This window comes from Mirounga leonina, unplaced genomic scaffold, assembly GCF_011800145.1.
Source record: "Mirounga leonina isolate KUSES-001 unplaced genomic scaffold, KU_Mleo_1.0 Mir_418, whole genome shotgun sequence".
Taxonomy (NCBI): Eukaryota; Metazoa; Chordata; class Mammalia; order Carnivora; family Phocidae; genus Mirounga; species Mirounga leonina.
The window spans coordinates 2884553-2942101 of record NW_023270739.1 but is presented as its reverse complement, the minus strand read 5'-3'; the positions used below and the strand labels follow the sequence as shown (position 1 = coordinate 2942101).

The 57549-nt window shown below is 53.7% G+C and overlaps 2 protein-coding genes across 4 annotated transcripts in view; both read right to left on the bottom strand.

The window, feature by feature from the left end:
- The window catches only part of PACSIN2 (protein kinase C and casein kinase substrate in neurons 2), a 135065-nt gene extending 131752 nt beyond the window's left edge, over positions 1-3313 (bottom strand). Inside the window, exon 1 of one of the 3 annotated variants that reach the window (XM_034987357.1) lies at positions 3216-3313. The gene's annotated coding sequence lies outside the window, so the exon portion shown is untranslated. Of the gene's footprint in view, positions 1-2780; positions 2862-3180 lie in introns of those variants that run through there. The other 2 variants (XM_034987354.1, XM_034987358.1) reach the window with 2 other exon arrangements.
- A 22058-nt stretch (positions 3314-25371) lies between these two features.
- TTLL1 (tubulin tyrosine ligase like 1) lies at positions 25372-56613 on the bottom strand. Its single transcript, XM_034987353.1, has 11 exons — positions 56484-56613; positions 49782-49855; positions 47221-47337; positions 41467-41675; positions 40617-40797; positions 39492-39626; positions 38355-38463; positions 34992-35135; positions 33171-33257; positions 30491-30654; positions 25372-25751 (listed from the first exon to the last, which is right to left on the bottom strand). Exons 3-11 carry the CDS (start codon positions 47331-47333, stop codon positions 25628-25630), a joined length of 1266 nt encoding a protein of 421 aa, XP_034843244.1. The 5' UTR covers positions 47334-47337; positions 49782-49855; positions 56484-56613; the 3' UTR covers positions 25372-25627.
- Positions 56614-57549: the final 936 nt, after the last annotated feature.

Below are 57549 nucleotides of genomic sequence, written 5' to 3'. Positions count from 1 at the left end.
AAAAATAAGATCTTTAAGGAGCACCTGGGTGGCTCAGTCAGGTAATCATCCAGTTCTTGATCTCAGCTTAGGTCTTGATCTCAGGGTCGTGAGTTCAAGCCCCAGTGTGGAGAGAAAGAAAAGAAGGGAAGGGAAGGGAAGAGAAGGGAAGGGAAGGGGGGAAGGGAGGGAGGGAGGGAGGGAGGAAATAAATAAAATCTTTAAAAAAAAATTAAGGGACACCTGGGTGGCTCAGTCGGTTGAGCATCTGACTCTTGGTTTTGGCTTAGGTCATGATCTCAGGGTCCTGGGATAGAGCCATGCATCAGGCTCAGTGCTGAGTCAGCCTGGGATTCTCTCTCTCTCTCCTTATCTCTCTGCCCTTCTCTACCTCATCCCCCCCCACCCCCACACACATGCGCGCACTCTGTCTCTAAAATAAATAATCTTTAAAAATAATTAAAAACAAAATGAAGATTTTATTCTAGAAAATAAAAAATAGATTACATGGTGCTGTTTTACTAAACAAACATAAATGTTCAATCATAGGAACAAAAAGAAATCAATAAAGAAAGGAGACTGTTGTTGTTTTATGTGCTTTTAATCAAACTACCAGCACGTGTGGTCTTAGATGGCCACTGTTCTTCAAATAGTTATCTCTGGAACTACACATATGCCAAGAATGTAGCATGGCACAGAACACTTCTGAGTACACTTCGAGAATTCCTCTTTTAAGACTGTCTCCAGTCAGCAGACAGAACATAATTACCTGAATACTAAATATCTGGAGGAATTCCTACACAGCCGTCCCAGAGACCAGCACTGGGACCCATCAGGAGTCAGGTTTCCAGCACCGAGACGCGTTCAGGTGTGTGAAGGATCACTGCCAGGGCCATAAAGAAAGGTCTGCACCTGTGCAATGCAAACTGACTTCAGAACTGAAGGCACTGCTACGCTGCTCTCAGGTACGCCACGGCCGTCGCAAACCACCTAACTGGGAAAGAACCTGAGCCAGCGCTACTGTTCACATGAATGTGGTCATTACCCCCCATAATCTACAAGGTGGCCTCAGCAAAGCGGCCATGACAATCTGATGGCAGATAAGGCAGGCTCGAGTCAGCCGGGAAGTTCAGGTGAGGGTGGCCAGAAAGCCCTTGGTAAATGCTACCCGATCTCTAAACACAAGGCACCATTACTATTATTAAGGAATCTATGAAATCCTTTTGATATTCCCTAACATCCTGGAATCAACTGATAACCCTGTCACAAGCAGGAAGCCTGAGCATCATGTCCTTGGTCTACGCAGACTTTCAAGTGAATAGAGGAGAAAATGAAAAGGTAAAGGACAAATGCCCCTCAGTTCCCACCCCCATTGGTCTAGCTATCAGAGATCTGGATTAGGCATCCAGCACTAGGGAAAGACAACCTTATCTCCTAGCACCAGGCTATGTCCGAAACCCAAGTACTGTTTTTCACATAGGCATACTTTTAGGTTATTTAAATATTATGACCTCTCATATATTTAAGACTAAAAGTAATAAAGTTCCAGTTCCCAAACAGCATGAGCTGTTTCCATTCAAATGGGTTTTTAATTCTTCTCCAAAAAAGTCAATCAAGAGTGCAGAGCTAATCACGTTTCTATTCCTCTATGTTATGTTACTTTCCCAAGTAATAAATATCATCAGCCTACTGGCCAGTTTCTTTAAAGCTTGAAGACAGTTGTCAAAAGAAAATCACTCACCACAGAAAAGTTTTTGATGTGACCTCGTATCTCAACTAGCATAACCTCACCAAGGAGATTGATTGCCAAGCTCTAGAATTAAGTTTAAATGCACACAGATGAGTTTCCCATGTGAATGAATCAAGAGAAACCCAAGATGCACTGGCTCCTATTCAATGCCTGTAAGTGGAGGCTGCAAGCAGGCTTGTGAATCAAGTGGAGTAAGAACATCTGCGGCCAGAACCGGAGGGCTGGCATTCAACTGCGCCCACCTGGTTGGTTTCCTCGTCCTGGGCTCCAAGCTGGCAATCCCAGGAGGGTTAAAACAGAACTTCAGCATACAACTGCAGAGGAGGGAAGGAAGCTGTGAGCTCACCGGCAGCAGCTCAGGTCTGAATTCTTTTAGCAATTCTCTTGATTTTCATCAGGACAGCCAGGAAGTGTTTGGTAAACAGTGTAAGGAGTGGCCGCGGAGACTCTAGGCAGCCTCCCCTCCTTAACCACAAAAAAGAACACAGGATAGTCGCGGTAGAGAAGACCCAGGAATGGTTACACACACCCCACCCTGAAGGCCGCCTTCCCCTGGGCACCCAACTGGAGAGCAGCGTCCTCAGAGGCTAGAGCTGAGCGGGGCCCCAAGGAGACAGCACAGCTTGCTCTCCCGACCAGCCCCATCGGAAAAGAAAATCGCCCTTCTCTGGTGGAGCCAAAACCCCAATGAACGACTGAAATGAGGGGGCAGAAATCGCCACCTCTCCCGCCCGGAACCCCTCCGATGCGCCAGCAGGCTCGGAAACCCCAGAAGAGAGAAAGCGCTCACGTTTCTAAGAATCAATGCCAGTCTGGGAAATCCCGAGGGTGGACGGGCCAACAGCCCCAGCCTCCCCTGCCTGTGCCCCCAGCCCTAGGATCTGCTTGCAAGGAAGGCCTCGCCGCCCCCACCCCCTGGAGACAGGAGAGACACGGGGAGGGTGGAAAGGAAGGGCTGTCTCCAAGTGCCCCAAGTAAGTTCATCCGCGTCTGTGTCCCGCCTGCCCCCGCCACCCCTCGGACCCAGCCCTGCCCTCCAACTGGCGCTTACCAGCCCCATCGCTGCTCCGGCGCCGCTCCCGCAGCCGCCCTCGCCTCCGCGTGTGCCCCCGCGAACCTCTGCGCCCCTCGGCTTCGCGGGTTCCCCTGGAGCGCGCCCGCGGCTCCTCCCCGAGTCTCTCTGGAGCCGCCCACCTGCCCCTCGGCAGCAGCTCCGACCCGCGGGCCCCGCCCGAGAACTTGCCCGCCCGCGTCCCGGAGCCCCGCGCCGAGCCCGCCCTCACCAGCCCTCCGCCGCCCGCCGCGGCCCCCGAACACGCCCCCTCCCACGGCGACAGGAAGTCCGCGCGCCGGCCGCGCGGCCGCAGAGGCTTCCCCGGAGCGGCGGCCTGACAGGGCGCGGGCCCCGCCGCCCGCCCGCGGCGCCCCAACCGTCGCGGCGCGGCCCTCACCTCGGCCGCCGCTCTCCTCCCGACTCGCCGCTCACCCCGCTCCGGCCGCGACGGCGTCTCCGGGCCCGACTCCCGCCCTCGCTCCGGCCGCGCTCCTCAGCCCTGCCCTGCCCCGCTGCGGCCGCCGCTGCCGCCAGCCCCCAGCGCTCCGCCCCCGCCGCGCCCGCTGTGTTCGTCCCATTGGCTGCTGGGCGCCGGGCCCCGCCCCACGGCCCCTTCGGCATCCCAGATTGGGCCAGGGGGCAAGGCGGCGGCACGCCCCTGGGGCACAAAAGGACCTCCCCCGGGCGCCATTGGCGGCGTCTCCTGTCCATCAAAGGGGGAGTGCCTACTTAACCAACTGATAGGGTGCCGGGCGCGGGGCGGGGGGGTGTCACTGTCCTGGGGTCGCTCCGGGGCTGTGCTTCGCGGGGCTCATTCCCTGGGGCTTGAGTCCTGCGGCTTTGCTGGTACCCAGGCGCGGGGGGCGCGGGAGGGCAGCACCTCACCTGACTGGGGGTTCAGGGAAGTAGTCGTTCTGAAAGTTTCCTCTCCTGGGGCACTCAGGAGAGCCAGTGTCAACAGGGCTTCCTCAGATTCCCGCCACAGGTGTAGATCCCTCTTGAGCCGCTTAGTTTAAGCCGGGAGGCGGGAGGGGGGGGGGGGGGGGGGGGGGCGGATAGCTGGAGTAAAGAGAGTAAATGGCAGAGCCAGGATTAGAAACCAGGTCCCCCCCAACCCAGGCCTGTGCTGGTTCCACACCACCACCTGGAGAATAATCAGGAGGACCGTGTAGCAATGCTGGAAAACGCTTGAACTAAAATGGTCAAAGGGAAAGCAGGACACAAAATGGTGGGGAGTATATGAGTCTACTACCTATGGATAGGAACTGAGAGAGACCACAAAGAAATAGAGTGGTTTTTCACTTTCCAAACTGTTTGTTTGGAATGTAGCATTGGGCTTGCAATAGATCATTGTGGCTAGAGGTGTCTGAACAGGTGCTGGTGACCTGCGTGGTCCTCCAGCCTCCTGCTCTTCAGTCCTTGCCCTCATCCCCTTCTCCTGTACACACATGCTCACACACATCCCCCTTCACACCAAGCACTGGTGAGGCTGGAAGGGGTTCCTGCAGACTGGACACCACAGGGAGGTGGTGAGCCTGGCACTGCCCAGCAACAAGACACCTCCTGAGCCTTTCTGGCCTCCTAGCCCTAGAGGTCACTTCCTAGCCATATGACCTAGGCAGCACTCCAGCATCTACACGTTGGCTCCTTTCTTGCCTCTTTCTTTCCTTTTTAGTGTTACAGGATTTTTGTCCCCTTAGTGCCTGTGGTTCTTGGTCAGGCCACTTCAAAGAATGACGAGGTAAACCAGATGAAGAGTGGTGAGCAGCAAAGCGAAGTTTATTGAGCGATAGTATAAAGGTCCCAGAGAGGGAGGGGGGCCCAAAAGGGTTGCCCCCGGAGTTTCTAAGTTTAGGGGTTTTATGAGCTCTCTTGCAGAACTATTTTAAGCAGCCAGGCTATGCTGAGTCGTACAAATCAGGGCTTTGGTCACATATCTGTCTACTGTTAGGTTAATGTTTATGCACTGATGATCTTTTTTGGCTGACATCTGGGGGCTTAGGTGTTAACTGCCCCTTGCCCGTGATATTGACAAATGCTTTTGTGGTTAACTGTCTTATTTTAGGACATTTTGCAGAAGTCATTTCTGCAAGGGCTGCAAAGCAGAATGTTAGTGCAGGTCCTGTCTAAGCTGCAGAACAGGATGTCAGTGCTGTTTTATTTTAGCTGTCCTGACTTCATATTTTCTTGTTGGGGACACTGACCTTGACTACTTAACTCCTAACATTAGGGCAAAACCAAAATTCCTCTCATTTTCTTGCCCCCGGCAATAGGACACTGTTGCTGAACTCTTTGAGTCTTGCCTTCCATCCCAGCAGCTTATCAGGGTATTTTTCCAAAGAGAATTCCCCTTTGCCAGCCGTGACCATCCCAGCTTTGATCCCCGCAAACATTTCACAATAGTGTATCCAGCCTCCTTCTTCAACCATATTCATACTGGCCTGGAGCCCAAACCTGCCTCTGTCCCTTCCCCACTGAGGGGCCTGGGCAAGTCACTGCAGCAATCTGTGACCTGGGGGTGATAACAGAGCGCATCTCACAGGGTTGTGGTCAGGGGTAAGTGGGACAAAAAAGTAAAAGTATGGAGAGCAGCTCTGGGCATGCAGGTATGAGTGCTCAGTATCTGAGCTGTTAACATGCGGTCATGTCAACTGCCATTTTGTCCCCTCCTCCCCGCAAAATGTGCCCATTACCTGGGTCTGGGACCAAGACTGACTCAGTCCTTTATTAGTCATTTCCCCCTAAGCAGTCTCGATAAACACACGGCCCAAGTCAACATGTATTTTAATTGAGATCAAAACATTCTCACAAAAAACAAAAACCCAGATATAATTGTATTGCTGGTAAAATAGTCTTTCTTACACAGTGATATATGTTCCTTGTTCAAGAAAAAAAATCAAAATCTGTGGGACGTTTGGGTGGCTCAGTTGGTTAAGTGTCTGCCTTCAGCTCGAGTCATGATCTCAGGATCCTGGGATGGAACCCCGCATCTTGCTCCTTGCTCAGTGGGGAGCCTGCTTCTCCCTCTGCCTGCCGCTCCCCCTGCTTGTGCGCGCTTTCTCGCTCTGACAAATAAAATCTTTTTAAAAATTCAAAATCTGGGGCGCCTGGGTGGCTCAGTTGTTAAGCATCTGCCTTCGGCTCAGGTCATGATCCCGGGGTCCTGGGATCGAGCCCCGCATCGGGCTCCCTGCTCAGCTGGGAGCCTGCTTCTCCCTCTCCCACTCCCCCTGCTTGTGTTCCCTCTCTCGCTGTCTCTCTCTGTCAAATAAATAAAATCTTAAAAAAATAAAAAATAAATTAAAAAAAAAATAAAAATCTGCTACAGACATTCACTCTATAAATAATTCCAGTGTTTACAATGTGTGGGGCAGGGCAGGGGGGAGTTGGCAGTTCAGGGAGGGATGGACCTGGGTCCTGCTGCTTCTGCTCCTGAGAAGACCCAGCAAAGACACAGAGTCTACAAGAGACCTCCCCATCAAGGGACAGCAGTGATCCTCAAGAACCAGAAACCCTCCAGTGGGAGGGCAACAATATTGAAGGCAGTGGCATTTAACTGATCCAGAGTGAATGGAAATGAGGAGAGCAAAGGCCCAGAGGCAAGAAATCCTGCCCTCCAGGAAGAGAGGAGGGTTCCGCTTGGCCAGAGCCTTGCAGGCATAAGGGGAAATAAGGTGGGGAAGGCAGCTGAGCCACAAATAGCTATGAGTCATTCCAGGTCTCCATTTTCCCAACTGTAAAATGGGGATAATCATATAAGCAAGTGCTTAGGGAAACCTCAAGGATTCATGAGATCATACCTGCTCTGAGGACGGATCCTGGCACAGTCAGCAGCTGTTGAGTGTGTCCAAGGACCCCTCCGCCCCCCAACACACACATTTTATAAGAGTGCCTCAGGGTAGATTTAACTTTAAAATTTGTTTAACTGTGATCAAATAAGCCAGATGCAAGAACATGTACTCTGCATCAACTATTAATATTTTAGAGACAGCTAAGCGTTAAGTGTTGCGACTAAAGGCACACATTTCTGGATATACCTCAGAAGGAAGCTCTTCCCTGCCAAGTTGTAGAAAGATCTGGATTCCTTGCAATGTGTCATTGATTAGGAGGCAATTATCCCGGCCTTTCTTGCCTCGCTTTGTTTCATTCCATTCTGGCCTGTGCACGTCTGCTCACGTAACTTTGTACCATCAACAACACAGCTGTACTTGACGAGGGCCACGTTCAACTCAACGCTGCTGGGTAGGACACTCGGGCCTAAGACCAGCTCCCACCCAAAGTCAGCAGGATGTGGTCACATCAACGGGACAGCATTTCCCTATGGTTTGAAAGCACTATTCCTGAACGATTCTTCATACTTTTACAAAGCGTGGAGGCTCGGGGGGGGGGGGGGGGGGGGAAGGGTTCAGTGTTGCCGTTTGTGCCAAATTGGAACAAGTGGCAACAAGGAAACCAATGCATGAAAGTGAATGTTTTGAAACTTTGAAGGAAGGACTTAATGCCCAGACTTTATGTGATACATTGTATAAAGCATTTTCTACCCTCTGATGAACATACAGGCTCACTCCCACAGTCCCTCTTTGAGGTCCTGCCATTCAGGAGGATGAGAAGGTCCTGGATGCCAACAGTTACTGCATTCTCAATCCAGAGCATCATCTTTCCCTGGGTGGGCTCCTGGATCAGCTAAATAGAAGGGCATCCTGTGATTGTATAACAAAATCTTGTTTTATTTTGTTATACAATGTTACCATATGCAACTACTTCTGTGATTCCAGATTCCCTGGATACAAAATAAAATGGCATACCAAACCTAATTTTTTTTTTAAGATTTTATTTATTTATTTGACAGAGAGAGACACAGCGAGAGAGGGAACACAAGCAGGGGGAGTGGGAGAGGGAGAAGCAGGCTTCCCGCGGAGCAGGGAGCCCGATGCGGGGCTCGATCCCAGGACCCCGGGATCATGACCTGAGCCGAAGGCAGACGCTTAACGACTGAGCCACCCAGGCACCCCCCAAACCTAATATTTTAAAAACATTGCAGCAGCCTCAAAATGTGCATTCATCAAAAAAAAAAAAAAGTGACTTTGCCCTTATTGATTCACTTCATCACAGATGAATGTTATAAACTTGAACTTATAAAAGAAGTTGTATACCGTAATTACATTATAAAATAAATGAACACCCATCAAATGCTGCTACTGATCACATGTAAGATTTCATGGAGAGTGCCACAGATAAAGACACAAAGAACTTGAAGACAGTGGGGAGCCATCAAGGGCTGATCCTGGCCCCCAGACCAGCTGTTGCGTCCTGTGTCGTGTGTCTGCACCTGACGTGTTCAGTCGCCATCTGTGAAATACTGGATGGCAGGGAGGGGGACTCTGCCTCAGGGGCGGCCACACCTCTCCTGGGGTGGGTGGGTCACTTCCTGGTGGAATGATCTTGGGCCCAGGATTATATGTGGCATAATGCCACATGCCATAATGCCACCAACAAGGCAGGAGTAAAGAAGCAGGCGGTGGAGGTCAGGCTCCCACAGACACCACCACTGTGGTTAATATTTACCCGGGTCCCAGTCACTTCATGGCGTCAGAAGAAAGGAGGAGAAGAGGCCTGAGAGACATGGGCTATTTAATCTTTTGCTAAATTTTTTCCCCCAGCAATTAGAAAAACCTAGGGCTCAGTCACAGGCTCAGAGGTTCCTCATTCTTTTCATTTTGTTTTGTTTTGCTTTTGTTTGAAGCTTTTTTTCTTTTCTTTTTTTTTTTTTTTTTTTTGGTTTTTTTGTTTGTTTGTTTTTAGCGTACAGCTTTGGGCGAGTCACCTCACTTCTCAGCCTCAATGTCCCCATCTGGACAGAAGAGTGATGGCTCGCCCCTACCTAACAGATGGCCATTGAGGAATTAAATGCAGTAATAGATGAAAAATCCTTCCCATGGTGCCCAGCACACAGTAGGTACCAGCCTGATGGATGCTGGTATTGGCTCATGCCATCGTGCACCTGCTTGCCAGATCCACCTCCTGGTTTGCGAAGGGAAGAGTGAGCAGGTGAGGGGCCTGGCAGACCCCAGTGGACATGCGGGCTCCTTTTCCCTTTCCCACACTCCCTGGCCCAAGGGCAACAGAGCCAAAGGGCGCTGCTTCTGAGAGTAGACATTGTTCCAGGGGAGGTGGCCTCGCTCTCAGGTTATCACCCACGGAGGAATGTGGGCACCATCTCGCTCTCACAGGCCGCCGCCCCACCCTCTGCCTGCATTCCCACTCCCACAGCCCTCTGTTCCTCCCAAGCTTCATTCCTGCCTCCGCCTCATCTCCCTGTCCCCCCTTCTCCCTCCGTGGGAGTGTCCAAGCAAGTCTGAGAACAACACGTCAGAACCCACCCTCCCAGGCACCTGGGTGGCTCAGTTGCCTTCAGATGGGGTTGTGATCCCGGGGTCCTGGGATCAAGCCCCACATCGGGCTCCCCCTGCTCTGGGGGAGCCTGCTTCTCCCTCTCCCTCTGCCTGCCACTCCCCCTGCTTGTGCTCTCTGTCAAATAAATAAATAAATAAAATCTTTAAAACAAACAAACCAACCCACCCTCCAGTCCAAACAACCCCACTGGGGGTGGGAAGGTAGGGGAGGTCAAGACCCTCCATATCAAGTTCAAGCAATTCCTCTGCCTGGTGGACCTCCCATGCCAGCCACTTTCTCTTCTCTCTGAGTTCAGGCGGCAGATGAGACATCCAAGCTAGAGGCTGACAGGGTGAGTACGAATGGTTTTGAATCAACTGAACCAGCGCTGTCGACGCCAGGTGGCAGAGCCTCAGAAGCGTGTGTGACTAAGGAATATTCCTTTTCTTATCCAGGTGCACAAAAGAAGGACGATAGACCAGAATAAGCAGCCAGCAGCTTAATAGGCACGGGGATCGATGATTTCACATTAGCAGTACGGGGCAGGCAGTGGGGCAGGGAAGAGAATGGCAGGAAGAGGCTGGGGAGAGCAACTGGGACCAGACGGTATCAAGGCCAGAAGACCCCAAAGGATGACAGGTGAGTCCTACCCTCCTTCTAAGGTGAGGAAGCAGAGGCCCAGGGAAGTCAGGTGAGTTGCCCAGGTTTTCCAGTCATCAGCACCAGGGGTCCTTCTCAAACTTGGGGCTTCTGGTTCCTTCTCCAACGTTCTTTCCCCACACTAACCCTACCTCTCCCTCTAACACAGCAGACACATAATACCGGGGACCAAGGGAGGCATGAATGAAAAATGCACATTCCCCACTTTTGAGCACCTCCTGCTGGGTGGGGGACCAGAGGAGGCAGGCTGTGAGCAAGGCTCCAGAGGGGTCCAAGCAAATATTTGGGGTCCTGGGCAGCTCCTGAGAAAAGCAGAGTTTGAGCAGATCCTTGAAGAGATAAGCAGGCCTTGGGAGGACACGTATCAGGGGCAGGTAATGGGGGCAGTGGGAGTGAGGGGCTGCTGGCCTGAGGTCGACAGCAGGCAGATTCCTAAAGGCTATGGGCAAACAACCCTCCTTACAGTTCAAGACCAAGGTCAGGGGCGGCTGGCCAGGGCTGAATCCAGCACCCTGCCAAGCACACGGTCCTCGTAGCCATGTTCTAGGCATCTGGGGTCTGGCTGCTCCTGGGTGGCCTGGGGTGCAGGAGAGCAGGGCCGAGGCTCCCTCCACCCTCCCTCCGGCAGGCTCCAAACACGCCCTTCCTGTTGTGACAATTCTGTTCTCTGTGCAACTGGTTCCAGCCTGCGGCTGGGATTTCAGATTGTGGCACGTGTGCTCACTGAGGCCGACCAGAGTATCACGTGGGCACCAGGGAGCGCCTGTCCGCCCGCCCGGCAAGCCAGGCCTGGGTTAATTACAGGTCACGGCATTCGTGCGGTGTGTCCACAGTGGCACCCAGCGCCAGGCCCTCCCCGGGACCAGGTCTTGGCAGAGAGCCACCACTCCCTCATTTATGGGTCCATCAGCCTACAATGAGCACCTACTGGCACAGATCTCGGGCTGGGCACCCAGGGAGGGTCCAAGGGCTTCACCCTGGCTTCTCCCAGCCCCCAATAATCATCATGGCTGCCACCCAAATGACCCCTTTCCATGGTGTCAGGCCCCATGAGTGTGTTTTATATACAGCCACTCACATCAATCCCACTCTGCACTTGGAGAAACGGAGGTTCGAGAGGTAAAGTGACTTGTTCAAGGTCACACAGCTCTTGTCTGGCTCCCAAAGCATGCCTTTCATACTCCCCCAGACCATGCGGAGTCTCTCAGAAGAGAGGGCACAGAGAGAGCAGAGGCTGCCCCCCTGGTCCGGGCGTCTGCCTGAGCTCTGGCTTTGGAGCTCTGCCAGACATCGGAGGCGGCTTCCGGGCATTTGCTCTGTGGTGCTCTCTCCAACTTTCTTTCTTTGGCTCCTGCTGACTATTCCTCACCAGCTGATGGCTAATGTGCCCTCCCAGACAAATACCGCTCCTCCTTGGAGGCCCTCCTCTGGATGCTTCCAGAAGACCTCCCACATAGCCCTCTCCCTCTTTGGAAACCGCTTTCTGACAACACAGAAGTCGTCTCCTGCAACTCTCCTGCTGTCTTCATTTGTCAAATTGCAGGTTGGGCACTTTTTAAAAAAAGTCCGTGGGCCTTCCAGCCAGATCCAAGGAGCCAAGCCCATGCCTGACGGTAGGAAGCAGTCCAGGAATAGATGTAATCCTCCCAACTGTGGGGTAGGATTATCCTCCCCATTTACAGATGAGAAAAGGGAGGTTCAGAGAAGTGACAAACCTAGCTCGAGGAAGGGAGGAGTGATGCCAAGATCTGCAGCAGCCATTTCTTCCCAACCTTTGTGCGTGTGAGAGCCCTTCTCCATGGTGGGCCCAACCCAGGCCTCTCAGAACCCCATAGCCCCCTACCCCGGGCTCAGGTACTGTTTGCCACCCAAACCCTTGATGTGCAGATGTGTAAATCTCTCGCCTACAGCACCGGGCATGGTAGGAAACTCAGCCAAAGCCCCTGGAGCTCTTTCTGTGGCTCAGGCCTTTGGGGAGAAAAAGAGAGGAACCACATAGAGGGGAGATACGCAGTCTCCAAAGGAGGAACATCTTCAGTGCCATAGAAAAAGTGATTTTTTTTTTTTTAATGAGTAGACTTTTTTAGAGCAGTTTTAGGTTTACAGAAAAACTGATCAGAAAGTACAGAGTTCCCACCTGGAGTGCCTGGGTGGCTCAATTGTTGGGCGTCTGCCTTCCGCTCGGGTCGTGATCCCGGAGTCCTGGGATCAAGCCCCACATCGGGCTCCCTGCCCGGCGGGAAGCTGGCTTCTCCCTCTCCCACTCCCCCTGCTTGTGTTCCCTCTCTCGCTGTGTCTCTGTCAAAAAATAAATAAAATCTTAAAAAAAAGAAAGTACAGAGTTCCCACCTATCCACAACTCCCCCTCCAGAGATTTCCCCACTATTTACATCCATATTGGTGTAGTGCATTTGTTATAGTTGATGAACCAACGCTATTACTCACAAAAATACACAGTTTGCAGTAGGCTGCACTCTGTCATACATTTGATGGATTTTGACCAATTCATAATGACATGTGTCCATCTTACCGTGTCATACAGAATAGTTTCCCTGCCCTAAAAATCCTCCGTGCTCCACCTGTCCCCCCCCCCCGCCCTCCAACCCCTGGCAACCACCGGTCTTTCACTGTCTCCATAGTTTGGTCTTTTCCAGAACGTCATGGAGTGGAACCACACAGTAGGTAGCTTTCTCAGACTTGCTTCTTTCACTCGGCAATATGCATTTACGTTTCCTCTATGTCTTTTTTGTGATTTGATAGCTCATTTCTTATTATCTGTGATAATATTCCATTATCTGGATGCAACACAGTGTATCCATTCAGCCTCTGAAGGACATCTTGGTAGCTTCCAAGTTTGGGCAATTATGAGTAAAGCTGCTGTGAGCATTCATGTGCAGGTTTTTGGGAGGACCCAAGTTGTCAGCTCGTTTGGGTAAGTACTAGGAAGCGGCAATATATATATTTTTTTCAATGGGCAATCATTTTGTATTTACCGACTCTTGTGTCATAGAACTGTGAGATCAGAAAAAGCACCTGTGATCAATTTGGTTAAATATGTGTGGAGTTATATGAAAATGTTTGAGGCCGTCAGAACCATATTCAAGCTGGTGGGGGGGAGGCAAGAAGGGAAGATGATGCAGTGTGGGGGAGAGAGATGAGCCTAAGGTAAGTGTGGAACATCAACTGACTTGCAGGGTATAGTCGCCGAGGCCTGAAATGTCAAGGGCAGGCAGAGGAGGGGGCAGGTGCTGCATCAGAAAATGGCTTGGCACCTGGGTGGCTCAGATGGTTAAGCGTCTGCCTTCGGCTCAGGTCATGATCCCAGGGTTCTGGGATCGAGTCCCACATGGGGCTCCCTGCTCAGTGGGGAGCCTGCTTCTCCCTCTGCCTCTCTCTCTCTCTCTCATGAATAAATAAAAATGAAATCTTAAAAAAAAAAAGAAAGAAAGAAAGAAAGAAAATGGCTTGAGGTCTCAAGGACATGGTGTTTTAATTGGGCCTCAGGAAAGGGCAGGATTTCAGCAGGGGGGGAGGGGGTGCGGTGCAGAAGAGCATGCCAGGTTGGGGGAACACAGCCTGAGCTGTGGTCCTGGGACAAGACAGTGCATGGGCCTGGGGGCATGGACGGCTGGGAAGGGGGTGCCTAGAGGTTCACCTGTATTTGCAGACGGGAAAGCCACTCTAGGCCAAGTGACAGGCCAGGCCGCATGCTGGTGGGGAGCTAAGGCTCCAAAGCTCCTCTCAAGCTAAGGGGATTCCCCGGTGGCTGTTGGTTGAGATTTGCCATTTGTCTTGCTTCCTTTCTTTCTCAAAGCCTTTCTCTTTGGGCTCCCTTGCCTTGAGCCATGAGACACAGCACCCTCCTGGCCGGAAGAGAGTGTCGTATCACCAGGACACACCCCTCAGTTTTTCTGGCTGTGACTCAGCCTTAACTGGGCCCAGCGCTCAGCCAGCCCCAAGTTCACCCTCCCTTGGCACCCGTCCACATCCTGGCTCCACCAGCCAGGGTGCTCTTCCCCAGAGCCAGTGGGTGGGATCTGGAACCTGCTGCCCGGTGGATGGACAGTGGGAATGGAGGAGGCAGGACCCAGCCACAAAGATCATTGCCACTGAGGAGAGCAGGAGAGCAACGTCCTGGCTGGTAGGGATGAAGGTCACCCTCACGTCACCACACACACTGAGCAAACAAGGAGGCGGACGCTGAGAGGTGAAGGAGCTGAGAGCACACGGCAAGTGAGTGGGCAGGGATTCTCCCAAGGACTCGGATTCCAGAGCCAGGCTTTGAAGTCCGGTCTGCTGAGCACCAACTAAGTGCTGGACGCTGTTGTGGGCACTGGGGATGCCATGGTGAGTGAGACGACCCCTGCCCTCACGGGGCAGACCTGCGATGGGGGAGAGGCATATTCCACAAATCAGCCAGCGAGCAGAAAATCCTCTCCGTGCTGGCCAGTACCCAGGCTGGCACATGCCCGCTGCTCGCCTTCCTCACCCTGCCCTGAAATGGTGCTCTCCTCTTTTCCGGAAGCACCAGATCAAAATTCTAGGCCACCTCTGAATGCTGGGACAGTGCAGCACGCACCTTCAGCTGAGGGGATTCCTAGAGGCCCAGAGGGAGAAAGGCCCGACAAGCCACCTGCTCCAGCCTTCTCAATGCTGTATCCTCTCTACCACACCCCGGGGAGTGGTACTCTCTCTAGGACAGGAGGCTCACTACCTCGTAAGATGAGCCATTCCGAATAGGCAATGCTAACAGAAAGGCCCTCCCTAAGCCAAACTGACATCCACCTCCTCATTTCTTCTGCCCTCTGAGACACCTCCATGACATATCCCATTACTTATGACTCCTCTTCACGTACAGCCCTTCAAATACTTTGTGGTACCCTTAAATCTTCTCTTCTTAAGAGTACATTTCCTCAGATTTTAAACCATTCCTCAGACACTGCCTGGCCTTGCTCTGGCTTGTCAATGCCCCCAAGGCCTGCTGCTCGACACTGTCCAAAAATGCTTCACCAAGTGACCATCGAGGACATGCAGGACAGAATGTCACCGCGACCTCAAGTTCTGCCTCATCTCAGCCTGAGGATGGATGGCAAAGGCCCGGGCAGGAGGAGCCACACGGGTGGAGGGTGAAGACAGTCACAAGTGAGCTGACACCTGAGTCTCCTCGGGCCAGTCATCCAAGTGTCACTTATCCAGTGCCTGCTCTTGCCAGGCCAGTGCCAACTGAAGGCTGGGGTGGCCCTTGCTGATGGCTTTGTGCAGGAGAAAGTAAAGAAGCAAGTAAACAACTGATTAAGATAATTCCAGACAGTGATCAATGCTTTGAAGCAGACAGAAGGTGATAAGAGACTGTGGCTCATCAGGGAAGGATGGTCAGGAAAGCTGCTCTAAGAGGAGAGGGCCAGGCTACTCCAAACGGTGAGATGGAGCCAGCCTGCAACGAGCAAGGGGGAGAGAATTCCAGGTAGAGGGGACCACCAGTGCAAAGGCCCTGAGGCACTCAGAGGCCACTGTGGCTCCAGCAAAATGAGCAGGTGCAGAAGGGAGAGGGCGGTGGGAGACAGGCCAGAGAGGTGAGGAGCTCGAGTTTATTCTAAGTGCCAGGGGCAGTTCCTTTGGAAGGCATTAGGCCTCAGATATGATCTGACTTCTGCTTTATACTTTAAGAGAAAGGAGAGACCAGTGTAGACAAGAGCTGTCAGTAAAGGCTTCATGGAAGAGCCAATGAAACCTTCCACCACAGAATTAAACGTAAGTCACCATCTCCTACCAGCAGCGACAAATGCATCCCTTTCGTATGGCTTCTCTCAAGAAGACCTACGCACGCTCCATAAGCCCAGGAAAAGATGCTCCACATCATTAGTCACCAGGGAAATGCAAATCAAAGCCCCAGGGAGAAGCCACTTCACATCCACGAAGATGGCTGCCATTAAAAAGACAGACAGACAGTGCTGGTGAGGACGTGGGGAACCGCACACACTGCCAGTGGGAATGCAAAATGGCACAAATCTGCTTTGCAAAATAGCTTGGCAGTTTCTTAAAAAGCTTATTCACCTGTGATCTAACAATTCTACTCCTTGATATCCACCCGCGAGGAATGAAGACCGCGGTCCGCGTAAAGACTGTGCATGAACACCCAGAGCGGTGTTACTCACATGGCTCAGGAGTGAAAACGACTCACTGGCTGCCTGGTGGGTAGACACCGCGTGGTCTCTCCACCCGCACGCTGGGATACCGTTCAGCAGGAAAAAGGCATGAGCTGCTGGCACACGCCGGAACCTCAACAACATGATGCTAAGTGAAAGAAGCTAAACGCAAAGACACACGCAGGGTAGGATTTACATGAAATGTCCAAAAAAGACCAATCCGTAGAAACAGAAAGTAGGTGAGTGGCTGTCAGCGGCTGGGACTGGGAATGGGGAGTTACTGCAAACAGGCACGAGGGATCTGGGTGGGGGACGGAGGTGTTCTAAAATTGGCCTGTGGTGATGGTTGCGCAATTCTGTACATCTGCTAAAAATCACTGAATTGTACACTTAAAATGAGTGTTGATGGTGTGTACATCAACACAGCTGTTCAAGGAGGTGCTTTCTCCTCCAGCACCCACTGGATTTTATGCTCCATGATAGCAGGGATGGGCCCATTGTTCTTAGCAAAGTGTCCCCAGCACCTAGAGCAGCGAGGCACACAGGGAGCATCAAATAAATCTGGTGGAATGAATGAATGAAGCCATTAGAACGATAATCTTTAGTTGGATGCGCCGCCCTGGGGAGGCTCCCTCCCACTCTTCTCTCCCTCATCTCCCTACTTGATCCCTCTACACAGCTGATCCACTTCCTCGTGGGTCTCCCTGCCATGCTGCGACCTTGCACTACCAGATTGCGAAGTCCCAGGGCACCCCTAGGTCTCAGCTCCGTGACCCCAGGCAACACTCACCCCTGGCCTCCGAGAGATGCTGCATCCTGCCTGTTTCTGTGGGCTAGCCTGGGTCGGTACCGTACCGACCGGAAAAAATCCACCTATAACTGGACCCACACAGTTCAAACCCGCGTTGTCCAAGGGTCTACTGTACTTTAGTTAACTTGATTTTACAATGTTTACTTAATTCTACTTTCAAGGCTCAAACCCCTTTCACACATACACCCCCTGCTGGGCAACTGAGAATTGCTCCAGGCTCTGAAACTCTTCCTCCCAGGTGTGCAGAAGCCACTCCCCCACCCCCCCACCCTCCCACCTGCCCTCCCTCCGTGCCCAGCCCGAGTTCACTTCCTCAGCTCTTCACTGCTGTGCTTCCCTCCAGCCTCTTCCCACCTCTATCATCCGCCGAACCACCTCCCAGACTCACACCCCTAAGAACACCAATCTTGTCACTCCTCAAAAACATTCAATGGCTCCCTAGTGCCTATGGAACAGATCCAAATTCTTCAGCCTGGTATCCCCAACATCCTTCACAATATGGCCCTGAAGCATCTTTCTGAAATTACCCCTCACTATTCCTTCCCCCGCTTTCCATGAAGTTTCCACTCATTCTTTAAGGTACAGCTGAAGCTGTTCCTCCTCCAGGAAGCCACCCCAGATCACCACCACTGGAGCATGTGTTGCCCATACCACTTCTCTAGCCCTGAGCCTATGTTGCATATGCCTTGTCTTTACAAGAACCAGCCTGTGGGGCGCCTGGGTGGCTCAGTCGTTGAGCGTCTGCCTTCGGCTCGGGTCATGATCCCAGGGTCCTGGGATCGAGCCCCGTATCGGGCTCCCTGCTCGGCGGGAAGCCTGCTTCTCCCTCTCCCACTCCCCCTGCTTGTGTTCCTGCTCTCGCTCTCTCTCTGTCAAATAAATAAATAAAATCTTAAAAAAAAAAAAAAAAAGAACCAGCCTGTGAACTCCTCAAGGGCAGCCACCGAGTCTTAAAAGATGTCGCAAACATGTTAACTAGTGATCTGGCGCTTTCACAGCCTTTCCTTCCTCCTGATGGCCACGTGAGGTAGGCGGGCACAGATGGGGAAACAAAGCTCAGAGAAGCTAAGTGACTGTCTCGCAGGCACACAGCGAGCGAGCAGGAGGGCCTGGAGAGAGCTGGTTCTTCTGTCCTTGTTCCGCTACCCCCTGCAGTCTCCCTGTGCGCTTCCCACATCCCAGACCTTATCTATGGAGAGTGACAGCCAATGTGTGTCCATTATAATCTTTCACTTCCGCCCCTGGATCCTGTCCCACTGCTATAGTGACCTGGTGTTTCTTTGTCCAAACAGCCTCTGCAGCAGACGGCACCCTGGGCTGGAAAGAGCTGGAAGTCACATTTGCCAGGTCCCAGTGGAACCCCTGCCCTTCAGCAGCTGTGTGACCTTGGGAAGCTCCCCCACCCCCAGTGAGGGACTGGGCAGCATCCCGTGGCTCTCCGACTAGGTGCTGGGATATTTGGTATTATTATTATTTTTTAGTAGGCCCTTAAGTCTTTGTGAGAAAATGCTCTGTAAGCTAAGTAACCACTCAGCTGCGTCCCCCCAGTAAGGGGGGTGTGGGACTCCTGCGCAGAGAAGCCCCAGGCCAGCGAGGCCCTCGCCTGTTCTTCCCTCACCACTCGCCACCTGCCACACCGGCTGAGAGAAAAATGGGTTTACGTGTTCTCCAAGATTAAACAAGGCCTCTGCCGACCCAAGTCCATCTTAACCCTTAGCCACATGGCAACGATTGAAATCCGCCATAGGAAAGCCTTACACAAAGTTCTCGTGTTCTCCCCACCAACACTGGAGGGGCCACCGCCCGTGGCCTAGAGGGAAAGCCACCACGGCAGCGGGGGGTGCTCGGCAAGGGGGTAGGAAGGACGTACGGGGTGTTGGCCGGGTGCTGGGGGGACCAGGGGGCCTGAGGAGGTGGGGCTCTGCTCCGGACTGGGCGCTGTCAGGAAGGGGGCATCTCAGTAACCCTCGTCCAGGGGCCCCTGGCTGGTTCACTCGGTACAGCGTGCGACTCTTGATCTTGGGGTCGTGAGTTCGGGCCCCACATTGGGCATAGAGCTTACTGAAAATAATAGTAATAATAATAATAACCCCTAGTCCACAGGGCCTGCAGCAGGCTAGAGCTGGGTTTGGTCATTCTGTGGCTGGCGCGACGTTCACGCTGTCGTCCGTGTTCAGTGATGACCAAGGGGTCTTGTCTTTCTCTTGATTATCCGTCAGAGTGGCCTTGTCTGGTGTTGATATTCCGTGTCTGCGTGAGGACACCAAGCTGTGAGGGCCGGGCCCACCCCTGGCTGCCAGGGCCACTTTCTATTCCTCGGGGACGATGTCAGAGGTCTCTCCAGCTGGAACAGCTCCTGGTGCCCGCATTTTAAGATGTCTTCTCCTCACCACCGGCCAGCTGGCTGTGGACCACCCAGGCCAGCAGGGTCTACGGCCTGGGACAGAATGAAAATGAGGCAGCTGCAGGCCTCTGCTCTGTGCGGGGTGGGGGTGGGGCACACCTGGATCTCAGTGCCAGTCCAGCTCGCTGTTCCAGCCAGAATGGGAATCAGGCCTGCCCAGAGTCCTCAGCCACGACAGGAGAGCCCCCCAGCAGGAGAGAGCCCCCACGGTTCCCCCTCCCCAGGAGGCAACTGGGTACCAGCAGCTGACCCTTCAGGTGCGCTCTTGGGAGAAGCAGCTCTGGGGAGGAGGGGGGCACTGGAGGCAGTGAGGGGCGGGGGAATGAGCGGGCGCAGAGGTGACACTGGGGACCAAATGCAGGAGACAAAAATCATGAAGACTCAGTTCCCTCCTGGAATTGGAAGGGGTGGGGGCACTGAGAAAGGCCCTGAATTGGACACCAGGGGCACAAAGCACCAGTGGCGCGAGGACTGGTACGGGGGGAGACCCCCGGCCCATAACAGCCATCATATTCACACATAGTGATCACTTTACCAAAACCCCCCAGAAAACTCTGGCTTTCTCCCAAGCATCTGACTTGGCAGGACTGAGGTGAGAGCTAAGCAGAGAACCGGGGCTGCTCACGGCTGGGCCCGGGGCCACCGGGTGGGGAAGTGGACGCCGAGGAGCAGGGAGGCGGGAGGCGTGCCCCTTCTCCAAGGACACACTCCAGACAATACCCGTGCTGCGAGCCTTCATCGTGAGGCTGGGTGGGCTGAGGCGGCAAACCTGACAGAGGACGAGGTGGGTCACCGGTCCCCAAGTGCGCCAGGCCCCGGGACCTCTCGCTTCTCCTACCCCTGTACTGGTTTTCTAGGGTTGCTGTAACAAATCACCACAAATTAGGTGGCCTGAAACAACAGAAATTGATTCTCTCACGGTTTGGGGGGCCAGGGTCCGAAATCAAGGTGTCGTCAGGGTAGGTTCCTGCTGAGGGAGGATTCCGGGGAGAGGCTGTTCTTGCCTCTCTTCCAGCTTCTGGTGGCCGCCGGCTTGCTTGGCGCTCCGTAGCCAGGGGCTGCCTCACCCCCGTCTCTGCCTCCGTTTCCACGTGGCCTTCTCTCTGTGTCTGTGTCCTCTCTTCTGATAAGGACACCAGTCATTAGGCCTAGGGTCCAGCCTAAACCCGAGATGACTTCACCTTGAGATCCTTAACTCATCACGCCTACAAAGACCCACCTCCAAATAAGGTCACATTCTGAGGTGCTGGGCTGGCATGACTTTCGGAGGGGCACTCTCCAACCCACTGCACCCGCCAGGAAGTGTCGTCGTGGATGTCCCTTGAGGCTGAGGTTCTGAAGAGGACGTCCCCGCAGCAGTAGACCCAGGCCTATGTGGCTCCGGGGGCTACTCAGTGGGTGTCCGTTGCTCCAAGGAAGCGGCCGCTGCCATCCCCAGGGCCACCATCCTGGCCAAGCCTCCGGTATCCTGGTGCAGATGGCCATGAGGGTCCCACTGGCCCCTGCCATCATAGTTCTGGGGGGCACATCTGGTCCCCTGCCCAAGGGCTGCTGCCAGTGGGGGTCAGTGAGGCCCGCCACCCCTCCGCCGGGGCTACACGGCCACCAGGCCATCTGCCCGGCCACCTCTGAAGCCCCATTCAAGCTACAGCTTCCTCGCCCCTGAACCAGGCTTTGCTCAGGAGTTCGCCATCTCTGAAGATCCACCCGAGGACCTAGAAGGAGAACGTGGGCTCCAACGGGAGCGACCGGGCAGCAAGTTTACATGAGAAAAATCAAGGAAGCTAAACTTGAAAATTAAAAAAAAATAATAATAATGTGGACAAGTGGCAGGCAGGGGAAGCCTGTGGCTCCCTACAGGGGGCACCGCGGTCCCCCAGGTTCTGTTTCTGCTCAAGGAGTGCCAGCCATGGGGGGCGGTGAGCAGGGAATGGACCGCTTTGAACGCTCCCAGGCACAAAAGTATGGAAATGCTATTTTTAACCTAAAAGTATGTGAGATACAACATAGTTCAGGCTAGGATAAATCAGAAGACATACTAATACATCATCTTCCCAAATGAGAAACAGGAAATAAAATTGGATGATGCTCCTATTGCCTCACCAAGGATCCTGAAATGCCCGCGGGCACTCCGCTTGGGCACTGCACCTATTAAATGACACAGCGGCCACCTTGTGGGTGCCTGGCCGCTGAGCAGTACCAGGTGCTGAGCAGAACCAGGTGCTGGGCCCAAAGACAGGCCGGCCAGGGTCCCTGCAGCAGACCCTCAGCTGCCTCCCTGGGCCACGGGAGGCTGACAGCCTGATGCTGGGGAGACCAAGGGCCAGGTGGCTGGGAGAAAGCACCACCCTGGTTGGCTGGGAGAGGCAGCAGAGCTCGAAATGGTACTCAGAGGAAGGTGGACAGGCCGGGGAGAGAAAAGTCAGGTGAGTCTGGGGCTGGCGGACAAAGCATGTACAGAGGGCCTCCTGAATCCTCCCAAGGAAAAGAGGCTTTGTCCTTTGGGGAGTGCACTGAAGAACTGCTGCACACTGGGGAGAAATGGCCACAGGTCAAAAAAAAAAAAAAATCCTACTGACCTGAGGTTGGGGCCTGACTGGGTGGGAAGGGGCTGCAGGCTGAGACCAGTGGGGGCTCCGCAGGGGTCCGGGGGGAGGCCCAGGGGAAGAAGGAGGCTGAATGAGGAGGCTGTCACAAGGCTTAGGGACCCCGGGGTGGGGAAGGGGAGACATTTAGGAAGACACTGTGGTTCCCAGCTTGAGCACCCACCAAGGAATACCGGGGGAGCAGACCATTTGAGAAGCAGGCAAATGATGAATATGCTCTGGAAAAAATCAAACAAATCAAACAAAAAAAGAACCATTGTGAAAATGACCCTCAGACTTTGGGAACCCGCCCTTCCAGCCCCCTTCAAAAGGGGAAAAAACAATCGGAGCTGACAAGAAAGCAGAAAGTGTCATCCTGGACGATTCCAGAGGGGGACCACTCTGAGATGAACAGCGTTTATAATCCATGAACTTCTGTGGCCTGCTTTGGACACCGCACACTTCCCGCCCCTGTGTGTTCTGGAAGTATTCAGAGGAAACATCTGCCCCAGAACATGACATGACTAATATAACAGTCAATATTTGACAGAAATCTATTTAGCAGACACTCACTCTCACCTAGCAACCCGCTGGTCGGCAAACTAACAACTTCACTCCCTACGTGCCGGTGTTGCCCTTTGTGCTCAGGCTGAGGTCAACATTCCCAGCCAGGGACTCCACCCTGCTCCCGGATACACGGAGAACAAAACGAAAACATGACTGAGCAGCTGGGTTGTAGGACGTAGTGGGTGGAAGAGCCGTGTGTGGGAGCCAGGGGTGGAGGCCATCTGTCACGTGGATTACGTGGATTACACCCCTCCTGGGTCAGGGGACGCAGGTGGAGCCATGGTGTGAGCGGGGCAGGCCGGACCCGGTGCTGGGCACTGGTGATTTCTGAAGCACATGTCATTAGTCCCCTTCCATACACCAGGAAGCCAAGGTCCAAAGATCCACTGGACAGCCTCGGGACAAACTAATAAATGGCAGAGCCAGGCTTCAAGCCCAGGTCTGACTCAAACTCAAAGCCACACCCGCCATCAACATTAGACCTCAAATTAGGGGCTGCACAAAAGGCACATCCAAATCAGATCATTAAGGTGGAACAGTCTCGGGCTTAAAGTGAACACTGCGGACAAATCCCCTCAAACTGCAAGTCATTCGGACGCTGGCTGAATACCATTTGCGTTATACCTCCTCACTTTCTATCCTACCGCGTAAAAGGCCCTTTTCCCCAACTGGCAGTGAGACGTTGTTAAACACAAGTGAGCACACAGATGCCTGAGACAGGACATATAAACCTGACGTGTTCACGCACAGGTACGAGAAAGACCCCTGTCTGCTATGTCCTCGGCACACCATCAGGAGAACAAAATCCTATTACTAACATTGTAACAACAAGCAAGTGGGAGTTTTTTTGCTTTTTGGTTTTTTTTTCAGGTGGGGAGTTTTTTGGGGTTTTGGTGGTTTTTTTTTTAAAGATTTTATTTATGGGGCGCCTGGGTGGCTCAGTCTTTGGGCGTCTGCCTTCGGCTTGAGTCATGGTCCCAGGGTCCTGGGATCGAGCCCCACCTTGCTCCCTGCTTGGCGGGAAGCCTGTTTCTCCCTCTCCCACTCCGCCTGCTTGTGTTCCCTCTCTCGCTGTGTCTCTCTCTGTCAAATAAATAAATAAAATCTTTAAAAAATAAAATAAAATAAAGATTTTATTTATTTATTTGACACAGAGTGAGAGAGAGAGACAGAGGGAAAGAGTGCTGAGCAGGGAGCCCGACGCAGTACTCGATCCCAGGACCCTGGGATCCTGACCTGAGCAGAAGGCAGACTCTTAACCTACTGAGCCACCCAGGCGTCCCTCAGGTGGGGAATTTTAAAGGTAAATTCAAGACAATGACTGAAGCATGAGTGAACAGTGCCAAGTATGACCATCAGGAAAAGGCTCTTACTAAAAGGAGCCCGCGTCTCTGAGGTTACTGGCGTGCATCAGTCACTCCGTCCAACTGACTCAGGGTTTCCCGTATTTTTCTCCACTTCACTCATTTTTGTCCAGGGTGGCTTCACGTCAGCACACCACCCCAGGAGCTGGTCCCGGACATGGGCTGCCAACGATGCTTACCTCTGGTCTGCAGCAAACCCAAATGCTGACATCAGATAAGCCACACGGCGGGGACTGTCCGGGCTCATCTGACAAGACTCACCTACAAAACCGAAGTGACAGGGGCGCCTGGGTGGCTCAGTCGTTGGGCGTCTGCCTTCGGCTCAGGTCGTGATCCTGGGGTCCTGGGATCGAGCCCCGCGTCGGGCTCCCTGCTCCGCGGGAGGCCTGCTTCTCCCTCTCCCACTCCCCCTGCTTGTGTTCCCTCTCTTGCTGTGTCTCTCTCTGTCAAATAAATAAAATCTTAAAAAAAAAAAAGAAAAGAAAACCGAAGTGACAGCCCCAAGACAAAGGCCTCTGTAAGGATAAATTACTGACACACATTTCTAGTTGCCAGTCTTCCTCAGAATCACAGTCCAGTTAGGGACTGTACCCAAATAGCTGTCGGATTAAATACCCTGCTTTCTCACAGCAGCTTGACTCTGTAAGATGGTCAGGTTTCATTTGTAAGTCAGCGCAGTATTTTTAAAATGTGCACACCTCGTAATAAACTAAATCGCACGCTGAGGCTGTTACTCTCTGCGGAAAGAGCGGCTTTCGGACATTCGTGAATCAGTTCTTCCAGCCCTGATGAGCCAGAGATGGGGCATTGGGATTTATAGAGGTTCGGTCTTCATCCCCATTCCTGTCACACAGTTCCTAAAACCCCTGTCATTTCATTTCCAAGAGCGACAGGGACAGCCTTTAAATGTTAGGATATTTAGTTTTGTTCCCAGTTCCTGAAATAGCTCCAGATAGTAAAGGAGAAATGGGCGTCTTCTGTTGTTCCTAATGAGCCCCTTTCAACCAAGCCAGTTGGTGCTAATGGCTGCCCAGTGGCTGGGGGCTCGCAGGTAGCCTGACTGGCTGCCAGGGGGACCACCCAGGGATCAGAAGGTGGGCACTTCCAGCCCCACCCCCCTAACCTCTGGGGAGGAGGTGGGGCTAAAGGTTGAATCAATCGCCGATGGCCAATGATTTCATCAACCGATACCATGTAATGAAACCTTCATAAATCTCTTCGAATATGGAATTCAGAGAGGTTCCAGGCGGGCCAACACATGGAGGTGCTGGGAGGGCAGTGAACCCAGGGAGGGCATGGAAGCTCCTCACCCCTTCCCCCATACCTTGCCTTCTGCATCTCTTCCATCTGGCTCACCTGAGTTGCATCCTTTGTGAGAAATTGGTAATCGAGCAGATAAATGGTTTTCCCGAGGTCCATGAGCCGCTCTAGCAAAGGAATCAAGCCCTCGGAAGGCCTTGAGAAGGAGGTGCTGGGAACCTCCAACTTAGAGCAGGTAGGTCAGAAGTACAGGAGACAACCTGGATTGGCTTCTGAGGTTATGGGGGCGCAGAAGGGCCGTCTTGGGGGAACTGGGTCCTTCACCTGTGGGATCAGACGCCAGCTCCAGGCAGATGGTATCGAAACGGAGCTAAATCGTAGGACACCCAGCACCAGCCAGAGGAGCGCAGAATGGCTCGGTGTGGGGAAAATCCCCACATGTCTGGTCTCAGAAGTATTGTGTGAGAGGAAAGGAGAAGCAGGGCATCTTTCCCTCTTAAGAGACTCCTTCACCTTCCAAAGAAATGCCTTTATTTATTTACAGGGCTTAGGAAAGGGGAAAAAAGCTCTAAAAAAAAGGAAATTTCAAAATAGGCCCAGGTGCAGTGAGTATCTGGCAGGGTCCAGGTTGCAGTCTTTTGCGCCTACTGGTGCTCACTTCCAGGTTGTGAGGACAGTTCTCCCCGAGTCTCGCGATCGGCCCCCTTTGGGCCCCAGTGATTGGCCCTGTCGACTTCTCAGGTCAGCCCCATCACCCTGCGCCAGCTCTTCATCATAGCTAGAAACAGAGGAACATCTTCAGGATTTGGCCAAGCAGGGCCACAGAGCCATAGTGTGGCAAATCCCACATCGCCCAGGGAAGCAGCCTGCCCCCCCACCCCCTGCATGTATCCAGCCTGCCAGCCCCCCAAACCCTGCCTGAGGCCACAGAGCATACAGGTACAGCCTTGTTAAATTACTTCTGTGAACTGTCCCTGGCTCCTGCAGTTGACATTTTATGAAAGCTTCCTACCAGATGGAAGTCGGCAGTGACCCCAAAGGAAACACGAATGGGACACCAGGGAGGTGAGGGAGAAGACTGACGTCTGGAAATACTTTTATACACAGCATCTGTGGGCAGGTATGACTGACCCCATTTCAGATGGGGAACGGGGTGTGAATGACCCCCCCGGGGTGAGGGGACCAGGACAGGGTGGGCAGTTCACCCCACAAGAAAGGCCAGATCCAGCCTCCACCAGGGGAGACCTACCCGGCCCCTCCCCCATAACATTTTCGCGCCAGGCCTGTGCGGTGTGAAAGCATGACCCTGTGTAGGAAAGAGAGCCTGGGCTTTTGCCTCAGAAAGGACAGAGCTGAAACCTCAGGCGCCCCTGCCCGATTAGGACATCTGGGTAGTCCCTGGCCTCTCCCGCCACGGTGAGCCCCTCTTAGGGGGTCCATGAGGCTGGAGAAATGGCACTGCACCACCCGCAGGGCCTGGCAGGTACAGCCTCTGGCGATGGGGTCTCCTATCCCCAAGGTGACTTCCCATCACCCTCCTGACTGACCCCCTACTTCCTATCTGAGACTTGGGAGAGGTTTACTCAGTGTCCTAAGGACTGTGGGATCAAGTAAAACCCAAGACTTCAGATTCCTAATTGGGACCTTTTCACCCTGTGGATCAGGAGTGTGAAAAGCATCTCTGTTCCCTATTAAACCTCCTTCCTAGGTATCCTTTGGTGGCCACGCCCTGACTGGGGATCCTCTGTTGTAAGTGGATGTTCATGTCAAATGCAAAAGGTACGAAGATGCTCAGTTATGTTGCTTTAGCTGAGTTTTGCTGACTTCTGGAAAAGGGGTATTTCTGTTCTACATTTATTCCCAGAATCAGAATCTGCAGGTTGAGAGTGGTGTGGGAGAGAAGCTTCTGAAGCTGAAGAACATATTTTCTGCGTTGTGCTTCTGCTGGGAAACAGGGGGCCGAAAGGGAAGGCAAGGAGGAAGAAGGCTGGTTTGACGACTGTTATCCACACGACAGACACTACGGGGTTTCCCTCTGCTGGAATGGCGATCAGGGCAACAGGTAGGGCCCTCCTCTCCCCCATCTCCTTAGGGAGAGATGATGCTGGAGGGAGGACTCCCCAGGAACACTGGAGGTTCTGCCTGTGGGGGCCCCTCCTCACCCCAAGGACTGCTAGAGCCCCTGGACTCCCTGTTCACATGTTAGCACCACCCCCATTAGCACTCTGTTGCTGGTTCTGTGTCTACATCGCTGACCTAAGGACTGCAGTGACCCCATTTGTCTGGTTCACAGTTAGCCCCAGCACCTCATTCCTGGGTGGGTGTGCAGTAAGAATCTACTGAATGATGGGGGCTGGGGGGGGAAGGACCACACAGGGGTTACCAGTCTCACTGTGCATGTGGCAAGCAGCTGACATCTGGGACACGCTATTCCCAGGGGTGGTGCTAATGTGGAGGAGAATCAGGCAGATGGTCTTCTAGGGCCCCTTCTCATTCTAGCAGGCTTCACTCCTGCTAGAATGACAAGCAGATTGCAGTAACCGGCAGGGTTCAGACAGTAGTGTTTTATTTATTTATTTATTTATTTTTAAAGATTTATTTATTGGGACGCCTAGGTGGCTCAGTTGGCGTCTGCCTTTGGCTCAGGTCATGACCCCAGGGTCCTGGGATCGAGCCCCGCATCGGGATCCTTGCTCAGCGGGGAGCCTGCTTCTCCCTCTCCCTCTGCCTCTCCCCCTGCTCATGCTCTCTCTCTCTCTCTCTCTGTATCTCGGCTTCTCCCTCTGCCTGCCGCTCCCCCTGCTTGCGCGCACTCTCTGACAACTAAATAAAATCTTTAAAAAAAATTGATTTATTTAGAGAGGGAGAGTGAGTGGGGGGTGGGGCAGAGGGAGAGAGAGAATCTCAAGCCGACTCTGTGCTAAGCACAGAGCCGGATGCGGGGCTCCATCTCACAACCCTGAAATATGACCTGAGCCGAAATCAGGAGTCGGATGCTTAACTGACTGCCACCCAGGCGCCCCTGGACAGTAGGGTTTTAAAGGCTGGACGACTATACCCAGCACATTCAGACCTGAGCCCTGGAGGCTGCAGGCACAGAAGGCCAGGCCTCATGGCTTGAAGGCCAGCACAGCGATCAGGGCAACAGGAGTGCCTACTTCTGGGGGCCAGCACCAGTGGTTGACCTTGGGCAGCGAACTGGCAGCCTGGCTTGCTGCTCTGGCTACTGGCACACTCTGGAGACCGCTGTGAGCGCCCCACGGGAGGCAGAGCACCTGACGCGGTAGAAAGTCAGGGCCCTCCCTCCCCGTGCAGCCAGCTACTGCTGCAAGAGGCCGTGGCTGTCAGCCAACGGGATTCCTGACCGTGAGGTCATCCGAAGCGCTAGGGAGGAGGCCTGCATGGAAGCGCCTGGAAGCTCTGCGCTGGAGCCTTCCTGACTCACAGGAGTGGGCAGAGGGCGGCTGAGTGGGGGCGGGGGGGCGGGTGTGTGTGTCACCTTTCTGTCTCGTCAACTAACAGCAGTGAGGCTCTGACCTCTGGGTCTTTAACCGGAAGTGGAGTGTCTACCGCCCTCCCTCAAGGGCCCCAGGGGCTCCCGACTGCCCAGCCTGCCACCACCCCGGCTGGATGAAGACAGATCCACCAAGTCCCTCACGCTCCTGGCAGGAGGCAGGACTCCTCCACATACTCCGCCCCCCTCTGCCTCAGAGGCCGTCAGGGCTCAGCCCCTGTCTCCTGCATGTCACCCTGCCCCTCCCCCACTGCCACCCCCAGAGGCTCCGGACACGCCCCAGTCTGACCACCCCCAAGCGCTTCCTCTGCGCACTCAGAACTCGCCCCTCGCCAGCAAACCCCCGAGTCTCCACCTCATCCTGGAATGTCCCCTGCACCCTCCTGCGCTAAAACCCGGCTCTCCCTGAAGACACTGCTTCCCTGCAGCCCCTCCAGTGGGGGTGCTTTCTCTCCTACCCATCATGCCCCTGGGCCTGGAGGGAGCCCCCCATCTCCAAAACCTCCTTCCCAGGCCAGCAGAATCCATCGCCCGCCGTGGGCAGTTAGCTGTAACCTAATTCCTTACCATTCAGGCCCGCGGCTCACAAGTATTAGCCGCTGCAGTGACCAAACAGGAGACCCCAATTCCCTGACCCTGTGCCCCCCCATGACCCCGTCCTCCTCCCCAGCTCAGGCCCATTCCCACGGCCCCCGACCTTGTCACGTCCAGCAACCCTGCAAAGCCCGGACTGCAGACACTCCCTCTGACCTCTGCCTCTTCTTCCCCAGCTCGCTTTGCTGGTGCCCCAACCCCAACAGCCCGCAACCACCAGGACCTCCGGTGCCCTCCCACCCCCTCGCACTGCCCTCCTCTCCCGCCCTCCTCCTTGCCCGACAAGCCCCAGGGCTGGTCACTTCGCGCCCTCTGCTTACCCTGCACTTAGCCCACTTAACCACTGACCGTGGCTGGAGGAAACCACCCATCACGCTGAGTGGTCACGCCTGCAGCTCCCCACCACCGCCCCCGGAGGCCCCCACGCTTCCCTTCGGAGTTGACCCTCCACCCTCCCCAGTGCTACACACACACCAGGGCCACGCCCGGCGTAGGCAGGGAGGTGGTCAGCCGTGGGCTCTGGAGCCCGGGGCCCCACGCCAGCAACGCCGACCAGCCGTGGGCCTGGGACCTGTGTGCAGCACGTGACCTTCACGACAAATGCCCTTTGTTCTCTTGGGACATTACACGCACATTTTTACTTTTACAGAAGGACTAACGTGACCCTTACTCACGTCCCTCTTCCAGTCTGGGGCACTATTTTCCTCTTTCCTCCAGCTCCCCTTCCACACCTCACAGCCCACGGTAGCCGCATCCACGCGGACAAGCTAACGCGCGTCCCTCGCGTGCCCTTTTCTGCAACGTGCTTTCCTCCCTCGGCCTCCCAGGCCCCACCAGAGCTCCTGGGCCACCCTCTATTCCACGGTTTGAACCAACAGTACGTTGCTCAACCACTGTCCCCAAGAGGCTCTCACGCTGCTCCCACTTCCTGCCGCCGCCAACAGGCCACTGTACCTCTCTAAACCTTGTTTCCGCTTGCGTGAGAGGGGGCTAATGACAATACTGACCTCAGGGGGTCGCTGGGGAAATGAGGCACTCAGCACAGTTCCGGGCATGTGGGCAGCCCTCAGCTGTCAGCGATCATCATGAGCATTCTCGTCTCCCCAACTCCGGAAGACTGCTTGCATTAGCGATCTCCCACCTGCTCCCACCTGCCCCAGCGGCTCGCGTGGTGCCCAGCAGGTGGCAAACACATCATCAATATTGATCAAGTAAAAGACCCAGACAAAGGCCTAGTTTAAGACCCGTTTTTCCGCTACAACATGATCTATCCTATAACATCATTAATAAATGAAATGCTCAGCCCAAACAAGGCAAGTCCACACACATGCAGACAATCCAAGTTGGGTCCTGGCTCCCCTCAAGCTGAAACACACAAGGACGGCTGCCCAGTCTGCACACAAACTTACAGAATTTCGTAATTGCCGAGGACTTCCTTCGGGGGTGACTTGTTCCATTTACAGTCTGGAATCTCGCCATTAGGGACTGCAATATTGAGGGTGTCGTTGATCAGGTTATACTTAAGGATTCGGTCATTGGCAGTGCTGGAAGTGAGAGACGGGGACGCATTCACCTACGAGAGGAAAGGAACCGTGTTGTTCACTTGGATCACAGATTCCTGTGGTGTGAACACACGCACTGCTGAGGAAAACGCCCACTACCACAGACTATAAGTCAAGCTGTCATTTCATACTGCTCATATCTAATATCGTCCGGTACTTTGTATAGGAAGCATTTTAGGATCTGCTTCCATTAGCTATTAGATGAAATATAAATAGTATTGAAAACAGGTTGGGATTATGACCTGCAAATCACTTATCACACAAATAAAAATGTTAAGTGAAGGGGCGCCTGGGTGGCTCAGTTGCTTAAGCGTCTGCCTTCGGCTCAGATCGTGATCCTGGGGTCCTGGGATCGAGCCCCACGTTGGGCTCCCTGCTCAGCGGGAAGTCTGCCTCTCCCTGTGCCCCTCCATCCGCTCGTGTCTTCTTTCTCTCTCTCGCAAATAAATAAAATCTTTAGGAAAAAAAAGTTAAGTGAATGTAGATCATAAACATAACTTCAGTGTCTACCTATGTGATGAGCTCTGTCCAAAGTATTGAAAGCCCCCCCGCCCCAAGCTTTGCTAGAATCAGTGAACCAAATCACCCTGACCAAGCAGCATTTTGGGGTTGAAAAAGTAATGCCCCCCACCTTTAAGTAATCTCTATACCCAACATGGGGCTCAAACTCATGACCCCGAGATCAAGAGTCGGATGCTCTACCGACTGAGCCAGCCAGGCGTCCCCAGTGGGCCCCTTTTTGGCAAAGAGAGTAATACCTCACCAACAAAGCAATATTCTGCCAAATGAGAAACCCATCCGAAAGACAGAAAGTTAGTCCCATAAGGCCCCCGAGGAGCTAAGCAATGTCAAAAGTCCACAGGTTAAAATGCAGTCATCGGCTGTGTGGAGAGTCCCACAGGCCCCGAGTCACCACCTATTTACTCTTACTTTAGGCACAGTTGTAATGATCTTGGTTAGCTGTTTCCTCAGGCTGTGGGAGAGTGGAGGCAGCAAGTGTTCAAGTTGTTTAGGTTTCTCCCAAACAGCCAGACTGTCTCTATGCTGCTAGCAAGGTAGTTAATGTTCAGCAGTAAAAGGTACTGTATGAACCTCAGGCGCCCTTGGAATTACTATGCTAGCGGGGCGCCTGGGTGGCTCAGTCAGTTAAGCGGCTGCCTTCGGCTCAGGTCATGATCCCGGGGTCCTGGGATCGAGCCCTGCATCCGGCTCCCTGCTCAGTGGAGAGTCTGCTTCTCCCTCTCCATCTGCCTGCCACTCTGCCTACTTGTGTTCTCGCTCTCTCTGTCAAATAAATAAATAAAATATTAAAAAAAAAAAAAAAAGGAATTACTACGCTAGCGTATCATAATGCCAGGATTATTATAAATATGCTAAGATTAAGATCTGTCATTATGTTAGAAGTATTATTCACAATTATGATCTAGCACATCAAGGAAAGTTTGACTTCCATTCAAGTTACTCTGTTTAAAATGGAAAAAAACACTCTGTAGCACAATGGATAGTGTACTGGACTTCTAAAATGGAAAAAGAGAATGCATAAATATTTTATATATGCATCTGCAGATTTCTCTAGATATCTACATATATCTCCATGCATGCACGCACACGTACACACACCCACACACCCACACACACGCAGCTTTGGCAGTAAAAGAAGTAACCTGGAAAACACTGTTCTGGAACAGTTTGCTCTCTGATGACTTGGCTCTCCCAGCAGCTTCCTGTAAGGGCTCCCAGTGAATTTCCCTACAAGTTGTTGCCACTCACAACTTCCTGTTGAGACTCCGCTTTCCTGGCTCAAAATGGGACTGAGCTAAAAGGCTTGAGCCATCTACCTCCACCGGTGCTCAGAGGCACATGCAGGGAAATGAACCAACGGAACAGATGGCCCGCATTGTCATGGCGTGTCCAACCCTGTGTCCCCTGAGGCCCGAGCTCCTCCGTCTGGCCACAAAGCAAAGCGGGGCAACCCCAGCAAGGCAGGCTCTGGGTCTCGGGCATGCATGCCAGCGCCACTGTGGCTGAGGCCAGCATCACCCGGGCCTGTCACCAGAGAAAGGGTGTGAGCACCTAGGCCAGCCACCGCTGCATCCCGTCCATGCCTGGAAACAGGCAGATGAATCCACTCCCAGACTATGCCTTGGTCAGAAAAAGATAACATCCCTTATCTCTGGACCGTATGCTACCACCTCCCACAGGCTTCCGGGTCTGGGAGATCCTTTCCTGAATGGGAACAATGTCCCCATGAGGACAGGGCAGGGCCTCCGGGACACGATGCTTCTGGAAGCACCCAGGAGCACCAGGGCACGGAGCTCGTCCGGACGAGGGAAGCCGGCTCCGTGGGCTGGATTCGCAGGTGAGAGATCGGGAGTGTGCTCACTGTTCAGCAGCAAGCTTGTCGCACCTGACTATCTGTCCCTGTTACATCTCATCGGCCGAATCTGCCCCAGTCCTGCCGAGCCTGAGGCAGGGCAGGGGCAGCTGGGTGGGCGAGCAGCCCCACGGGCTGCAGCAGCGCGGATACCTCAATCAGCCAGGGCTTCAGCTTGTCGTCGACGATGATGTCGTACCCATAGCACTCGAAGCAGTGTTTGTCATTGTTCATCACCGGCTGCAAGAGAGTAAGGGGTGGCTTGGACGGTGACCGCAGCAGGGCCCGGCCGACACCACTACCTCGGAGGCGCAGGCGGCCGGGCGGCGGGACCTCCTGGCAGTGCTGGGTGCTGGCGTGTGGGGGTCTCACTGCCAAGACCAGCGCGCCCCACCTCCGCCCCTGGTGCTTCCCTCCATCCCTCCTGGTTCCTCCTCCTCCTCAGCTCAGACATGGAAACTTCCCTCAGCCTCCGAGGGGACATCACGAAGCGATCACCGGGGTCTCTGGGCCTCACTCATCCGAGGCCTGATCAGGGCAGCGGCATCTCTGTCCGCATGGGACTGTCCTCGGAGCAGACCGAAGTCCTGCTCCTCAGCCGGCACACAGAGTGAAGGCCTATGCAGCCTCTCATCACGAACAGACACTGTCCACCAGGCTGCTAGGCCCTTCTCGGGCCCTTAAGGATGCAGGATGCCAGGTCAACCTCCGTTCTCTGTGACAAGAGTCAATCCATTTACTGACAATTTGTGGATTTTCTTTTTAATGTTCAATTCCACTTCATAAACTGTTCTCCAGGTATGTAAAAAAAAACCCTGCTAGCCACTCACAACGCACATTCCCAGGCCCTGCCCAGGCTACGTGGATCAAAACCTGTGGGAAGGCCCAGCAAGCAGCCACGTCACACGTGCCCTGGGGCCCCTCGTGCACCCCACAGTGAGTGAAGCTCACAGACACGACAGACATGACAGTGAGGGGAGACAGGCCAGTCCAGGCTTACCCGCTGGAGGAAAACCAGGCTGGGGGGTAGGGAGGTGGGGGAGGTGGCCAAGAATTAGGGGCTGTTTTTCCAGGGGAGTCAGTGGAACTGCATCTCCCCGGAGAGCCTGGGGTCCTACCCCCAGCCCCTGCCCACACCATTGTCCCAGCAGCCTCTGCTGGACAGGAAGTTGCTAACTCTCCAACCCCCCCACCCCACCGTCTCCCAATTTCACGGAGAAGACCTCTGAGGCTCCGAGAGGCTGGGCATACACTCTCCACGGGACTTGCTGCCTACGCCCAGGGCCAGGCCAAGTGCCCTCAGGTCCCATAGCCAGTGGGCCAGTCTGTTGGGAGCCCCCTCGGCAGGCCTGGGCCCCAGAGCCTGTCCCTGCACTTCCTCGCTCCAGGGCTGAGCCTCCATTTTGCTTATGAGTCACAGGGTGATGAGAATCTGGGAGCCCACATGTGAAGCTCTGAACACAGTGGCCCACATGCTGGTGGCCTGGTGTTTATTTCTTTCCTTTCCCTCAAAAAGAGATGCCCGCCTGCTTTGGAACAGTAAAACAAAACACAAGCAAAAACTGCAAACCAGCCAACAAACAGCAGACTTGAGACAACAAGCGGAGAGGTGGGTGTCTGGATGTCCATGATGTCACAGAGCAGGAGGCCTAAACCCGAGGAGGCCACCGCGAGCCATCTCTGACCGTCCGCTCACGCCAAAGTGGGCCTCCTCCATCCCCTGGCACAGAAGAGCTGCTGGTGACCCCAGCAGGACTCGTCTGGCACCTGGCACGCCCTGGGCAGCACCCAGCTGGAAGCTGGCCCCACTACCTCCCCGAAACTGCCCCGGCCTCTGGCAGACACGTGGACATGAGGGAGGTGAGCCCGTAAAGACAAGTATTTGTGGCAAAAGAACAAGCATCCCCCACCGCCCACACTCAGTGGCTCTGCTCACAGGCCCCAGCCCAGCTCCGCCCCCTGCCAGGCACTCACCGCCACAGCCTTCAGCGACTGCACGATGATCCAGTGGATCTCATCGAACAGCTTGCCAGTCACCTCCTTGCCTCGGGTGCTCTCCAGGTAGAGCCGCAGGTTGCTCACGGTCCACTTGCCCCCGTGGATGTGGTTGTAGTCTTCCTGGTGTGGGAAAGGGCACAGGGCTCCAGGCAATGCACCCTGAGGAATCTAGCACCTGCTCTTTCCCGCTAGAATGTGTGCTGGGGCCCCCTATACGGGTATGTTTTAAAATACTCACCTCTAGTAGTAACATTCACACTTAGTAATTCACCGCCCGCAATGCATGCTGTGGAGTGCCACCCAGACCCAGCTTCCAGCCCAGACATCTCTGGGAGCTGCCCTTGGCTAACAGGAACAGCCCAGTCCAAGGTCACGCCCACCCTGGCAGCCTGCAGCCTGTTACAGGCTGATGCCAGGGTCCCTCGGTCCCTGATCCATCCTGGATGACTCTGCAGGACCACCCAGCTCCAGGCACCCTGTCGCTGTTGCGTCCCAGCTCGACCTTCCCTCTGCCCTGTCTGGACCTCTCCCCCGCCGTTGCCCCAGCAGACCCCCTGCACACTCATCTCTGCCTGTGAGTCTGCTCTCAGAGAAGCCACACGCGGTACTGGGCACCGTAGTCCAAGAGCACCACACACGCAAGTCCTCACAATGTCCCATCCGTGGGTAAGAGACTTGGGCTCAGAGGGGTTATGTGACCTGCCCGAGCTTCTACCCGGGCCACGAGGGAGCTGGCACCCGAGCCCGGCTTTCTCACCCTCATCCACGGCTCTTTCTAGTCCTCTGACCCTAAACATTGACTCTCTACCTAATGCTCTCTTTTGGAGGCAAAAGCTAGAAAATCCTGAAGTACATCAGGAGGTTATGAGACCAGGCTTCGTTTTCCTAAGTATAAAGATGAGAAGTAGGAACTAAGGGGCGCCTGGGTCACTGAGTCGGTTAAGCGTCTGCCTTTGGCTTGGGTCATGATCCCAGGGTCCTGGGATCGAGCCCCGCATCGGGCTCCCTCCTCCGCAGGAAGCCTGCTTCTCCCTCTCCCACTCCCCCTGCTTGTGTTCCCTCTCTCGCTGTGTATCTCTCTGTTAAATAAATGAATAAAATCTTTAAAAAAAAAAGAAAGAAAGAAACAATACACATGTGTAGATATAAACAGCAGGAAACGTCTCCTGCTTTTTGGACTGTTGGAACATTATTTTATCAGATTTATTTCAGAATACCTTATCAATCAATTTGCAAACACTGCGCACATCAGGATGCACCCCTGCTCTTTCCATCCCCTTCTCTGCCTGCTGGATCCATCTGCCTCCTAGTGGGCCTCTCCCACACACCTGAGCCCCTACCGCAGCCCCAAGGCCTCCCTCATCATCTGTCCTTTGCCATCTGCCTCCCCTGCTGGTCCCTGAGTTTCCTGAGGGTGGGGATGCCCCTTCGCAGTCTCTGACCCAGGCACCGGGCTGTGCCCTGCGCCCAGGGACACTGGGTAGATGTGCCCAACAGACGCTTTAACATTTCAGTGTCCAGTACAACATCTGTCCTTCACGCAAGCCTAATGAGAGCCATGCGAGGCTTCTACTCGGGACTGAAACTTAGGTTTCTCTGAGTAAGCACTTTCTCACGTTAACAAGCGAAGCATTCACAAATAGAACCCAAAGAAAGCACAGAGCCTTCTGGTGCATTGCAGAGATGCCAAGCTAAAAGGCCTGCCTTCTGCTCTCCCCTTCCACGGATTTAAAAAAAAAAAAAATGGTTTCTGTTTCTTATTGATGAAATAGTGACTCAGCTGACTGGTGTCCTGAGAAGGCCTACAGAATGGAGCCCTCCCAATTTCAGTGTGGCTCCCCAGCACCCCCCTCCCCGCCCCCTGGCGGCTTGGCAGGCCAACATGCTCAGGGACACCAAGCGGGCTCATGTCGGCACTGTCATCTCCCAGCCCGCACCCAGACCTCACTAACTGGGCTACTTGGCGACAAAGGGCCTGATGTCATTGCTCAGCTTTCTCCAAATGGCTGGTAAGTTTGGTGCTGCGTCCCGTGACAGCTCATTTTCCCAATTCTTATGAATAAGCTTCTGGCCAAGCCACCCTTGCTCCTCCCACCTTGAACGTGTAACAGTGGTGCTCGCCAGTCTGCTCTCAGGGGAACCTGCTGGGCAGTGAATCAGGGTCAGCCTCACACAGAAGACTGTCGAGGCCCTCAGTAAATGGTGACCAGCAAGGTAATTCCAGGGCTCCTGTTTGCAGACGAGGTGGTCCAGGGAGGCCGGGGTGACTTGCCCAAGTTACACGGAGGGTAAGGGATGGACAGGGGATGGAGCCCAGGCTGGTCTGACCAAACCCTTCAGTAGGTTGCTCAAAAAAAGCTTGTTTTCTATCAACACTTACGCTCTTTCCACTCAAATTACATTTAAAAAAGGACCAAGGTACTCAAGGCTTCCAATCAAGCAAGGTCCAAACAGAAGACCCTCTCATAAAGAAATGAGACCTTCCGAACATTTTTGTTAGGACCAGAGTAAAGCCCCAAAGCCCACACAGAACCTACGACGTCCTGCGTCTGGGCCCTCACTGGCCTCACCGGGTACCCGACTCCACCACCATCGCTCTGGGGGTTCCAGCCACCCCGGCCTGCTCACAGCCGCTGCAGTGCTCCTTCCTGCCATGGGGCCCCAGCATACGCTGTACCCTCCGCCCAAACACCCTTTTCTGGCCTGGGTAATCCCCGCTTACACCTCGGGTCTCTGCTCGAGCACCACTCCACTTCTGCACCGACGTCTTCTCCAGCCTTCCGGACGAGGGACCCCTTCATCCCACGCTCTTCTAGATGTGCACTCGCTAGCCTCAGAGCTCGCACCTCGGTTTGTGATGACACATTCCCCAACACCTATCTTTCCCCGACAGGCCTAGGCTCCCCGAGGCGGGACCCAGCTAGTTTCTGGCCATCGGTGTAGCCCCGGCACTCAGCAGGGCACCAACCCAGACAGGTGCTCAGCAAGTCATGCGTCCTCCCACCACTCCCACGAGGGAGTGACATTATCTCCTTTTACAAGCGAAAAACCCACGCTAGGCTCGCTAGGCTCGGAGAGTCAAATTAACTTGCCCCAGGTCACGGAGCCAGAAAGCAGGGCTTGACCCCGGGGCTTTCCTTCTCCCCAAGCCACCCCCCCCCCGAGGCCGGCCTCACTGATGTGCTGGGGCAGCCACGCCAGAGACTGAGGCCCCCGCTCCTGCTGAGTGCCAGGGCGTCTGGAATTCCACTCCTGTAGCCGCCTGCCCTCTCACACAAATAGAATGAAACCCACCAAAAGGGTCCATTTCCTTCAGCTCGACGGAAGGGACGCACTTACCCCATGTTTCTGAATGGCCACGTTGGTAAGGTGAACGAACATGTTGTCCAGCTCGCTGGTGCTCGGGGTGTACTTCACCGTGCAGAAGCGGCAAAACCCGAGCTTATACCTACGCGGGAAGTTAGATTACTTCAACGCTCGGAGGAGAAGCATAAAGAAAATACAACACTCAGGAGCCGCCTGGGTGGCTCAGTCGGTAAAGCGTCCACCTTCGGCCCAAGTTGTGATCCCGGGGTCCTGGGATCGAGCCCCACATCGGGCTCCCTGCTCAGCGGGGAGCCTGCTTCTCCCTCTGCCCCTGCTCGTGCTCTCGCTCTCAAATAAATAAAATAGAATATATATATATATAACACTTTGTTCTCTTAAAAGAGCCCCTTTTTTGGTTTTAAGCCTCTAAAAGAGCTGCTTTCTTATGTTTTTTTTTTTTTTTTGTAACAGTCGTACTAAGATATAACTCCTATGCTGGGGCGCCTGGGTGGCTCAGTCGTGAAGCGTCTGCCTTCGGCTCAGGTCATGATCTCCGGGTCCTGGGATCGAGTCCTGCATCGGGCTCCCTGCTCTGCAGGAAGCCTGCTTCTCCCTCTCCCTCTGCTCCCACTGGTTCTCTCTCTCTCTCATGCTCACTCTCCCTCTCTCTCTCAAATAAATAAATACAATCTTTAAAAAGAAAAAAAAGGGGCGCCTGGGTGGCTCAGTCGTTAAGCGTCTGCCTTCAGCTCAGGTCATGATCTCAGGGTCGTGGGATCGAGCCCCACATCGGGCTCCTGGCCCAGCAAGGAGCCTGCTTCTCCCTCTCCCTCTGCCTCTCTCCCTGCTCATGCTCTCTCTCTCTCTCTCTCTCTCTCTATCTCTGTGTCTCAAATGAATAAATAACGTCTTAAAAAAAAAAAAAGATGTAACTCCTATGCCACAGTGTCCCCCTGCAGCGCACAGCTAACTGCTTCTTGGTACCCCCAGAGGTGCGCAGTGAGCACCACACTCGATTTCCTGTGTTCGTCGCCCCACAGAGAGAGCCTGTGACCATCAGCAGTCACTCCCCCCGCCAGGGCTGGGCCAACACTCATCTACTTCCTGTCTCCGAAGAGCTGCCCGCTCTGGGCCTGCCAAAGCGCGAGACAGAACCCCAGGGGCTCTCACATGTAACAGCGCAGCGGGCGGTACGTGGACACCAGAACGTACAGGCGCAGGTCAAACTTCCTCCCGCCGATGAGCAGCGGGTTGTTAATGTAGAGAGAGATCACGTAGGCTTCCTTTGTAGACTGTGTCACAAACCTAAACACGTCAGAGAAGGTCAAAGGTAGATGGCAAAGACCAAAGGCTGGTAACAAGCCCTCTGCCTCTCATTAAGTGAGAGGCCGGTGTGTCGGGGAGAAAACGGGGGTCAGGTGGCTCCATGGAGGAGCCCCCGAGCTGTGCCCCTGCCCCGGAGGACAGTGCCAGCAGCCTCTGGGAACCCATCAGGGACGTGCTCCCTGGGCCTGACCCACGTGGGGGTCAGCAGTGTGCACTCAGACTTAAGTGCTCTGCACGAGGAGAAGGTGACCCTGTCGCTCCTAGGAACCCTGACAGTGAGCCACCAGCCCTCCAGGAGAGACTCACAATCCAGCATCTCCGAGCGGTTCAGGACCCTCCGAGGCAGGGTGAGCCCCAGACAAAACAAACCCCCCTGGCCTGGTATCCTCAGTTCCAAGGAGCCCTCAAACCCCGGGCAGAGAGCTGACCTGACACCGCACAGCGCCACCCCCTGCCACTGACCGCACATACTCCCATGTGCCTCGCACCGATTCACCTGTTCTATCCCCATCTTGCCCCCGTGAGGGTGGTGCTGTTGGCATCCCCCATTTACCCGGAGGAAGCATGTTAAAAGTCTACCCAAACAAAAGGTACTCAGGCAGTAAGTATAGACAGGGATTCAAACCTACATACCCTGGGCCCAGATCTTAAGCAGATGCTTCACTGCCTCAGAAATACCAGGACTGAGCGGGTCTCACAGAAACTTCCAGAACAAAGAGCAGCCCACAAGGATCCCCGCTCCTGGAACCGTATGCTGGTTCACACACCATTTTTCTTTGCAACTTGCCTCAGGTGGGATCCTACAGTCAATCACACGACTGCAGCCACAGAACCCTGCCACGGCGCCAACGTGGCAAATGCCACACACCTACAAAAGCAAGCGAGGGTCCCCAAGCCCCGGCCAAGACTGACAGGTGGCCTGGAACTCCTAACTCGGAAGCCCCTGGGATGGGTGGGCCCGGCACTCACGAAGAAGTTTTGCTGTCCCGGGACCACTTTTTGATCTGTGAGAGCTTGTTGATCAGAAAGATGCCCTTCCCCTGGGCTTTGCCACAAGGTTTCATGATCCAGGTGCTGGATGGGCTCTTCCTGAACTCCTCCACAAACAGGTTGTAGTCAGCGGGCAGCATGTAGGTGACTGGAACAAAGTCTGAAAGGGGAAACAGAGGGCACAGCAGTGGGTGAGCCAGGCCAACATGGTCACGGGCAGGAAAACATGGCCACTGCTTTTTCTGAGGCTGCTTCACGCCACCCCCCTCCCCAAGCCAGTATCGAAAGGACTAGCCCCTCTGCCATTCAATTCGTGTACGATAACCTTATCACCTGTGTGCTAAGCGCTTCACAAACCTTTAATCCCCACAGCACCCTGTGGGCTAGGTCCTGTTATTATCCCCATGTATCAGATGAGGAAACTGAGGCCCCGAGAGATTGGTTATTTAATTTTCCCGGGTATGTAGAGGGATTCTGAAACTATCCGACAGTCCAGCTTCTACCACCAGACCGGATCAGGGACACACTTCTCCCTGGGAACCGCCAGATGCAGTGATGAGCCTGCATTACAAAATGCAGCTTGCAGTTCGGGATGAGCACTGAGCTCTGAGTACTGAGGACGCGCTCTTCCTCACGTGCACCATGTTCCCAAGGCGCTCCTAGAAACTCCGATCCAAACGTGAGCCCCCGCTCTGCCATTCTGGAGACACGTGGAATGGAAGAGGTGCCCAGCCCAGCCACCACAAGCATGTCACCATCTGGGTACCTGGTGTCACTAGTGAACTCAGGGCTGTGTTTGAAACATGGGGCCAGTGAGAAAGACACAAACCCAGATAGAGGTATTTCCCATTTTCGTCTTTCTCTGCTAGAGGACTCCCTTCCTTCTCCAGCTCCTTCCTGTATCTTTTAATATTCTTCACCATCAGGTCCTTCCGGGTCAGTTCGTAGTGGTTCGGAAAATGGTTGACTATTTGATCGTCTGAGAGCCGATAGCCAGTCTCGACACTAAAAACGTTTCGGATGGTTTGCACACTCATCCTAAAAGGGAAGCACAGAAGGGGCATGCAGAGCAAAAGCTCAGAGCAGGTCCACGTGGTGGCAGTTCTCTCAAAAGCTGGTGACCAGAGGGGCTTACCCGTTTCCCCCAACCCCTGGAACTGGGCCAGGAGATGCCTGGCCCAGGGCAGCACAGGGCGGTGTCCAGTGACCAGCTGGGTTCTGGTCTCTGGACAGTTCTGAGTCTCTACAGTGGATGGTTTCACTACCCAACACAGAATATATGCTCCATAAATGCTTATCGATTAAGGGTACCATTGATTGTGGATAACAAGCCAATGAAAGAGCCTCCTCCAGACTCTGAAATCAGGAAAATCATTTACACAACATCTTCACCCAAAGTCAAGGACAGGGACCGCTTTAAGTCAAAATCACAGGGTGATTTGAGGGCCCTGGGTCAGTACTTCATATTCTTGCAGATGGGCTAGCACTCAAGTGAAATGAGGAGGGGTGAAAGGGTAAGGGATTCCTTCTAATCCTCTAAGAAAGCCAGTCTCCCTGCCACCCCCAGGCCCCGCCCTCCTAGCCCCACAGAGAAGCAGGGAGGGAGCAGGAAGGACAGGACTGGCCCTCACTAGGGAGCCACGGCCACAGGAGAGGCGGGCTGTCTATGGCTTCTCGCTCCTGGCCCCAATCCACCCCACCCACCCCGGAGGGCCTCGAGCGCCCAAAGGGTTTCTTTTGATTCTACGGTCATTAGAATAATAGGAGTTTTAAAATGTTTACGAAAGAGCTCGACCACCCGCAAAAGCAGAGAGAAAAGCACACCAGCACCAGCTTATTTGGGAGCGATTTCCAGATACAACGTCCAACCCAAAACATTCCTATCAGAATCTCTAATCGCTAAGGACTCTTTTTTATATTATATGATATCCTACTTTATACTGTTATCACAACTAAAAAAAAACTAGTCATTTCTGAGTATCATCAAATATTAATCCATGCTCACATTTCCCAAGTTGTCTGACAAATTTCTTTTTTTTTTAAGATTTTATTTATTTGACAAAGAAAGACACAGAGAGAGAGGGAACACAAGCAGGGGGAGTGGGAGAGGGAGAAGCAGGCTCTCTACTGAGCAGAGAGCCCGACGCGGGGCTCGATCCCAAGACCCCGAGATCATGACCTGAGCCAAAGGCAGATGCTTAACGCCTGAGCCACCCAGGCACCCCTGATAAATATTTTTTACAGCTTGTGCAAATAAAGGCCAGACCTTCTGATGCGCTGTTCTCTCTCCCATGGCTCTTTCAATCTGTATTTTCCCTCCTTTTTTTTTCTATGTTATTTATTTGTTGAAGACCCTGGGTCACCCATCCTCCAGGTCCTCCAGGGGTCCTCACATGTTCCTTACTTAGCAAGGCTACGCTGGCGCCCCCTCCCTACCCACCCCCCCACATGCTGCCAGTAAATCAGGAGTCAGATCACAAGGCCTAAGAGCTGCAGGTCGATTTGGGGGCACATCTACATTTGGACCAGCCACATTTAAGTGCTCATCAGCCCTGTGGTCAGTGGCTCTCGTACTGGGCAGGCCTAGACTCCTAGGTCATTAATGGAGGCAAAATGGGTATATTTCTACGTTTTCATTTCTCCTTCGTGTATTAGCAGGAATATGTCTACAAGGAGAAGTTTCCCTTCATCAACAATTTGGATACCCAAAACAGTTCATACAGGAAAGACTAATGAAATGCTTGATTCTTTCCCTTTATTTATCGGTTTTTAAAATAATGAGCTGGTTTCCTGCCATCCTCAGGTCATGTGATGAGACATATTCTGGGTATCTAGTACTGCAAAGCAAATTGCCCCGTGTTAGCAACTTCAGACAACAACCACTGAATCACATCTCATGGTTTTGTGGGTCAAGACTGGGACCGGGGCTCAGGGGAGCATGCTTCTGCTCCATGTGACACTGACTGAGGCCACTTGGGAGTATTCAGTGTATGATCCAATCTGGAGGGTCCAAGAAGGCTTCGTTCGTTATGTCTGGCACCTTGGTGGGCATGGCTGGAAGGCCAGGCCTAGCTGCAGCTGCCACACAAAACCCCTATACACGGCTCCTCCAGCAAGACAGTCCCAGCAGTCAGGCTTCTCACATGGCGGCTTGGGGCTCCCACAGAGGGTTCCCAAAAAAGAAGGGGAAGCTGGTAGTTTCTTAAGGTCTGGGCCCAGACACGTCTCACTTTGGCTTCGCTTTGGCCAAAAATGTGGCAGAAGCAATGGTGTGCCGCTTGGAGACTAACCCTGAAAGGCCTGCAGAGCTTCTGCCCTCCCTCCTGGACCCTCGCCACTGCAGGAAGGCAAGCCCAAGCTCGCTGGCTAGAGGGATGGGAAAGCTTTGTGGAGAGAAGCCGCTGTGGTCCTAGCCAAGGGCACCCAGGAGCAGACGAGCCCCCACTGACCCCCCTAGGTGACAGCAGATGCACGAGTGAGCCCAGGCAGGATCAGCTAAGTCCTGCTGATCTAAAAGTACCACCGAGCCAAACCTAAAAACGCATGTGCTATAAAAATGGTTGTTTCGGGGCGCCTGGGTGGCTCAGTCGTTAAGCGTCTGCCTTCGGCTCAGGTCATGATCCCAGGGTCCTGGGATCGAGCCCCACATCGGGGAGCCTGCTTCTCCATCTCCCTCTGCCCCTCCCCTGGCTCATGCTCTCTCTCTCTCAAATAAATAAATCTTAAAAAAAAAAAAAAAAAGAAAGAAAAAGAAAATGGTTGCTTCGAGCCCAGGGTTTTGTGGTGTCTATTACATGCCAGCAGTTTGGCCATCAGATAGCTAATACACCCACACTAGGATAGCCATGGCTTTTGTGTTTCACGTTGCTCCTACTTCCTGCCCGTACGCAAGCTGAGAGCAGAACACAAATACAGTTTCATAATATGTTTTTCTTTATATTTATTCTTTTTTTTTTTAAAGATTTTATTTATTTATTTGAGAGAGAGAGAGAGCACAAGAGGGGGGAGCGGGAGAGGGAGAAGCAGGCTCCCCGCTGAGCAGGGAGCCCGATGCGGGACTCGATCCCGGGACTCCAGGATCATGACCTGAGCCGAAGGCAGTCACTTAACAAACTGAGCCACCCAGGTGCCCCTCTTTATATTTATTCTTATACAATTTTCCAGATTGCTTTAGAACTGTCACAGTTGTTTTAATGGCTATACCATAATCCACCCGGTTCACATGGGTACCTTTCCCTATAACCATTTAATATTTAGTTGTTGCCAGTATTTTTACCCTAACCAATTGTTAAGACTTGATGGGACACTTAGTGCTTAAAACAGGAGCTCTGAAGAGATCAAATATCCAAAGTTATACATTTCCACTCTTTTCTCTCTCTCTCTCTCATTAAGACTAGCTCCAAAATGCTTCTTATGTGGCACGAAGAGGGAGGCGCTCTGCACCCTCCCAAGCATTGATTAATCAGAGAAGCCAAAAGGACTGAGGGCTGGCTAAGTCCATGGCACAGAGCCGTGGGACACAAAGCAGTAAGTACAAAACACTTTTTTTTTAAAATGACATTTCAAGATTTTATTTATTTGAGAGAGAGAGAGCACGCCCGAGCGAGCACAAGACGGGGGTAAGGGCAGAGGGATAAGCAGACTCCCCACTGAGCAGGGAGCCCAACCCCGGGCTCGATCCCAGAACCCCAAGATCATGACCTGAGCCGAAGGCAGACGCTTCACCGACTGAGCCACCCAGGCGCCCTGACAAAACACTCTTATTCAGCCTTTCTTTCGGAGCTCCCATGGAAGCAGAACTCTGGCTGTGTTATTTCATTCTACTGTAGAGAAGAATATAAATGTGATGCCAAACCACACACGGATGCTGCGTTTCTCCATAAATGCTTTCTGCTGCCATTCCATACTCCTCAAGGGAAATGAGGTTTTGGTTTAAAGCATGGGTACCTTAAACTGCTACAGGAGCAAAGAAGGGGTCATCCCTCCAATCACTACTGGAGATGGAAGCTGGATGCCAGTCTGCTCTGCACCCGGGCCAGCACCAGGCTCTGGGATGCTGGGGTAAGCCAGACAAGGTCCCCACTGTCATGAGGCTCGCAGTCACACGTAATGAGGGCACAGGCGGGGAAATCACAAATCATGGCACGCAGCATTCGCTGCGTGACAGCTGAGAAAGCAGGCTGGGCGTCTGGAGAGACACAGGCGGCTTCCGGGCGGGGCAGGCAGCTCGTGCGCTGGGGCCTGAAGGACAGGGCCAGCACATGCTTACGGAGCACCCATCACATGCCACGCTCTGTGCTTTACTGACTCATTCAAACTTCAAACAACCGTATTTGCAGAGAAAGGTCAAGTCCTTTGCTAATGGCCACACAGGCAGCAGTGGGAGAGCCAGGCTGGGAAGCCAGGCATGACCTGGCTCTGGGGTCTGCACATTCAACCACCAGATACACTGCACCTCTCAAGCCTGGGCTGAGGGGGCAGAAAGCACAGCCTTCACAAAGCTGCAGATCAAGAATGTCTTAGAAGGTCAACAGGGGAAAAAGTGCCAACTGCCGCATGGGCGTGAGAGAGAAGGAAGTGGCTGGAAAGAGGCCCAGTAACATCTCTCAGGGCAGTAGCGGGGAGCGGGTCTCAGGGAGCGCGGATGCATAGGGTAAAAAAGCCTCCAGGGGCGCCTGGGTGGCTCAGTCGTTAAGCGTCTGCCTTCAGCTCAGGTCATGATCTCGGGGTCCTGGGATCGAGTTCCACACTGGGCTCCTTGCTCAGCGGGGAGCCTGCTTCTCCCTCTGCCTGCCACTCCCCCTGCTTGTGCTCTCTCTCTGACAAATAAATAAAATCTTAAAAGAAAAAAAAAAGCCTCCAGAGACCCACCAGCTCCCCCTCCCTCAAAGATTCACCCAGTGCTCTGGGCACAGGAACTGAAGAGGGCTGGGCATGGCAGAGGCAACCATGGGAGGCTGTGTTTTGGCGTATAACACTGCCAGAGGGTGGAGGCTGCCCCGAGGCAGGGCACAGCCCAGGCCTGGACAAGGGAGGACACAGGACCTCACTCCATGAAGAGGGGGGAGGCAGGGCGGGGGCAGGAGTCTAGGACAAGCCCCCGTGTTTCCAACTGGGTGGAGCACCACCAGGGACTCAGTGCCGAGCCCTGCCTCCCTGTTCCTCATGTCACTCGCTTTTCAGCTGTTGTTAACCAGTCCCACCGGCACCCAAGGAAGCGAAGGGAGGCACAGATCCCGCTCCATAGCCCCCTTCCCCGGCACTGGGCAAAGGCACTGACTGAGAACGCCAACCGGAGGGGGCTCTGGCTTCTCACCCAAACCCTGGCTGTCTTAGCCAGGCCGGCTTGTGCGGAAACGTCCCGGGACTTCTGATGCCAGGCGGATAAACGGGAGTGTGGGAACACTCCACAACGTGGACAAGCAAAGGGCTTTCTCGTCGTGTGCTCCTGAGGAGCCTTGGGGTGGAAGATGTGCAATGGGAGGCGCCCCTCTCGAACACAGCCTGCACCTGGCTGCCAGCATTCACAAGACTGACAAGCAGGCTTCGGGAAAAACAAGCAAATGCTGCTTTCTCTACTTACCAGTAAAAGTTCCAATCTTCATTTTCCGTCACTTGGATCCATCCTCTCTTTTCAAAGTTATTTATCAGCACTGACTTCTCGATATCAGTGACCCATTTCACCTTTCCTGCCATAATCCTGGAACAGGTCAACTTGTTAGAGCTTAGAAATGTCAACAGCAAAACACTTCCCCTCGCATATCCCAAGCTCCACCTGCTCGGGCCGTGGTTCTCAGCCATCTGGTGAGACATCTGGCCATGTCATCTGTTGTCACAGCTGGGATGCCTCCAGCATCTAGTGAGTAGAGGCCACGATGCTGCCCAGCACCCTACAGCGTACGGGACACCACCCCCCCCTCAGCAAGTCACCCAGGCCAAAATGTCAACCGTGCCAAGACTAAGAAATCCTGGCCTACTGGGGGGGAGGCAGCAATCAGACAGTGACCACCGATGTGCATCAACATTGTGACAGGAGCCACGAGGCAGAGGCGCAGCACCTGGGCTGTGAGAGCCGAGGGCGGGGGTGGCCCACGCAGGTTGCTGCGGAAGACCGCCCTCAGCAGGGGGCCCTGGAGCTGGCTCCTGAAGGGTGGGTGGGAGCCTATCCCGACGTGAGCACCCCCATTCCCGGCCAGTGCCGCTACCTCCCTGCTTCCTCCCTGCCCTGCTCCAAGTCACTCTCTGTAAGTGCAGGTGACCTTTAAGTGTTTATCTGACCACATCACTCCCGTTTACTAGCCTCCGTGGCTCCCCAGTGCACTTAAGACACACAGACCCCTGGCCCTCACCTGCTTCTCCTTCACCTGCTGTGTTCTCGCCACACTGGACTCGTCTGCCCACACTCCGCCTCAGGGCCTTGGCACATGCTGGGTGGGTGTCTGTGCCCGTGGCACTCCCCCTCCCTCAAGGCCTGGCAAAGCTGCTGCCCACTCATCTGCCAGCATAAGGGACTGTTACTTCCTGCACAAAGCCTCCCTGACTCCAGACCCGGTACACAGCCGTTCGGTACTCCTGCACCCCTGCCCCTGCCAGAGGCAGGGAGCTGGCTTTTTCTTCGCTGCTCTGGGCCCAGGGCCTAGCACTGCAACCGGCATGTGGTAGATGCTCCATTCAGACTGACTGACTATGGCCCCAGGCCTGTCAGCACCACTGTGTGACTTAGAGAAAGTTAAAAGATGGGGACCCAGGTTTGCCTTGCCTCGGGAGAGGGAGAGAGAAGGCACTCCCATGGAGCTTTCACACAAAATCAGCCCACTGCCTCCTCGCCCTGCCCAGCAAAGGCAGTGTCGTAGAGGTGGGACTTGAGTTCGAGGCCCAGTTCCACAACTCACGAGCTGTGTGACTCTGGGCAAGTTACCTAACCTCTCAGAACCTCTGTTTCCTTATTTGTAACAACAGGAGCTACCCATCTCACTGGGTTACAATGAGGATTAAATGAGTGAACAGTGAGAACAGTGTCTGGCACGTAGAAAGCACTTAAGAAATAGTTGGTATTACTGTTGCAATCACCCCCTTTTATGGATTTGGAAGCTGAGGCTCAAAGGTTAAGAGCCCCTATAAGAATCAGACTGGGGGCGCCTGGGTGGCTCAGTCATTAAGCATCTGCCTTCCACTCAGGTCATGATCCCAGGGTCCTGGGATCGAGCCCCACATCGGGCTCCCTGCTCAGGTCAGCAGGAAGCCTGCTTCTCCCTCCCCCACTCCCCCTGCTTGTATTCCTTCTCTCTCTGTCTCTCTGTCAAATAAATAAATAAAATCTTAAAAAAAAAAAAAAAGGAATCAGACTGAAGGGAGTCATGGAGCCCTGATTTGAGCCAGGGTGACCCTACTCTGAAGTGCCACCTCTTTTCACACAGTCCACTGCCTCCCTCTGAACCTGGCCTTCATCAAGATGATGCCCATGCCCACGGGGTCGATCAAGGTAAGGAATATACAGAATCGCTCTCTGCAAAACGAGAAGTTGCCCTGTAACAATACGAGGCTGTTAACGCGGAAAGTCAGCAGCTGCCTCACAGAAATGCTGATAGAAGCATCACAGGAGCGGAATTCCCACACACTGTCACCCCACACCCCTCACCGAGCTAACCCCAGCCAGTGTCCAAACCCACCGCGGAGCCACAGCGAGTTCACTGTTTCTCTACCTGACTTCAGCGCCCACAGCCCGGCAGCCCTGCCTAATCCTGCTCCAACTCTGCCCCCTAGAGTCCAACTGCAGACTCGGGGATTTCGGGGGAGAACCACCCCCCAGGCAGGCAATGTCCACACCACCACCATCATCCCCCACACCCCCTCCGCGTCTGAAATCCCACATCTCAGTGCACAGCCACCTGGAATAGACGCTGAGCCACCCGGCGTGACCCAGCAGGGGCACTAAAGGGGCCGTGCTTTAACAGTCAGAAAATGTTTCCCGGCTATGATCCCTGAACCCAATAAGGCAGAGAGGGCAGATACTCTCATCCTCACTTTATGGAGCACGACAGGGAGCCTCCGAGGTGAGGTTTTCTTGCTGCCCCCCCCCCGCCCCCACTTCCGCCATCTGGGACCATGGGCGCTAAGAAAACCAACCTCTCAGGCTGGACCCACCATAGGTACTTCTGGAGCCAACAGGCACAGCCAATTTCGCTTCAGCTTCAGGGACTCCTGTTTGGGGTTCGTACCTAAAACAAAATTAACACACAGGCAAAATGTACAAAGCACAGGACCGAGAGACAGTTTGGGAACACAGCAAAACCGCGTCTTCTGCCCAACAAGAGTGTGCCACAAGATGCCTTGAGGTTCTTTTCCATTGTGATAATTACTGAATTCTATTACTTTTTGACTCCCGCTGGACTTCTGGGGCCTCCCTGTCACTCCTTCACTTCACACGCCCCCTGCTTCAGCCGAACTCCCCACCTCCTCGCTGTTCTGCACGCACGCACGCACAACCGCGGTGCTCTCCCCGCTGCTTCTCATCCAGCTCCGCCAATCACAAAGGTGCAGTTCAAAGGCCACCTCCCCCAGGAAGCCATTCTCACCACCCTTTCCCTCCACTGAACCTTCTGAATACCTCTCCTGCCATCTTTGCTGGCACACAGAACTTCCCACCTGGCATATTCGTTCTTTGCCTACTTTCCGTCTGTAAGTGTGCAAGGTGAGGACGCTCTTAATCACCTGCTTCCTTCTCATCCCACCGACTCTTTCTAGATCTAGGTGTGAGCATTTGCAACAACGCTCACAGTCCATTTGGCCGGCCCCATTATCTCCAGTACTGAGCCCACTGGACACGGGAGGCAAACGATGCCTACTCCTTGCAGAAGTGAAGGAACACACACGGCCCCAAGGGTCAGTCCTTTGAATCTGACTCTGCTTTCAAGAGTCACTTCCCTGGGGCGCCTGGGTGGCTCAGTTGGTTAAGCGACTGCCTTTGGCTCAGGTCATGATCCTGGAGACCCTGGATCGAGTCCCGCATCGAGCTCCCTGCTCGGCAGGGAGTCTGCTTCTCCCTCTGACCCTCCCCCCTCTCATGTGCTCTCTGTCTCTCTCATTCTCTCTCTCTCAAATAAATAAATAAAATCTTTAAAAAAAAAAAAGTCACTTCCCTGTAAATGTTATGGGTTGAACTGTACCCCCAAAAAAGATATGTTGAGGGGCACCTGGCTGGCTCAGTTGGTACAGCATGTGACTCCTGATCTCAGGGTCATGAGTTCAAGTCCTACACTGGGCATACAGATTACTTAAAAAAAAAAAAGAAGAAGAAAGAAATCTAGACGCAGGGACACATAGACACACAGGGAAGGTGGTCACGTGAACACGAAGGCAGAGATGAGAGCTATGCAGCCACAAGCCAAGAAAAGTCTGGGTCCACCACAAGCTAGAAGAGACAAGGACTCCTCCCTAGATTCTTCAGAGAGAGCATGGCTCCGCCAACACCTTGACTTCAGACTTCTGGCCTCACTGAGCCACCCACTTCATGGCACTTTTTATAGTACAGCTCCAGGAAACTAATACAAGATATAACCATCCTAGGCACGAGAAAAGAAGAAATTTACACCCATAAAGAGTTTTAAATATATATGTGGGAGACAGCACAGTAAAGTGATGAGCAAAAGGACAGAACAGCTATTTATGATTTTTTTTTTAAGATTTTATTTATTTATTTGACAGAGAGAGACACAGCGAGAGAGGGAACACAAGGAGGGGGAGTGGGAGAGGGAGAAGCAGGCTTCCCGCCGAGCAGGGAGCCCGATGTGGGACTCGATCTCAGGACCCTGGGACCATGACCTGAGCTGAAGGCAGACGCTCAACGACTGAGACACCCAGGCACCCCGACAGCTATTTATGATTAAAAAAAAGAAGAAAAAGAAATGAACTAAGGCCACCTCTCCTTTAAAGAGACAAAGGACCTCTTTCCAGAAAAGCACCAAACCAGCATGATAACCAGCACTGAGAACCAATGACAAGGCAGCCTAAGCAGAGCCAAAGGAGGGACAGCAGTTACTCCGCACCTGAAGCTTGGAGACTCGTTCATTTCCCCTGCTCACACGTCCGTGGGAACTCGAGAGTTTTCTTGGGGCCTCCGTTTCCCGCATGGAAAAAAATGGGAATGAGAGCCACAGGGCCTCCACAGTAGGGCTGAGATTACTGCAAGGTCAGGCAGGTGTGGTCGTGGTACACCACAGTGGACTTGAAACAAGCACATCAGCTTTCCCCAAGGTGCCCTGAAGCTCTCCCCGATTCAGCCCCGCACATTCCTCCACTTCAGCCCCTACTTACAGTGGGCCTGCCCGGCTCCTGGCCCCGTGCTGTAGTCCAGCCCCGCCCTCGAGGAGGAAGTAATTCCATATTTCTACTACCACCCCAAACAACAGCTACCACTTATATGAAGCACTAGGATCTGTCAGGCACAGGGCGGGGCAGTCTGTGCATATTCTTCTCTGCTACATACATCCCTTCGGCTCACATGCTGCCGGTAGGCAGGTATTCTCATTTACACATGGAGAAAGTGGGGCTCAAAGAGTAACAGGCAGAGCACAGACTGCAGCCTGTGGGCACCCACGCTGCCTCCCTTCCACACTCTGTCAACTGTCCGTTTACCCCGCAGGGCAGGCGGTGGGCTGATCGGCCTCTGTCCCCCAGCACCCAGCCAGAGCCAGGCACAGCGAGGGGGCTCAGAAATGGTCTGCAGAACAGACAAAGGAACCAGCTAGCCCATCCCCACAGAGAAGCCAGGGCTGACTCCTTCCCAACCCTAAGAAATACTAAGCCCTTTCCCTTAGAAAAATCAATAAAGAAATACCTGATGTCAGCTTATTCTCCTGTTATTTCCTCCTAAAACAGGGCGGGGGGGGGGAAAGTGAGGTTAGCAGCAGTACCAAGTAATGAACTTGGTAGGTTACCGCTCTAATGGGGTTCACGTGAACTGAATGTTAAGCCATTTGGTCACCTACTTTCTTTTCCTTTTTTTTAAGATTTTATTTATTAATTTGAGGGGGGGCATAGAGGGAGAGGGAGAAGCAGACTCCCCCGCTGAGCAGGGGGCCCCATGAGGGGGCTCCATCCCAGGATCCTGAGATCATGAACTGAGCCATAGGCAGATGCTTAACCGACTGAGCCACCCAGCTGTCCTCAGTCAACTACTTTCAAAACTCAGCATTATATGAAGGAATAAAGAAGATGTGGGATATGGGGCGCCTGGGTGGCTCAGTCGGTTAAGCGTCTGCTTTCAGCTCAGATCAAGATCCAGGGTCCTGTCCTGGGATCAAGCCCCATGTCAGGCTCTCTGCTCAGCGGAGAGCCTGCTTCTCCCTCTGCCTGCCTCTCCCTCTGCCTGCCCCTCCCCTGCTTGTACTCTCTCTCTCTCTCTGCCAAATAATGAAAGCTTGCCACCTGCAACAATGTGGATGGAACTGGAGGGTCTTATGCTAAGCAAAATAAGTCAGTCAGAGAAGGACAAATACTATATGATTTCACTCATATGTGGAATTTAAGAAACAAAACAAGTGAACAACAACAACAAACCAGGTGAATATACAGGAAGGGGGAGAAAAGAGAGAGGGAAACAAACCATAAGAGCTCCTAACAATGGAGACACACTGAGGGTTGCTGGAGGGAGGTAGGGGACAGGCTAGATGGGTGATGGGGATGAAGGAGGGCACTTGTGATGAACACTGGGTGTTGTATGTAACTGATGAGCCACTGAATTCTACTCCTGCACCCAATATTACACTGTATGTTAACAAACTAGAATAAATAAAAATTTGAAAAAAAAGTTAAAAAACCAAAACTGAGCATCACAAAACCTAACCTAGAGAAACAGAGTTAGTTGTGTGCTGTCATGCTGACTGCGCTCGAATCCCAGTGGGCTGTCACCACCTGAGGTCCGTCAGCCGGGGAAAGGCATTCTCAAAGCAGGCAGCTGGCTATGTTCAGAACGTGATGTGGGTCCCCCTCCTGGGGCTGGTGGGCGGGACCTTCATAAGCTTGAGGACAGGTTTCCACGGGGATGGCCCTCGGTGTTTGTGCTTCGACAGTCTAGCTTCTCACCCACCCACTTGGCGACAAGAGACGTGAAGCCAGCTGGGACGAGGTGCTCGTGGACAGTCTTGATCCAGGGGGACAAGACAGTCATTTAACAAGCTGGAAGCCCCAGCAGCAAGGTGCCTTAACAATCCAACAAAGCTCAACTGTGGTCCTGAGGGAGAAGTGACTATTAATTCATCTAGCAGCAGATTGTGCCAGGTCTACTCCAGAAGATTCCAGATCTATCTGTGTCTCTCCCCAGCGTCCCCATAATCCTGGACGACCACAGCAGACTCCGCTGGTTTCCTTAGCACCATCCTCACCCCACGGCACCCATTCTTTGCCTAGCAGCAGACTGACCCTCTCACACGCACAAAGCAAATCATGTCACCCTGCTCATAAGCCTCCAGGAGTTTCCATTGCCCCCAGAATAAAACCATCAGTCTGCCCATTACCTACAAGGTGGACCCCACATGATCAGGGCTCCCCATCACCTCTAGGGCTTCGTCTCCTGCACCCTCCCCACCCAGCAGCCCTCTTCAGCTCCGGGCCGCCTTTCAGCTCCTCACACCCACCAAGCCTCATCCTGTCTTAAAGATTTTATTTATTTATTTGAGAGAGAGAGAGCACGAGAGGGAGGAGGGTCAGAGGGAGAAGCAGACTCCCTGCTGAGCAGGGAGCCCAATGCGGGACTCGATCCTGGGACTTCAGGATCATGACCTGAGCTGAAGGCAGTCGCTTAACCAACTGAGCCACCCAGGCGCCCACCTCATCCTGTCTTAAGGCTTTGCTCTCCCCCACATCTGGCCCCTTCTCAAAGGTCAGCTCTTCAGAGAGGCTTTCCCAATGCCAAGCTCACTGCTCCCCACTCATCACACTTTACTTCTCCAGGGCACTCAGGCTGCGCACGACTGTTTAGTCCAGCGCCAACTCAAAGCATGGCCCATCAACCCACAGCACCAGCATCACCTGGAGCTCGTTAGAAATACAAATTCTTGGGTGCCTGGGTGGCTCAGTCTGTTAAGCGCCTGCCTTTGGCTCAGGTCATGATCCCAGGGCCCTGGGATCAAGTCCCACACTGGGCTCCCAGCTCGGTGAGGAGCCTGCTTCTCCCTCTCCTCCCTGCTCCTGTTCTCTCTCCCTGTCTCTGTCTCTCTCAACTAAATAAATAAAATCTTAAACAAACAAACAAACTCTTGCGCTTCCCCCAACCCCTACACAGATGCACACTCTCAGACTCTTTGGGAGCGGGGCCCAGGAATCTCTATCTTAACAAGCTCTCGGGTGAGATTCTTACCCTTGCTCAAGTCTGAGAAGAACTGATCTAGTTCACGTATTTGGTTCCCTGGTGATTACCTGTCTTTGACATACATATCTCACGTCAGGAGAGCAAAAATGTTGTTCTGCATTATTGCCTACTGAACCCCCAGCATCCAGAATAGCATCTAATAATGGCAGGTGCTCATCAATATTTGCTGAATTAACAAAAATAAAGAGGTGGATTCCCTCCACATACAATCAAACAAGGGTTGTTTGTGCCAAGCAGTGAATCAGGCATGGCCCAGCCCTACAGAGGCTGTCAGAGCTGCAGGCGAGAGAAAGCGGTACACAAACACCCCCAGACTTCCACAGTTTTTCCGGGGGCCTGAATTAGGAGATCTGGAGTTTAGCGGATCTCCACTGAGTGAGGGAGCATCTCCGGAATATCCGTACCCACAACCTCAGGAGGACAGAACTTTGCCAAAAGGCCTTTCACTTCCCGGAGTTATGCCTACTCCCTGACAAAAGCCAGGACAACCTTTCAGGAGAAACAGCAAGCAGAGGGAAGAAGTTACATTCATAGAGTGAATGCACTTTTCCGGGTCCAGTCCCAGAAAATGAGAGCCCTCTCTGTCCCCATCCCCACTACCCCCAAACACTTTGGTCACCATCACTTTCAACCAAGTCCCAGCTAGGTCAGGACTCTAGGGCATTTCGGTTCCTTTCCAGCTAGTCTTCCTTGCAATGGGAACAGTACCATCTTTAAAGAAAAAATAATAATAGTGTCAATGAGGACTTCCGCACAGCGGGATCGCCACCATCTATCTCCGCACCCCACTGGGAGACAGTGCCGTGCTCTACGGCAACTATTTAGCCGTGCTTGTAATTCCATGGGCGCAGAGCAAGACCAATCTCTTTGTAACTGCCACAACCCAGCACTGAAATGTGCTCATTACATGTTTTTGTGAACAAAGAACCTCTCTGCAAACCCTAACCTGCTTACAACAATAAGATACTCCTACTTTTAGAACGAGTCCCCTGTAACGCCCCGGCTACTCTATGGGGTGCTCGGCTACCTCCGCCTCCCGCCCCCTTTGACTGACAAACAGGGAGGAGAGATGCCCAGGTCCAGTGCCGCAGAGAAGGGCAAGCACGGCGGGGGACACGAATCTGTCTCCTAAGCCGAGCTGTCGCCACAGGCACACCGCACCCTGCAAAAGATGCCATTAGAAACAATACAGACTGCAAATGAATGGGAAGAGCCTAGGAACGATGAAATTCTGGGGTAACCAGTATCCGTCAGAAATGCAATTACAACGAGCGGGCAGCACAGGGAAAGTCACAGGAACTCGAAGGAAAAGCAGGGGCACAGTGGTCAGCGCAGGCTTCCTGGAGGGCGCGGGTCCCGCAAGCCGCACCTGGACCACACGGTCGCGGCCGCGCACCCTCGCTCGCGCATGCGCACTCGCCCACCCAGGACCGCCCACACCCTCGTCGGGGGAGGCGGCCTCGGCGGCGGGGCCTCACCTGTGGGCGCAGAGCGCCGAGCAGCGCCGAGCAGCGCGGAGCAGGGCGGCCCCGCGCAGCGCCCCGGCCCCGCCTCCAGCCTCACTCGGGCGCCGGCAGGGGGACGCCACCCGCAGCCCCGCGGACCGGCTCGCCGCGCGCCGAGCTGTACTTCCGGGGCGGCGCTCTGGCAACCGAAGACGCGGCCGCTGCCGCGCGACTGCTTCCGGGGTCACATTTTCCCGGTTTGACTCTGAGTCTCCAGCTCCTCGAGCAGCGCGCGGAGCTCCTAGGGAGAGCCGACCGCTCATCCCCGGGAGGCTCGCAGCCTTCGGGGCCCAGAAATGAGGTCGAGAAAGGTCGAGGCGCGAGGTTGAGCCTGACAGTGGGAGGCAGAGCCCTGTGGTGAACCGGGCCCGCGCCTGGACCGCCCCTGGTCCCCTCTGCTGCTCAGCTTCCGTGTCTGTAAGGTTGGGACCGCCGGTAGCGCCGACCTCGCAGGGTTTGATGTCCTTAGGTGATATCTTGTGCCCAACTGGTAATAACCAGTAAATATAAAATCAGTACTCAAAGGTCACCTCATCTGTGAAGTGTCCCCTGAGCATGGAGCAGATCCAGTTTCTCAAACTATATTTTGTAAATTCTCTGTTAGGAAGAGGCAGCTCAGCCTCGTGAGAAATTTAAATCTAGAGTCAGACATGGATTGAATCCTCGCTCCAAAATCCACTAACTATGTGGCTTTAGGCTGGTCGCTTCCCTTATCTGAGCCTCAGTTTTCTTGTCTATAAATTGGGCATAACAGCACTTACATTGAAGGGTTGTTAGGAAGATTATTTAAAAAAAAAAAAAAAAAAGGCGGGGTGCCTGGGTGGCTCAGTTGGTCAGGCTACTGCCTTCGGATGGGGTCAGGATCCCAGGATCCTGGGATCGAGCCCCGCATCGGGCTCCGTGCTCCACCGGGAGCCCGCTTCTCCCTCTCCCTCTGCCTGCCGCTCCCCCTGCTTGTGCGCGCGCCCTCTCTCTCTGTCAAATGAATAAACAGAATCTTAAAAAAAAAAATAAGGCACTTGGTATAGCACATAATAGT

Bases quoted from the DNA above. Each gene is read 5' to 3' on its own strand.
- TTLL1 (XM_034987353.1), bottom strand. From the start codon at position 47,333: ATGGCAGGAAAGGTGAAATGGGTCACTGATATCGAGAAGTCAGTGCTG. The intron at 40,798-41,466 runs GTTTGTGTCTTT...TTCCCCTTTCAG, and splicing joins TGGGAAATACCTCTATCTGG to ACTTTGTTCCAGTCACCTAC. The intron at 25,752-30,490 runs GTAAGTTTGTGT...CTCTGTTTCTAG, and splicing joins CTCGGCAATTACGAAATTCT to CTATGATGAAGAGCTGGCGC.